The sequence below is a fragment of the Vicugna pacos genome, unplaced genomic scaffold (assembly GCF_048564905.1).
Source record: "Vicugna pacos unplaced genomic scaffold, VicPac4 scaffold_202, whole genome shotgun sequence".
NCBI lineage: Eukaryota > Metazoa > Chordata > Mammalia > Artiodactyla > Camelidae > Vicugna > Vicugna pacos.
Window position 1 is genome coordinate 131,362 of NW_027328881.1, and position 65,056 is coordinate 196,417.

At 48.0% G+C, this 65,056-nt stretch overlaps 2 protein-coding genes across 2 annotated transcripts; both read right to left on the reverse strand.

Annotated features, from left to right (window-relative positions):
• Nucleotides 1-30,276: 30,276 nt before the first annotated feature.
• LOC102541205 (actin, cytoplasmic 1-like) lies at nucleotides 30,277-48,093 on the reverse strand. The gene is made up of 19 exons (XM_072958085.1): nucleotides 48,059-48,093; nucleotides 47,033-47,147; nucleotides 46,532-46,593; nucleotides 45,506-45,620; nucleotides 45,005-45,066; nucleotides 43,979-44,093; nucleotides 43,478-43,539; nucleotides 42,452-42,566; nucleotides 41,951-42,012; nucleotides 40,925-41,039; nucleotides 40,424-40,485; nucleotides 39,398-39,512; nucleotides 38,897-38,958; nucleotides 37,871-37,985; nucleotides 37,371-37,432; nucleotides 36,329-36,458; nucleotides 35,874-35,911; nucleotides 33,437-33,530; nucleotides 30,277-31,682 (listed from the first exon to the last, which is right to left on the reverse strand). The coding sequence occupies exons 18-19, from the start codon at nucleotides 33,504-33,506 to the stop codon at nucleotides 30,421-30,423; spliced, it is 1,332 nt and encodes a 443-aa protein (XP_072814186.1). The 5' UTR covers nucleotides 33,507-33,530; nucleotides 35,874-35,911; nucleotides 36,329-36,458; nucleotides 37,371-37,432; nucleotides 37,871-37,985; nucleotides 38,897-38,958; nucleotides 39,398-39,512; nucleotides 40,424-40,485; nucleotides 40,925-41,039; nucleotides 41,951-42,012; nucleotides 42,452-42,566; nucleotides 43,478-43,539; nucleotides 43,979-44,093; nucleotides 45,005-45,066; nucleotides 45,506-45,620; nucleotides 46,532-46,593; nucleotides 47,033-47,147; nucleotides 48,059-48,093; the 3' UTR covers nucleotides 30,277-30,420.
• LOC140695388 (uncharacterized) lies at nucleotides 35,590-54,829 on the reverse strand. The gene is made up of 11 exons (XM_072958086.1): nucleotides 54,818-54,829; nucleotides 54,667-54,781; nucleotides 54,166-54,227; nucleotides 53,140-53,254; nucleotides 52,639-52,700; nucleotides 51,613-51,727; nucleotides 51,112-51,173; nucleotides 50,086-50,200; nucleotides 49,585-49,646; nucleotides 48,559-48,673; nucleotides 35,590-35,666 (listed from the first exon to the last, which is right to left on the reverse strand). Exons 1-11 carry the CDS (start codon nucleotides 54,827-54,829, stop codon nucleotides 35,590-35,592), a joined length of 912 nt encoding a protein of 303 aa, XP_072814187.1.
• Between the last annotated feature and the right edge of the window lie 10,227 nt (nucleotides 54,830-65,056).

Sequence of the window (65,056 nt, forward strand, 5' to 3'; positions counted from 1 at the left end):
AAATTGGGTAATATTTATTTTATTTTCAATTTATTATGGAAATGCTAACGTATTGTGTTGCATCAGAATCTTATGGGTTCAAATCAGTCTTACCGCTGTCAACTTAATAACTCTAAACTGAGAAGTTGTTCTTGTCTAAAGAGTGAAGATGATTATAATTGCTTCCCCCCAGATGTCATAAAGTAATACAAAAAACATTTGGCATATTATAGATGCTCAACTGAATAGTAGCTCCATTTCCTTAGCAACCTTTTCATAACCTACTTAATACTGATTATTTAATATCCAGTTCAGATTTAATCAGTCTTGACTGAGTCAACTCAAAGAGGAAGTTTGTATTGCAGTTTAGAAATAGGACATAAAATAAATTCAGTTCATCTTCTGTACCAGAAGCTTTGCCAAATCTATTTTAAAGTATTTTTTCTCTATAATACTTCCATCCTTTGCTTTCATAATTCATCCTCTTTTCTAGGCACAAAGTCTAAGAATGCAATCACTTAGCATGCACATTAACTTCTACACTTGCACTGGTATTTATTTCTTAAATTTTCTATTCCTACTGTTCAAGATAACATGATTATATGTTGCTACATGTTCTAATAAGGGCTAGGAAAACAGCCTCAGAAGCATGCATACATATAATATAAAGAATGCTAGCATCTTCCCTAATGCATGCTTTTGATGGGACCAAGGGCTGATAACACCAAGCTATGTGTCACATGGTGTTACTAGTTCAGAGTTTGTTTCCCTGGGCTGGTCTGACACCTTAGAAATGACATTTTCCAATGAGTACCTGAACTGAGAAAAGGAGTGTAGGATGTCTAAGCTTATACAAGATGACTCTGTACAAAAAAAAAAAAATCAAAACCACAATAAGACATCACTTTGCACTTGTTAGAATGGCTATCATCAAAAAGACAACAAATAGCCATTGCTTGTGAGGATGTGGTGAAAAGGAGCCTTATGCACTGCTGGTGGGAATGTAAATTGGGAGAGCCATTACGTCAAACAGCATGGAGCTTCCTCAAAACATTAAAAATAGAACTCTCATGCAACCCAGCAATTCAGCTCCTGGGTATTTATCTAAAGAAAATGAAAATGCTAATTCAAAAGGGATATATGGACCCCAGTGTTCACTGAAGCATGATTTACAATAGCCAAAGTTGCAAGCGACCTAAGTATCCATCACCAGACGAACGGACAAAGAAGATGTGGTACATGTACGATGGAATATTCCTCTACCATAAGAATGAATGAAACATTGACATTTGCAACAATATGGGTGGAACTGGAGGGTATTAGTGACATAAGTCAGACAAAGACAAATACCGGATGTTTTCACCTGTATGTGGAAACTAAGCCACACACACAAAGTGAACAAATAGAACAGAACAGAAACAGACTCACACATAGAGAGAATGAACTAGTTGCTGACAGGGGTGGAAGGGTTTGGTCGAAATAGGTAAAGGGGATTAAGAGTTATAAGCTACAAATTATAAAATAAATAAGACACAGGAAGCGATGTCAGCACAAGGAATATAGTTCATAATATTATAATAAGTTTGTATGGTACATAATCTCTAAAAGTTCTGAATCACTATGTGTACACCTGAAAATAATATATTGTTAAGTCAACTATATTTCAATTAAAAAAAAAAAAGAAATCCAATTCGGTGATGTACAGTGAGAAATATAAATAGGAGGAAACCTGGGAAAATTTTATTAAATGACCCAACTTTTGAGAAAACAAATGAAGAGAAAATATTTTTCTGAGACACATGAAATCAGAATATAAAGCCGACTTGTCTCCTGCAATATTTTCAACAATCAAAGGCAGTCTAGGTAGGCATCTCTTAGGCTGTCTAAAGGGACAGTGACTTTACTAAGTTTAGAAAGAGAATATGGGTGATATCTTCACCAAAATGCTTTAACATTTAATTTTCTAGTGGTTTTTTTTTTTTAATGGAGGCGCTGGGGATTGAACCCAGGACCTTGTGCATGCTAAGCGTATGTTCTACCACTTGAGCTATATCTTCCCCTGCTCTTGTTTTCCTAGGTGCTACAAGGCCACTAAACTTTTGTGTATGTTTTCATTACCACCTTAATTATCTTCATTTCTGTGACAGCCTACTCCATCCACGGTATGTAAAGTTCCAAGGTCTTCCCTCCCTGTCCACGGCATTTCCCTCTCTGTGTCATTCTTTTCTAGATCCTTCACATAGTCTGAAGAGACTGTCTCATCTGCTGGTCATTTACCTTTTTGCACTGATTTAAAGACAGCATAAAGGGAAGCATTTTCTATTGTTTAAAATTGTCTTCCTTGCATCTAGAATAGGTGCTAGGAAAGCACATTTTCTATAAAAGCAAGAAAAGTTCAAAGTGTAGGAGTTAGAAATTCATTGTAACTTAGAGGCTGTAGGGAAAAAAATTTGAACCAGATAAATTATATCCTGTTCATGGTTTTTATTTCAGAGGGGAAAAAAATGGCCCATAGTATATCCAGATCTACATTAAAAATAGGCTTCAAAGGCGGTTCTATGTGCATGGAAATCTATTAGAATTGTAAAACCGCGCCTTGAAATAAGTATGCCATGTAAGCAGACTCAGTCTCATTTCAAACCCTTCATTCCACATTCCAAAGGCATCTAAATAAAACATTAAAAATTGTTATAAATTGTTTAGCATATGACCTAGATAGAAGATACAGTCTCAGTTATCTATGAAATTTACATGTTGATAGCAAAGTTGTCATTTCATTAAACACATTGCAACTTGCATCAGCAAACTGTATTAGATGTGTTTATAAATCAGATAAAATGCTAAGCCCTTGAATACAGTTAAATGATAAACACATTAATAATAGGAAATGGAACTGAGTAGCTACATAAATGAATCACAGATAGCTTCCTGCAGGGGCTGAGGCTCATATCTAGACTAATAAGATTTGTCAAAGAATTATTCTGGTTAGATTGCTAGCGTAAATAATAATGAAATGGGTTTCATGATCTCAGCACTGACCCGTGATCCCGTATTAGTCTCACCCCCATGCAATAAACAGTCCCTGTTTGGATGACAAGTTTAAGCGGAAGTGAGGACCAAAAAATGCATGTGTCCAGAGCGCCGTTTAAATGCCGTCAAATGGCTCAGAGAGATTTACGTGAGATTGACTTTACAGATCTTATTTTTGGAATGTTATGGATATAATGCAGGAGATCAAACATTTAACATTTCCACTTGCACAGGAATTCAGACCGGATCTCCCTCCTTCCTCATGGTTCAATAAAGGCTGCCTGGGGTTTAATTAGAAAGCCCGCAGTGTGATTCTTGAATGTTTCAATACAGCTATTTCTGTTGTAGACATGTTTTCACAGGCCAACAGAAGCTAACATTGGACAAAATATTTTCTGTTAAAACAATGAAAGACAGAAAACCAAACATCCTCAATAGTTCTAGACATGGGTACCTATCGATAAATTTTAAAACATAGCTTAATCTGAGAAAAGGATCTGAAAAGTTCTGAATACATAATTTGCTCAACTATGGTACAAAAGCCAAAGACACACTTCCTTATATTTAGAATAACATCTGTATTCCCTCCGCTAAGCAGGGAGTTCTCTTAGTAATTAGCCGGCCACTAAAGCTCTCGTGAATCTATTAATCAGCAGTCCTGCAAATTTCTAGTCTCCCAGCCTCCTCTTGGTATGAATCTGGGTGATGAGTTACTGCCACAGCCTCATTTCTCCTTTTGTACATTGGAAGTAGCCTGACTATTTCCACATCTCTTCATCAAAAGCGCATCTGTAGTAAAAGGGTTCACAATACCCTGAATCCATACAACCACTGGCCCCCTGGCACAGGTCATTTTATTTGATCCCGCTTGTTAGGAAAGGTAACCACACACCCCAGTTTGTCTAGAACAGACCTGATTATACTTGCTAACTAGATAGAATTATTCATAGTGTCCCATTTCATTTTAAAAACTGTCCTGATTTGGAAGATACGCTGTGTAGTCATCCTACTGTCAGATGGAAAAGAGAGAGATTTTCCTCTCAGTTTACAGGGATGAAATATTAGACTCAAAGTTGTTAGTTATCTTTAGCGACACTTTGACCCAGTCAGTGCTCTTTCTACCATAACTTTCGGCTCATGGTTGCATAGATCTCTTAGTTGGGGGTGTTAGGGCACAATAATACACCCAGTATTAACTGTAAAGTAAGAAAAACCTCTCCAGCTCTGCTTGAGACTCAGTAAGTTGCGTGTGGACTGGGAAGACTGTGTGTGGCATTCCTGACAGCAGCGCGGCTTGCCTGGCTCCCAGTATCGTGACGCAGAGTCTCAGAGAAGGACGCATCTTGACAGAAAGGATGGCTGTGCTTGTCTTTCAGGAGAGTCAAAAGTTTATGTTTTATGTGAATTAAAAATTGCTACCTACATGATTTTTCTTGTAAAATGGAGTTTGCCAGTGAAAAATAAAGTATTCATCCTTAGCACTGCAGCATGAATTTATCATGGTGATGTGTAATATAAAATCACATAATCAAAACATATCTCTAACACAAGGGACATAGAATTCTTTGAATTCATCTCCTCAAGCACCTAATTTTGCAAATGAGGATACTGTGTCCAAAACTCAGTAATATCTACACACACAGCAGTACTATGATGCTGCATGCTTTAAAATATGATATCACGAAGAGATAGGTTTCCACATTTGACAACCATTTTCTTCCAAAACCAGTCCTACAAGAGGCTTTGTGTAGAAAGATCCTTTGGTCATACAGGCTTGTGGAATATTTCATGCACAAAAGTAGTCCAAGAGCTCAGTAAAATTTTACAGTTAAGAATTCAATTTTTCTTCATGTTACTGAGCATTTCCAGAAATTATTTGTCTATGTACTCTTACTTTCTTCTATTCACTTATTAAAATCTATTAGGAAATGCTGATTCACAGAGATGATTATGCATCTTTCAAATATGAAGGCATTTTCTTTATTCAATAATCTTCTGTAATTTTAGTGTAGGTTGATCAAGAAATAAACAATGGCTAAGAAGTTATCAAGAACTGGGTAATAGTATCTTTGTTTATAGTAAAATAATTATTAATAATTACATAAGGTATTTAAATTACAGACATCATTTGAGATGATAGATACAATGGCTAGGTGGATGGCTGGATGGATGAATGGATGGATGGATGGACAGACAGACATCTTGATCTTAGCTGACATTGTACAAGGAAGTTAATATAGAACAATCATCAAACTGATCATTCATATAAAGGGCACTAGATGGAATAAAAAAATGAGTAGGGAATAGGAAACTAAACCCTAAAGAGAGAAGAGCAATGAGATATGAACCACATGCTTCTTATTCAGTTTAGCTTGGCTCACAGGGGTGCTGCAGGAAAGAGTAAAGATGAATTATTCTTTATGATTCTTCCTGAATATTTGTCGAGAAAAAAATCCAAAATTCTGCATGCCTCTCTTGTACCATTTTATGTTCCAATGCTGATTCATTTCAGGACCGAAAAAAATCCAGAACTGCTTTACTGCATGTTGCTCAGCTCTGTTTCTTCCAGATGCTCCTGTTTACTTGAAAGGTTTGCACTTTCCTGCTTTTGCATTGTCATTAATTTTCAGACATTTTCTTTTGTGGAAAATTCAAGGAATAGCTTCTTCAATTTTTCAGAAAATAAAAACACTAGTGTTTTGATCATCAGGAACTTAAGTGAGGTTAGGTTTCATTATTTCTTTCCCCAAAGATCAAACATTAATTCTTGTCAAGAAATCACATCTTTTTTTAAAAAATTTATTTCCTTTTTTTCAAAATGACATCTTTTTTTTCCCCTACAGTGTCCTCTCAAGGACTGTGTACAAGTATTGCTTTTTATTCCAAATAAACATGCACTTCCTAAAACAAATCCAATAACCAAGCATAACTTTCATTTCTAAACATGCTTAAACATGCTTAAAAATATTTCTCTTCTTCGCAAGGTACTATGCATACTCAAGTTTTTCCCAAGATAAGGGGAAATGATATTAAATTATTAAAGTTCTTCTTATAAAATATGAATAAGAAAAGAGTAAGGCATCAAACAATTAAATTGTCTTCTTATTTTTTATTTTCTTTCTTTTTTTCTGTCCACCCACCAGCAAAGGAGAAGAGAGTGTTCACTCCACTTTCACCCTAGTTTAGGGACTTTCAAGTTTATCCTCTGAGCTATCAGCTCCTGGTTCTGAAATAGTCATTTGGACTGGGGCTGTTAGCAACATGCTGTGCTTCTAAACCCAAACCTTTGCTTGAAGAGCTTAGTTTCCTGAATGAAATGAGTTTTTAAAAGGAAAAGGGATGAACACTGATGCTGTTAGAACAGTCACAGAATACCAAGGAAATGGGTAGCTTATGCTTACTGCGCATTTACCAGAGGCAGAGAATGCTCTAACAGATTTCAACACATTATCTCATTTAATCATCAAAATAATACTGTGCTATTATACCCAGTCTACCAATGAGGAAACTGAAATATAAATAGCTTAGGGCACTTGAAATCACTTATTGAAGCTACAATTTGATGCAGGCAGTCTGATTCTAAAACCCAACTAAATTACTATAATTGAGACACGGATTATAAGAGTGTAGTGAGTTCTGTGAAAGGTAGAGAATATATAACATGCGTGGTTACCTGAGTTCTGAACGTTAAATATTACGGTCTTGGAAGCCAGAGCAAAGGCCCTACTGGGTAAGCTCTGCACTGAGAAAACACCTACTTGAGAAGCAGAGTGAAATCCACCACTTTCCAATCGGTCTACATTGCTTGCTTGGTCATTCATTATCAGAGACAGAGATCCACGGAGTTGGCTATTCTGTAGACCCGTAGTTGCCAATGTAAGTACCTAAGATGCTGTTGCCAAAACTGTGGTTCCTCTTTTGAAAAAATGAAGACGAAATCTGCATGAGTCAACATCATGGCTGTCATGACAATATACAAACCAATCGTTCAGTCTATGATTAGGGGGAAAATATTCTGTTCTAACTTCAGCCTTGAAACTAAAACTTTCACCTTTCATCAGACTAAATTGAGAAAGGAACTAAGATCAAGTGCAAACAATGTGCAAAACAGACCACTGGGTGTTTTGTATTCCATTATTTCACTTAAGTCTCTAAAGTGATGCAATTATCTTCAGTTTAAGATGAGAAAACTGGGACTTAGAAAGATTGGGTAACATACCAGAGACCATGTCACTAACTAAGCTGCAGTGTTGGCGTTTGAAAGCAACTATATGGGTTAAATGGTCTTTCCACTCTACCAACATGCTTCCATAAATCCAGTATCTAAGCTCTAGGAAATAAACAATAGAAAATAAAAACAAAAATCATCTCTAAAAATGAAATTTCCCTATGTTCCTCCAGGTTTCTGCAGACTGAAGATTCAGACACTAGGTCGTGATGATTAGAACACGCCTGTTTCTCAGCACTGCTCTTTGGAGCCCGTGCTCTTGAAAAGCTGTCTCCATTGTACTCATATTCATGTCTTCATGTTTCATTCACTGCACAACCAATGCTGTGTGGCATTTGGCCCCCTTACTCCATGTCTCAGGGCACTCCTTTAAGTCTCAGGTCCGCAGGTCCAATGCCTTTTGGATGTCATTTATTGGATAACCTTACAGATCATACAAACTCAGCAGGCCCACATCTGAACTAATGTTTGTGCTCTCTCTATCCCCAAATTGACTATCTTTCTGTGATCTTTACCAAAGACTGTACCTCACTGCACAATTTATCTCATTGTACAAGGGAAAAAAATAAGAAAGAATTCTTGCCAATCACTTCTTTTTTATCCCTAATATGCCACCTATCACCACATCTTGCTGACTTGGCTTTCTAAATACCTGCACACCTACGCAACTGGGCTCTGTGGGGAAATGGCACGGACGCCCTGTTTTTACTGACTACCTCGCAGGCATCTTTATGTGAAAGTATCTTTAAATTCTGCCTGTAGTGCCTTACTTGATGGATGGACATGTGTCACTTTGCTTCCATGTCTCTGCTTCTGCCTCTCAAGCCTTAAAAAAAAAAGAGAAGCTCTCATGAAAATCAACCCAATAAAAATACCTAGTTCAAAACAGATGCCTTGTGTTTTTTAAATCTGTGTTTTGGCTCATATTAGGAAACTTAAAACATAGGTATAAGACCTACTTCCCCAATACATCGGTTTAGGGGAGGATACTCAGGGTGTTGATTAACAGACAAAAGGAATTCTGTACCCTGCCCTCCCATATTCTTTTGCTTTGGTTCAAAAAAATAGAGGAAACTCTTGAGATATAGGAAAATTCTGTGACTGACACTACTTTTTGCACGACGGCATTAACATTGTCTAAAAAACTGCCCAGGTCCATCTCGAAGCACCCATGCACCCTGCTGCTGATGGGGACACAGGCTTATTAGTCCCGGCTGCCTGTCCTCCTGTCCTGAGCCCCTTGGCATCCTTGGCTTGCAGCAGGCCGAGAGCCGCAAGAGTTGGCTGTGTCAACGTGACTTGAAACAGACTGTGGCCCTCAAACTCCTGCTTCTCACAGACTGAGGATAGATCTTTCCTGGATGCTCAGGCCTCCTTACTTGAAGAAGTCAACCTCTGTGCTCGACCAAAGATGCAGATAGAGTTAATCACAGAAGCATTTCAGCCCCATCCCACCTCCCGTGGCTTCTCATTTCACCAGGTCAAAAAAACTCTCTTGACAAGTTGAAGCAATGACAAGGCACAGTTTGCTGACACTTCGCTGCATCCTCTTTTTATCTCTCTTCCCCATCATTCACCAAAATAACTGGTTCCCACTGGGCAGTCTTCCAGCCCTCACAAAACCCATCTTTTACACACTTTACCAAAGTTCTAAAAGCCAGTTTGAAACTGTGCTGAATTTTCTGTGGCAGATTTTGCTGCAGAAAAGTAGGAATACATATGTATTTTGTTTTGTTTTTTTAATCAATGATATTATTAAATCTGAGAATGTAATTTCCCTACTTGCTCCAAAAGTATTCCAAATTCCTGAGTGTGACATCTTAAAACTTGCTTAATTTGCTCTCAGCCAAGGTGAAGGCATGAAGTTGTCACATGCTGAAGTGGAGGGAAGGTCATTTGATGATTCAAAGGTGTAAAGAGGGAAGTGTGAAGGAGACGTTGCCATTAGAAGAGTGGACGAACAGAAGCAGTATCTTGAAAAGCAGCTCATGGTAAAGTGATGATTTCTTATAAATGGGGAGGAGCAAAGACCTATTCCAGTTTCCCAAGGAATCGGGTCCTGTCTCCTTGACAACAGGAGTTTTCCTCTTTGAGGATAAAAAAACCTGCAACTTATCAATTCACATCAAGATGTTCATCACCTTTGGGGAGAAGGGTGTAGCTCAGTGGCAGAGCACGTGATTAGCAACACAAGGTCCTGGATTCAACCTCTGGTACCTCCATTAAAATAAATAAACCTACCCCCCCACCAAAAAATAAATACAAATAATTTGTTAAAGATTTTTATCATCTTTTAATTATTGAATAATTTAGTACCAATATTAAGCAAAGTCACTCTCTGAGCCTACTAAAATCCAGCATAAGTCAATTTGTTTTCTTCTACAGCGTGTGAGCAACAGCGTTCGGCAGAGCAGCTAACTTTTCCAGAGAAGCTGACCTAATGCCGGAGAGAAATAAACCTGTGCTCCTGGGACGTCTTAGACACATGAGCCTCCGAACTGTGAAATGTATTTCCTTCACCTTAAACAGCAAGGCACTTATGGACATGATGCATCCATGCAAGCTTCTGTAAATGATTATTTCTGCAAAATCACTGACATGCACGTCATTTTACCAGATAACTCCTTTCCTCCCCGGTACAACGTAAAACATTTGTAAAAAGCATTTTTTGTTTGTTTGCTCTTCTTCTCCTTGGTGGAATCTTGCTTGTCTCACAATTTACAAAATTTACCATCAAGTTCAGCTCTCTTTTCTCTCATGGACAGGTCAGTTCAGGGGTCTGTGATTGCCTGAGGCAAATGTACAGAAAATACCCACAAATCACTGCTTTCTTCTAATTAAAAATTTATTTGTGAGACAAAGTACCAAAGAAGTAATTTTATGTTTCTGACCTCTTTCTCCTGCTGAATAATCGGAGGCAATTCTCAATGATATTTGAACATCTATTTAATCTTTACAACTAAATCAAATGACCATCATATTTCAAATCTTTTCTTCTACTTACAAAAAGTAAAGAGTTTAGCAATCATCCAGAACAAAGAAAATGTAGACTGCTGACCTAGATAATGCGGGTGTTTCTATAGTCGCCGAAAGTAACTGAGTTTCACCCTCAACCCGCAAGTCATTCTGACCACATGGGTCAGACTCCTGGCTCTGTTACCTGAGTCCAGTGCATAGCAGGTACTTCGTCCTGGTGAAATGACTACACTTACAGAAGGTCCCAGTGCAGAGTTCACACTCACCTTCACTCAAGCAGCATAGTGCGCCATCACTGTTAACAGCGCCATGCAGTGTATCTATCAAGTGCACTCCAACACGTCCTGGCGGCAATCCAGACCATTTGATTTGCAAAGATGTGATGGCCCATTTAAGGCTCACTAAATCATTCTATGCCTAAATTATCATATCTAGCCGAGGCACTCAGTCCCGGATCATGCTTCCCAAGAGAACAAATAAAACCATTGGGGGGAAAAGCGTCCTGGAAACAGCTTGAACTTAAATGGTGACAACAGCTGGCTCAGCAGATGCTCTTCACACGATTTAACACCCGAGTTCTCCATGACAGAATTTTGACTAAATCCACACCTCTAGATGTCATAAGTACTATTTTAATAAAATTTTGAAAGCCCAAAGAGGTAATATTGGGTGAAACCAAGAGCACTGGTGACACTAAAAAGATAATGTTCATTTCTACACTTTTAGTAGCCACATATTTCCAAATTTTACCACCTTTCTGTATAATAACCTAGCAATCACATCCAGAAGGATAATCAGTTCTATCCTACAGTCTTGTTAAATAGAAATGATTTATATAAAATGAGTCTCATACAACTAAATGAATGCATAATTTTAAAACATGATCATTTTAATATTTGCATCTCCTTCAAGTAATTTTTAAAAAATGCAATCCCTTTCTCCTCTGAAAGTAATTTTTACCCTAGAAAATCAATTTACTCAGCCAGTATCAGCCAAGACTTAGAGTTACTTATAGAAATGTGTAAATGTATAGGTAATACATGTGATATTCATATAGAAATTGATTAGTTGTATCCAGAGAAATTTAAATTCTGAATTGAAATGTTTGAAAAATTCTGGGACTAATGATTGTGTTAACTTTGACAATCTTGGCTGACTGCAAAATCAGCTGTATTTCTGAACCCAGTCATTATTTTAATGCCTCATCATAATAAAGACAGCAAGGAAGGTATGGCGATTTTATCTGAACTTTCTACGATATTGGTGAGTCACTATGTTGATCTAAATCTGGTAAAATATAAATATTTAGGCGTGCAGTCTGTCTAACCAAAAGAATGTTCATATGAATCTCGTTATCTACATTAAAAAAAACTTTCTGGCACATCCACGTCTCTTAATGTTTCTTTTCAGACCATGGGGTCAGAATATGGTAATTCTCTCTCTCTCTCTCACACACACACACACTACACATTTACTGTATTTTCTATAATAAAACTGTACTGTTTTCTATAGTTTGCTAATAGTGTAAAATTTGAAATTCGCAATTCCTAGATGATAGAATGCTTATTTAAACAAAATAAAATGATGGATCAATTTATTGATCCTCAGCTAAGAAATTCTAAGCTAAAAGATTTTCAGCAAACCTCAACAACAACAAAAAAGTCTGAAGTGACACCACGGGAACTGGGCGGCCCAGTGCCGGCCACGCCCCTGAGCCAGGCGCCGGCAGTGGCCGCAGCTCCGCGGGGTCGGCCAGGCTCTCAGCGGGGGGACGGCAGCCCGCGCCCTCCGCGAGGACGACGACGGGGACGCGGGGAGGAGGGCGTCGGGGGGGGGCGGGGAGGGCCCGGCTGCGCCCCGGAGGCCGGGCGGCGGCCGCGGCAGCGGGGCCGGCCCGCGGGGCTCTTGGTGGCTCGCGCAGCGCGCCACGTGCCTGCGGGCGCCCCGAGGCCAGAACCGCCGGCAGAGCCAGGGGACGCAGACGCCTCGGCAGCCTCGGCCGCCTCGGCCGCCGCCGCCGTCCCGGGCGCCTGGGCCTCCGGAGCCCCAGGGCGGTGCTGGCCCCGGCGGGAAGCCTGGCGCCCCCCGGGCTCTGGGACTCCGCTGGCGCGCGCGGGCAATGGACCAGCAGGCAGCAACTTTCACTCATTCTGTGCCATGTCCATCTTCCCCCAGGCTAGGCTCCCTTCCTCTCTGGAATTCTGAGCTCAGAAGGAGAGAGGGAAAATGATCTTTCCCCCTCATCTCTTCCCAGCAGAGCAGCCCTGGAAATGCCATCACGTCAGCACCATCCCCCACCGGCGCCCTCTCCCTGCCCCTACATTTGCATGGATGTATCAGTGTCCTGCAAGCATTCTTGCCAAATATTTCAAGGCATAACATTTGCCTTGGTCTGAAGTTTCTAGAGGCTGATGAGGTTTCCCCAAGCCTCCACAACCTGCCATTTCACAAATAATTACCTACTTCAGCTCTCCTGCCACTACCGGTGCTGTCTCTAAAACACTACATCTTTTTTTAAAAGCCAGTGTTTATTCTTATAATTAGGAACATTCCAGCTTCTTCTCCCAGGTAACTTCACCATCTCAAATACCGACAAGAGTTATTAAGCCATAAGAATACACACCTAAGAGTGGAGTAAAAAAAATCTGTTTTCTTCCACCAAGAAATACAGTGCTTTTTTCACCACAGTCTGTATGGCTGTATAATTAATCATGGTTTTCAAATGGCTCTCTCTTATTATAAAAGTGCTTTGAGTCATTAGGGAGAAAATAGAAGATACAGATGAGGAAAGCACCCACCCCCCACGCCTGTAGCAGCTGGTCTCTAAGACGGTCCCCAGGGAGCCTTCCGCCTGGTGTTTATTCACACCCCTGTGCAGTCCTCTTCACGCCCGTGGCCTGGATCTCATGGGTCACTTCTAATGAACAGAATACAGAAAAAGTCATGGCTGTCGCTCCCAAGCTTAGGTGTGCCCTAAAGAGTTACCAGAGCAGACCTGAGACTGTTATCCTCAGAAAGCCCTGCTCTCACAGTTGGCCCATTGGCCAGCATCCTGGAGCTCGGATTTCAGGATGAAACCTTCCCACATTAGGCCACCAAAAGACTAAAATCTCCCTTGCTCTCACCATCTCTTACTCTCTCTCTCTCTGTCTTCCTCTCTCCCTCTGTCATACACACACACACATCTTTCCCTCATTGAGCCCTGAGATGACTAAGGCCCAGCCACAACCTTGACTGCATCCTTGTGAGGGACCCTGAGCCAGAGGACACCCAACCAAGCTGCATCTAGATTTCAGAAACGGATCCTCAGAAACCGTGAAATAATAAATGCTTATTGCTTTAAGCTGCTAAATTTTAAGGTAAGTGGTTACAGAGCAATCGATAACTAATATACTGTAACCCAGAGTTCACTGATGTTTATATTTTAGGTCATGTCACCTCAAGGGCTTATATATACATATAGTTAGCTTGCTTAATTCACTTGGCAATATATTGTATTGTAAAAATTGTCTTACCATGGGATTTGTACTAGCCACGAAGTATTCCGTCATATGGGAAAATCATATTTTATTTCAGCAATTTCCTGTTATTTCACACGTAGGTCATTTTGAGGTTTCCGCCACCACTATAAACAATCCTTGTACTAATCCCTGTCCAAAAGTATAATGATATTTTTAGAATACATTGTTAAAAATGAAAGTTTTAGCTCAAAGGATATGCACATTTAGGAGTTTTTGATGTATTATCTCAAGTGGCTTTCCAGAAAACTACACTTGTGTTATACAATTCAGACTCCTGCCAAGAGGAGCTGAGTGCACTTCGCCCCATCGCTGAGCCAAAACTGTATGTTATCATTTTATGATTTTTACAACATGATACATATGCCTGTCCTTACAATCGCCTGAACACACTATAAGACAGATATGGCTGAAAATTACCTTTTGTCTGTTTCTTATGTGCAGCCCAATTATAAACACTGGGTGTCATGCTAGGAGCCCCCATAGCCACTGCAGGCGGCAAGCAAGAAAGCCACGCAGCCAGCGGTTCCTTGCCGCACGCCGCTCAGCTCAGTGGCCCTTCCTGGGATGAGCGCCGGCGTAGGTTGTACTGATGACAACAGCTCATTTCTTTTGTATGTAATGTTTGCAACTCATTCATATCCAGTAAAAAAAAAAAAAAAATTCTTGTTTTGCCAAAAAAGGGAATGCTAAAAGTGGGTGAAATGTATGTCTTAGAGAACTGAAAAAAGGAAAGGAAATGCTTTTTCTAGTTAGTCAGAGTGACTACTGCTTTTGGCTAGTACGAAAACACTGTTTTTAAAAACAGTCTCTTGTAACAACAAAAAATACAAACAGAATGGAAAGTATTCCGTTTTTACCTCTTTGTCTCACCTGAGATTGTGCCCTCTGCTCTTTTGCCGTGTTTAATCCCCATAAAAACTTACTCAATAAGCAGTTCTAGGGAGAAAAATGGGGAAGATCTGGGCAAGAAACAGTATCAGAACTGCTGGTTTTTACCCTTTTCTCATTTCCTAATGAGCCTCATTATTTCATAGGCAATGTGACCATGCTCAAGGATAAAAGATTATTAATTTAATAAGCTTTAAATAACTAAGCAATTCTGCAAAAGTGTATTGAGTGAATATTAAGTGCCTTGTTGGAACAGAGAAGGGGAGATGAGGGTGACCAAGAATGAGGAACGGTCCTCAGCGAGCCTTCCACCTAGTACAGGGCACACACACACACACACGCACATGCGCACACACACACGCACATACACACAGAGCTGACAACAGAAACCATGCGAGCAAGAGCAGAGGGGGTCTGAGGACAGGGGAGGACATGGGTTTGACCCCACCTTAGAGAGAAGAAGAGGGCTGCAGACGTCGGACAGGGAACCATGAACAGAAGCTCTGACAGAAGGAGAGCGCAGCCGCAGCCCAGGCCCTGAGTGTGTACATGGATGCACGCGGCACCAGGCCCAGCTGGCATGGAGAGATACAGTGGGGACCAGGTTAAAAAGAAGGTTGGAGGCTATGCACGGTATGATTCCAACTGCACAACATTCTGGAAAGAGCAAAATTATGGAGACAGTAAAAATTCAGTGGTTGCCAGGGGCTGGGGGAGAGGGGTGAATAAGTGGAGCACAGAGGGTTTTGAGAGCAGGGAAATTACTCCGTGAGATACTATAGTGGTGGACACATGCTGTTACACATTTGTCCAAATCCACAGAATGGACAACACCGAGAAAGAACTCCAAGGTCAGCTCTGGGCTTCGGGTGATTATGATGTGTTAACGCAGGTTTTGCCTTGGTAACCAATGTACCACTCTAATGGGAGATGTGGATAAAAGGGCAGTCTGTGCGTGCATGGGGCAGGGAAGACAGGGAAAACCTCTGTACTTTCCTCTCAATTTTGCTGCAAACCTAAAAATAATGTAAACAAGTAAAATCTTAAAAAAAGAAAAAAAGATTGGGGGCTGTAACTAAAGGCCTTGCATGCAGTGCTAAGGAATGTGAAACTGACTCTGTAAACCACTGCTCGCCAAACTTTTGATCACACACTCCACTCATTTAGAAGTCTCTCTGAGCACACACCCTAATACAGGTCTATGCACTTACTTATTAAATTATATACCTGACCTACTACTACATTAATGTGCTATCTACGTATATTATGAAAGATATAGGAAAATATAACCTAAAAAGAATCAGATTATAATATTTGAATGTCGTGCTTATCGTGGGTTTCCTACTGGCAGAAGCGCATCCTCAAAGCACAATGTACATTTACTTCGACAAATCTTGTAATTAACATTTATATTTCAAAGCATCTTCTTGATAACTTTGAACTTGCGCAGTCAGCTTCTTGCCAGGGCTCCTTGGATTGTCGCTGCTGTTTCCTCGTGAAGCAGCAGGCAGGGGGCTCACGCAGGCCCAGCAGTGAGGCCCGCCTAGCTGCTTCTTCGTTTGTACTTTACCACTAGCATCCCCGTCAGCCTTGCAACAATGTTGAAGCCTCTTGTACACTTTATAAAGGCTTGTTTAGCTAACACTAGGTGCTAACATCTGTCCCTGGTCTCCCGTAAGATGTGGCCTGAGGATGAACTCCACTCACACTTCCAGTGAGCTGAGACTCCAGCTCCTTCTCACAACTACTTGAGACCCAAGCAGGGTGCTGGTGTCAATCCACATAAACAATGTTTGTAAATACACAGAAACAGAAGTTCCAGAATCCCCCTCCTGCCTCCCTCTTGCACACTGTCTACAGAGCGTGCTTCCACACTGGGGAGCAGCCAGCAGTGTAGATAATAACATTTTGGAGGCAGGAATAGCAGGTTTTAATCTGTATTCTAGGAAATGGTCTCTGTAGTGGATGGGATGGGGGCTGCCACAGGCAGAACATTTAGGAAGCTCTCATTTCAATCCAGAATGAGACAATGAGGGGCTGAATCAAAATGTCAAACAGGAAGGAGAGCTCCCTATCATGTTGCGGGAGGAAATAGAATTGAAACTGAATACTTTTAGAAGACCTGTGATTCTCAGTCCACCCTATTGTGTCACAGCCCGCACTTCAATGATTTATATTATCTTCTTGTTCCTTCCAGGCATTTGAGTCCAAATTCCGAACTAAGGCAATGACTGTGAACAGTAAAAAGCAGGGCTGGACAGGTAAGATCATGACTTCTCTTTTTGACATGTTGAGTTAGAGACACCAGTTGTGTATCTACAAGGAAGTGTTGAAAGGAAAGTGGTAACAGGGATCTAGAGCAGTGCACTGGGCTAAATAGTGTCCCCCCAAATTTCACATTCACCTGAAACCTTTGAATGTGACCTCGTTTGGAAACAGGGCTTTTGCAGGTGAAATTAGTCATGTGAAGGTGAGATCACACTGGGCCCTAATCCAATGACTGGTTTCCCTGCAAAGAGAGGGAGATTTAGACCCAGACACACAGACAGGAGGCCATGGGAAGACAGAGGCCGAGGTTTGAGTAATGTGTGTACAAACCAAGAAGCTCCAAGGGTTGTCAGCAACCACCCGAAACCAGAATAAGGTCTGGAAGGATTTCTCCCCCAGAGACTTCAGAGATGGCATGGGCCTGCCAACAACTTGATTTCAGCTTCTAGCCCCCAGAACCATTAGAGAACAAGTTTCTGTTGGCTTAGGCCATGCAGTTTGTGGTGCTTTGTAACAGCAGCTCCAGGAAACTGACGCAGATGAGGTTCCCAGCTAGGGATCAGTGTGAGGGCTGAAGCTGTAGGCGGTGTGCAGTCATCTTTCAAGAAGGCTCGGAGAGGGGAGGGAAGATCCAAACCTGAGTGACAGCGAAGAGCCACATGTGATAAGCAAGCCAAGAAGCCAGAGGGGAACGAGGGGCCAGGAAAAGGGAAGGAGCTTTTGGTTTCAAGAGAGGAGAACGTGTGCAGGGATGGAGGGGAGATGCCTGGACTGGGTGGTGGGGGGGAGGGCAGTGCCATGAACTCAAAAGAGGAGGATTTTGATGAGGGTTGGGGTAGTCAGTGGAGACAGACACTCCTAAAATATCAAGCAGGGTGAGAAATGAGAAAAACCCTTACAATACAGGTGATCGCCACCACACTCAGAGAGATGAGACTGAATACCAGAAAGGTCAAGGGGCCTCACCAACATCAGGTAGAAAGCTGTTGGGTCCAAGACACATTAAGTGAAAACATTAAATTCCAAGATGACATAGAGAAAATTAGACAGAACATAAGTCAAACTGAAATCATGACCACTTGCCTGCATCACATATTCTGGAACAAGTAGGTGTTTTTCTTCGGCCACACTCAGTTCATTCTGTTACACCCGATTTCCTCTCCAAGGTCAACCGCGCTTCTCTAGAGGCGGTGGCCGCGTGTCTACCATCGCCGGACCCGTTTCCACGAGAGCGTGTACGTACCTTTCCTGAAGCACCGCACCGCGCTAGGAGCAGGCCTCGCGCACTCGACGGCCGGGCGTGAGGAAGGAAGCGCGGGGAGGGAGCTGCCGAGTCCGCGAGTGGGAGGCGGGGCGAGGCGGCCGGGCATCAGCCATTCCTCGTTATTTTTAAAAATTGCTTGCTCATTGTTACCAATGGGTATTGCTGGCCTGCGCTCTGCAGGTTTGTAAGCCTTGTACTTTCCAAGCCTTAAGACTGAAGAAAGAGCCCAGAGTCAGCAACAGAGACACCAGTGGTTTAACAGACGGTGGGGGGGGGGGTTACTTGTCTGAAGCAATGTCCCGGAGCGACTCCCCACCGTGTGCAGCAGACGGTGGACAGGACGCGGCGGCAGCCTTCCCTCCTGGGGTGCGGGGTGGAGACAGTGGGTTACCAGTTATAGGAGGAACTGATGTCCAGTTCACTTCTCAGCTGCCAGGAAAGCCAGCAGGGGAGCACAGCATGCTCCTTACCACTCCTTGGATAAACCATCATAGTGGAGATCGTTCTTATTTAAATATTAGAACAACCGCTGCCAGGGGCTGAGGGCAAGTATGTGAGCACTTAGAAGGAAAGTCAGGCAGGTGAGCAGGGTGGGGGTGAGGCAGCGACTGGTTGAGCAGGGGATGTACAGAACAGCCATCTTGTTCATTCAGGTTCTTCCATGATGCTTTTTGGGGGATAATAATGCAAACTTCTAATCTTGCACTACTTCCTTTAATGCACTAGGATTCTTGCTAAAAAAGGAATAACCTGAGTTTGATCAGGAGGAGACATCAGACAAACTCAAACTCATAGACATTCTACAAAATAACTAGTCAGCACTCTTCAGTCCTGCAAGGCAAAGAAGAGGCGCTGTTCCCGGCCCAAGGAGGCTGGTGAAGTGCGACACCTAAACGTGCTGTGGGATCCTGGCTGGGCTCCTGGGCCAGAAAGTGAGGCGCTTGATGAAAGTCAAATGATTTGATTTTAAATTAAATTTGAATTAAATTCTACAGAATTCATCTATAGACTAATTAATAGTTTAATATCAATGTTAATTTCCTGGTTTTGATCATTGGGCTACGGTTTCTAAGAGGTTAATATTTGAAGAAGCTGACTAAATGGTGTAGGAAACTTTACAAGACTTTTGCAACTTCTTTGTTAAGTCCGACATTACTTCAAAATGAGATATTAAAAATATTAATGATAGAAATACTTGTTAAGTGAGGATGACTTTCTTCCTTCTCCATCCCCTCTTCTTCCTTCTTTAAGGTGTCCCCTCTCCCTGGCTGTCCTGGCTTCTCAGGGCTACCTGTCATGGGGCCACCCTCATTTTCTTTTTTTTTTTAAAGTCCTTTACATGTAGTAAATCATTTAATCCATGTAACAAACGTGCAATATGTTTTACATACGAGAAAATAGAACCTCAGAGAAATTCAGTAATTTGCCTGAGGTCACACAGCCAGAGGGAGCTGGGATCCTAACCCAAGTGGTCTGTCATCAAAGCTCCTAAAAACATCACTATGTTGTCTCTTACTAGGTTAGTATCCTTTGCAAAAAATAGCACCTAACTGACACTCAGTACATATTTTTTGAGCTGATTTGAATAGATGGTCCCATTAAGAAAGGACATCTTCACCCTCTTGATCATGAAATTAATCTATGCTGAGTCCCCTTCTTTCAGGGACCTATGAGATTGGTGAGAACATCTGATAAACCAATCTGAGCTGCAGTGTTAGCAGTAATTAAGGTTCTTTGCAAGCACCTCCTGAAATAACTGTGCCTTTCAGGTGAAGATGAGAACCTCACACATCCTGTAGAACCAGAGGAGTGATATATGAGCAAGGAGCAGCTGGCACCCAGTTCAAGCCATACAAAAGGCAACAAAGACCAGAATTTTCAAGTGTAGACTGAGGCAGAAGGGCTCACACCTGGCTATGAATCAGAACCACCTGTGGGGCTTTTAAAACTTGTGATTCCTACTCTCTACTTTAGACACTCAATCAGAAGCCCCTTGAGTGGGAATCTGTGTTTTTTTCTAATTCTCTAGAATATTCTAATCCATAGACATAAAGAAAGAGGGCTGCAATCCATAAAAGCAGGATATTTAGGGATTCCTGGAATAGACTCAGAGGAAAGAAGCAGGAAAAATGATGAAAGAGTAATCACAGGAAACAGATTTCACATCATGTTTAGAGTGTCCTGTGTGAGCCGGCTTGTGAGACACATCTGAGGCTGATTTCAGTGAAGTATTACAAAATCTCAGTGGATGGGGGTGGGGGTTGGGGGAGTCTTGGGCCCATTTTAGAGATGGCAAAACTGAGGGCTTCAGTGGATTTCAGCACCTTGCTCAAAGTCTCTAAGTTAGAGAGTTTTTTGGCTTTTATTTTTATCTGTCCAATGTTAAAAAAAATAAAAAACTAAACTAAAACTAAATTCAGCTCAGTAAATTTGAAGATCTAATTGACTTTGTTAGATTCATGAATGGCACAGCATCCCATCTAGTAAACAGAAGGGTGGAAAAAAATGGAAATTGTTAAAAAATGGCAAGTTTTTATAGGAAGAAGGATGGAGCAAGGGAGGTATTAGCAAAAGAAAAGAATTTATTTTTTTCAGGCCACGACATCCTCTTCCAGGGAAGAAGGGAATGACAAGGGTTTTACCACGCAGATTGCCTCTTCCTGGGAAGTGCGATACTGGACAGAGAGTGCTCATGTAACAGACTGCCTCATGAGAAAATTCGAGAATGGTTGATTAAGATTACATTTCTGATAGGACCTGATCTAACTTAAACACTTCTGCACAGCAAAGGAAACCATTAACAAAAGAAAACAGCAACCTATGGAATGGGAGAAAGTATTTGTGAATGAGGCAACCAACAAGGGGTTAATATCCAAAATATACAAACAGCTCATACAACTCAGTATCAAAACACACACACACACACAAAACAATCAAAAAATGTGCAGAAGACCTAAATAGACATTCTTCCATACAGAGGGCCAACAGGCACCTGAAAAGATGCTCAATATTACTAATTAGTAGACAGATGCAAACCAAAATCACGATGAGGTATCACCTCACACAGGTCAGAATGGCCATCATCAAAAAGTCTACAAATAATAAATGCTGGAAAGGATGGAGAGAAAAAGGAACCCTTGTACACTGTTGGTGGGACTGTAAATTGGTGCAATTCCAATGAAATACAGTATGGAGGTTCTTTAGAAAATTAAAAATAGAGCTACCATATGACCCAACCATCCCTCTCCTGGGCATATATCCAGAAAAGATGAAAACTCTAATTTGAAAAGATAGGGACGCACAGTCTTTAAGGCATTAGCCTGCTGTGACTCCCTTTGCCTGGCAGAGCAATATAGCAGTCCTTTTCTATCCTTCCCCCACCAAGAAAAGATACATGCATTCCAATGTTCATAGCAATACTATTTACAATAGCTGAGACACACAAAAATAAATATTATATGATATCACTCACATGTGGGATCTAAAAAATAATACAAATGAATCTATATAAAAAACAGAAAGATTCACAGACTTAGAAAACAAACATGGTTAACAAAGGGGAGAGGAAATGGGGGAGGGACAAAATTAGGAATATGAGATTAACAGATACAAACTAGTAAGCATAAACTAGATAAGCAACAAGGATTTACTATATTGCAAAGGGAATTATGCCCAATATTTTGTAATAACCTATAATGGAATATAATCTGCAGGAAAAAAATTATAATGCTGTACACCTAAAACTAACACAATATTGTAAATCAACTATACTTCAAATTTTGAAAAGATTACATTTGTGGGGAAGGTCAAAACTACAATTAAGTATAGATTTGGTATCATGGGCTTTGGCTCAATTTATGTCATTTTGATCCTACGGTTTTTCTTTTTAACACCAGGGAACTTTGTTAAGAATGAACAAAGAAGAGGACAAGCTTTAGGGGTACTTCTACTATTCTCTAAGGACTGTAGAGAACAAGATAGGGTGAGAGCTGCTCCCTCCTCTTCCCAAGGACACTGTCCTATAATCCATGTCTTACTGGTACCAGCAACTCTAGTGGGCCTTCTGTCTTCAGAACTCTCTAGACCATTGGACAAGTTTTATGTCCACATTTTCTCTCCTTCAGGGGCCCAGGTTGCCTTTCCTTCGTCATGCTGAATTTTGGTAAGAACACAGGGTGAGCCTGTGGGTTCTGCATCTCAGCCATCCTCTAGCAGCTGGTTTCCCTTCTAATGGGTCACCCAGCCTTTGCACATGGCATAGAAGAAGGGAAAACATTCCTTTCCTCATGGTGAGATACCAGCACACATATGGCCTGAGTGCCAGAAAGACCACCCCTACCTTTGCCTCCCAGTCCTCTTCCCAAATAGCCTGGGGAGGGGCTAGAGGGAGAGCAGTGGGTGATGACAGGTCCCATCCTGCTGCTGCTTCATAAACCTGCCACTGAGGGTCTTGCTCAAATCTTCAGTAAGTGTTGTTTAGCTTCTTGTTTCAGATATAGGACTTAGCCCCTATTCAACACCACAACACAAGTCCCAGTCTGTAGATGAATGAATGAATGAATGAATGAATGAATGAGTTTGGGCATCAAACAAAACTGGGTTCCAATCCTGATTTCTCTACTGTGTAAGTCACTTCACTTTTTTTAAAAAACATTTTTTACTGAATTATAGTCATTTTACAATGTGTCAAATTCCAGTATAGAGCACAATTTTTCAGTTATGCATGAACATACATGTATTCAGTCTTTTTTTTTTTGCTGTGAGCTACCACAAGATCTTGTACATATTTCTCTGTACTATACACTATAAACTTTTTTCTTTGTATTCTGCACATGTCTGTCAGTATCTACAAAGTTTGAAATCCCAGTCTGTACCTTCCCACCAACCACCCACTTGGCAACCACAAGTTTATATTCTATGTCTATGAGTCTATTTCTGTTTTGTATTTATGTCTTTTTTTTTTAAATTTCCACATATGAGCAATCTCATATGGTATTTTCTTTCTCTTTCTGGCTTACTTCACTTAGAACGACATTCTCCAGGAACATCCATGTTGCTGCAAATGGCGTTTTTGTCATTTTTATGGCTGAATAGTATTCCATTGAATAAATATATCACATCTTCTTTATCCACTCATCTGTTGATGGACATTTAGGCTGTTTTCATGTCTTGGCTATTGTAAATAGTGCTGCTATGAACATTGGGGTGCAGGTGTCATCCTGAAGTAGGGATCCACCTGGATATATGCCCAGGAGCGGGATTCCTGGGTCATATGGTAAGTTTATTCCTAGTCTTTTGAGGAATCTCCATACTGTTTTCCACAGTAGCTGCACCAACCTGCATTCCCACCAGCAGTGTAGGAGGGTTCCCTTTTCTCCACAGCTCTCCAGCATTTCTCACTTGCAGACTTTTGAATGATGGCCACTCTGACTGGTGTGAGGTGATACCTCGTAGTTTTGATTTGCATTACTCTGATAATTAGTGATATTGAGCACTTTTTTTTCATATGCCTATTGATCATTTGTATTTCTTCCTTGGAGAATTGCTTGTTTAGGTCTTCTGCCCATTATGGGATTGGGTTATTCTTCTTTATTTTTTCTTATTATGTCATATGAGCTGCTTATATATTCTGGAGATCAAGCTTTGTTGGTTCCACTTGCAAAAATTTTCTCCCATTCCATAGGTTGTCGTTTTGTTTTACTCATGGTTTTCTTTGCTGTGCAGAAGCTTGTAAGTTTCATTAGGTCCCATTTGTTTATTCTTGCTTTTATTTCTATTGCTTGGGTAGACTGCCCTAAGAGAACATTTTTGAGATGTATGTCAGATAATGTTTTGTCTATATTTTCTTCTAGGAGGCTTGTTGTATCTTGTCTTATGTTTAAGTCTTTGATCCATTTTGAGTTTATTTTTGTGTACGGTGTAAGGGAGTGTTCTAGCTTCACTGATTTACATGCTGCTGTCCAGTTTTCCCAACACCATTTGCTGAAAAGACTGTCTTTATTCCATTGTATATTCTTGCCTCCTTTGTCAAATATTAGTTGACAAAAAGTTTGTGGGTTCATTTCTGGGCTTTCTATTCTGTTCCATTGGTCCATATGTCAGTTTTTGTACCAATACCAGCTCTTTTGATTACTGTAGCTTTGTAGTATTGTCTGAAGTCTGGGAGAGTTATTCCTCCAGCCTCTTTCTTTCTCTTCAGCAATTCTAGGTCTTTGGTGGTTCCATATAAATTTTACTATGATTTGTTCGAGTTCTGTGAGATATGTCCTGGGTAATTTGATAGGGATTGCATTAAATCTATAGATTGCCTTGGGCAGTATGACCATTTTAACAATATTGATTCTTCCAATCCAGGAGCACGGAATATCTTTCCATTTTTTTAAGTCTTCATTCATTTCCTTACTCAGTGTTTTATAGTTTTCCATGTATAAGTCTTTCACCTCCTTGGTTAGATTAATTCCTAGGCATTCTATTACTTTGGGTGCTATTTTTAAGGGGATTGTTTCTTTACTTTCTTTTTCTGTTGATTCATCATTAGTGTAGAGAAATGTAATTGATTTTTGAACGTTAATCTTGTAACTTGCTAACTTGCTGAATTCTTCAGTTATTTCTAGTAGTTTTCGTGTGGAACTTTTAGGGTTTTCTATATATAGTATCATGTCATCTGCATATAGTGACACTTTTACCTCTTCTTTTCCAATTTGGATCCCTTTTATTTCTCTCTCTTGCCTGATTGCTGTGGCTAGGACTTCCAAGACTATGTTGAATAGGAGTGGTGATAGTGGGCAGCCTTGTCTTGTCCCAGATTTTAGTGGGAAGCTTTTGGGTTTCTCACTGTTGATACTATGCTGGCTGTAGGTTTGTCATATATGGCTTTAATTATGTTGAGCTATGTTCCTTCCCTCTATTCCCACTTTGGTGAGAGTTTTGATCATAAATGGGTGTTGAATTCTATCAAATGCTTTTTTTACATCTATTGAGATGATCATGTGGTTTTGTCCTTCCTCTTGTTGATGTGTTGTATTGCATTGATTGATTTGTGTATGTTGAATCACCCTTGTGTCCCTGGGATGAATCCCACTTGATCATGATGTATGATCTTTCTTATGTGCTGTTGGATTCTGTTTGCTAATATTGTGGTTAGGATTTTTGCATCTATGTTCATCAGTGATATTGGTCTGTAATTCTCTCTTTTGGTGGTGTCTTTGACAGGGTTTGGTATCAGGGTGATGGTGGCTTCATAGAATGAGTTTGGGAGTATTCCCTCCTTTTCAGTCTTCTGGAAGAGTTTGAGAAGGACTGGTATGAGTTCTTTGTATGTTTGGTAGAATTCCCCTGTGAAGCCGTCTGGTCCTGGACTTTTATTTGTGGGGAAGTTTTTTTTATTGCTAATTTGATTCCATTTCTAGTGATTGGTTTGTTCATGCGGTCAGTTTCTTCTTGATTCAGTCTTGGTGGACTGTATGTTTCCAGAAACTTGTCCATCTCCTCTAGGTTATCCATTTTGGTTCCATATATTTTTTCATAATATTCTCATATGATATTCTGTATTTCTATGTTATTTGTTGTTCTTTCTCCATTTTCCTTTCTTATTTTGCTTATCTGTGCTCTCTCCTTTTTCTTCTTTGTGAGTTTGGCCATAGTTTTGTTGATTTTATTTATTCTTTCAAAAAAAGAGCTTTTGGTTTGATTGACTTTTTTCTAATTTTTTAAAATCTCTGTTTTATTTATTTCCTCCCTCGTCTTTATTATTTCCTTCCTTCTGCTGACTTCGGGATTTTTTGCTCTTCTTTTTCTAATTCTTTTAGTTGGTGGGTTAGATTGTTTATTTGAGATAGGTTTTTTTTTTTCTTTTTTCTTTTTTTGAGGAGGGCCTGTATTGCTATAAACTTCCCTCTTGGCACTGCCTTTGCTGTGTCCCATAAATTTTGTGTGGTTGTGTTTTCATTTTCATTTCTCTCAAGGTACTTTTAAAATTTCAACTTTGATTTCTTCATTGAACCATTGTTTTTTAGTAGCATGTTGTTTAATCTCCATGCTTTCCTTTTTTTTCTCCTTTGTTTCTCTATTGTTGATTTCTAGTTTCATGGCATTGTGGTCAGTAAAGATGCTTGAGATAATTTCTATCTTCTTAAAATTGTTGAGGCTTCTTTTGTGCCCAAGTACATGATCAATCCTAGAAAATGCTCCATGTGTACTTGAAAAGAATGTATATCCTATTTTGGGGAGGGTAATGCTCTGAAAATAGCCAAATCTAATTTTTCTATTGTATCATTTAGTTTCTCTGTTGCTTTATTTATTTTCTGTCCAGGAGATCTGTCTAGTGATGTTAATGCGGTATTAAAATTTCCAATAATGATTGTATTCCCATCGATTTCCCCCTTTATCTCTGTTAGTAATTTTTTATGTACTTAGGTGCTACTATATTGGGTGCATATATATTAATGTGTAATATCCTCATCTTGTATTACTACTTTAATCATGATAAAATGTCCTTCTTTATCTTTATGGCCTTTGTATTAAAGTCTATTTTGTCTGAAGTCCGTACTGCTACACCTGCTTTCTTGGCTTTTCCATTTGCATGGAATATCCTTTTCCATCCTTTCACTCTCAATCTATATGTATCCTTCTCCCTACAGAGGGTCTCTTGTATGCAGCATATTGACGATTCTTCTTTTATTATCCAGTTTGCCACTCTACATCTTTCAACTGGAGCATTTAGTCCATTAACATTTACAGTAATTAATGATGTGTGTTTATTGCCATTTTGTATTTATTTTTGCAGTTGATTTGGTATTTCCTCTTTGTTCCTTTCTTCTTCCTTTTGTGGTTTGATAATTTTCCTTTGTATTATCTTGGATTTTATTTAGTTTTTGTGACTCACTTGTAAGTTTTTGGCTTGCGGTTACCCTTTTTTTGTAAGTCTATTAACCCATTACAATAACTGTTTGTATTAAACAGATAGTACTATAAGCTCAAACCCATCCTACCAAGAACACAAAATTTTGAAAAGAAAAAAAATATTTATTTCCTTGCTTTCCTTTCCCACTCTTTATGATTTAGATGTCTTCTTTTACAACTTTGTGTTTATTCTATTTGTAATTCATGGTAGTTATCACCTTTCCAGTCATGATTTTCTCATTTCTGTAGCATTCTGCTTCTTTTCTATTTAGAGTAGACCTGTCAGTATTTCTTTTAGCTTAGGCTTAATGATGCTAAACTCTTCTAGTTTTCTCTTGTCCATGAAGTTCTTCATCTCTCCTGTTCTAAAGTATAACCTTGCTGGATAGAGTGTCCGAGGCTGCATCTTTTTTTTCATTCAAGACTTTGAATGTATCTTAACCACTCCCTTCTGGCCTGTAGTGTTTGTGTAGAGAAATCAGCTGAGAGCCTTATGGGAGTTCCCTTGTAACTCACTCTGTTTTTCTCTTGCTGCCTTTAGGATCATTTCTTTATCCTTTTAACCCTGGCCATCTTGATTATAATATGTCTTGGTGTGGGTCTACTTGGGTTCTTCTGTTTGAGACTCTCTGAACTTCCTGTACTTGGATATTTTGATTCCTTCTTAAGGTTTGGGAAGTTTTCAGTCATGATTTCTTCAAATACCTTTTCAATACCCTTTGTTCTTTCTTCCCCTTTTGGAACCCCTATTATGTGTAGATTGGCAAGCTTTATATTATCCCATAGGTCCCTTATATTGTTTTCATTGGTTTTTGTTTCTCTCTAAGCTGTTCTGATTGGGTGCTTTCTATTGTCCTGCCTTCTAGGTCACTTATTTGTTCCTCTGCATTATCTATCCTGCTTTTGTACAACCTTTAGATCAGCTCTTATCTTAGTAAGTGGGTTTTCCAATGTTACTTGGCTCTTCTTTATAGCTTCAATTTCATTTTTGACATATTTTATATCTCTATACACTCTTAGTTCCTTCAGTACTCGGATCACTTTTTTGAAATCTTTATCTAGTAGGCCATCAGTGTTTATTTCACTGATCATCAGGGAATTTCTCGTGTAATTGGGAGTGGTCCCTCTGCTTCATCTTGCTTATCTCTCTCTGGCATTATTTCTTATGGTGTATCAGTTATCTATTGTGGTCATTAAGGAGTTTATTAATCTATCTAAGCCTATGCAGGAATAAAATTTAAAAAGAATTTTTAAAGAAGAAAGATAAAAAGCTTGAAAAAAGTGTATAATCAACAACAGAAGAACAAGTTGGAGCAATGTAACAATTTGAGTTGAGACGTCTTTTAAAAACCTCAAAAAAAGGAGAAAAGACCCTCCAAAATTTTGAAACTTGAGTATAATCAATAACAGGAGATCAAAACCAAGATAAATGAAACTGAAATTGCAGTGGATTTTGAAAACTAGTAATAATAAAAATAAAAGAAATATTTTAAAGGGATTAAAATGGGAAACATATACAGTTGTTTAAAAATTTAAAAATTCAAAAGGTAATAGAAAATAGAACAGATGAAAAAGAGAAATAGAAATAAAGTTGTTGTGTTCTCATGGAGACCGTATGCTCTTAATGGTTTTATCGAGAGGTCTTTCTGTCCTCTCCCTGCTGCATGAACTGAGCTCGCTGCATTCAGAACCCCTCCGTTGGCCAAGCCCCTGGTCTGTGCTGCTCCCAGTGCAGGTCGGCAAGCAGATCACATCCCCTCCCAAAACTGCAGTCAGGTGCTGCGCTCTTACACAGTGGGCGGGTGGGTTACACCCTTCCTTATGCCACGGTCACATACTGCACTCCTGCCAAGAAGGCAGGTAGCCACCTGCCCTCTCCCAGTGCAGATCACTCCCCTGCTCTGTGCAGCTGCCCGCTCCACCTCGGGTCTGCGCTCCAGGAGACAGCAGAACAGCGCCACCCATGATTTGTGCCCAAACTCAGCTCCTTGTTTGTCTTGGAGGCTTAAGTTCTCAAGAGTTCCCAGGACAGAACTATCCTATCTGCCTTGTGCTATGAACAAGTCTCAGTCTGCCCTTTGAGGCTGCTAAGCCCTTAGGTATGAATTCAGGTTTCAACCACGCCACACCTGGGTGCTAAGCACTGGAGGATATGGAAGCTGTGTCTGAGCACCGCCTCTTGGCTCGACAGATTTTCAGAGGTAGGAGATATTGTACCCTTCCCCTCAGGGCACGTCAGCCATGTTGCTTTTTTTTTTTTTTTTTGTATTTTATGGAGGGCCCAGGTTTTTCTGCCCTGTGTACCCACTAATCCACAGTGTGAAATACCCTATAGTTCCCTGGGATTGCCTCTGTGCAGCCTGCCTGTCCTCCGCCCGGCTCAGGCAGCTTGTCCTGTCCTCCACCTGCCACTTTCCCTCTAGGGCTAGGGGTTGCAGAGAACCTCTGTGCCCATTTAACTTAGTTCTGTTTGTCAAGAGCTATTTCATATAGATCTGGGCCTTGGAGGATCCCCCTCAGTCCCAATGACCTCTCCCTTGGAGAGGGGTAGACCCAGCAAGTGAACGCTATTTCTCCTTTGCAGCTTCCTCCCTGCAGGACTAGTCCCAAGTTATTTTACTTTTACTTTTTTCCTACCATATTTGTGGTGTCTCCGTCTTTTGAAGAAGGCAATGTTCTGTCAGAGTTCAGCAGGTGCTCTGCTTGGCTGGGTGGGTCCATGGATGTGAGTTTTGGTGTATTTGTGGGAGACGGTGAGCTACGAGGATTCCTCTACTCCACCATCTTGGCTGATCCCCCACCCCCCTTTTTTTAAAGCTGTACACTTTATCGAACTGGTCTCAAGTCAGTGTACAGGTAAACCCTGGCTGCCTCCATGCCTCAGCCTACTCTCAAGGGGACCAAAAGCCTTCATACATCTCAAGTTTGGGGACAAAAAAGAGGGGCTGATCATTCAAAATAAAACAAAAGCAAGACTTAATGTAATTTTTTTTTTTGGAGACCATCACTTACACAAAAGCAATGCCATCACCCTCCCCTGTGTGGATTTAGGCAAGGACTGGCCCTTCTCCTTAGAGAAGTGGGGCAGCTTTCAGGAAGGCAAGGGACTTCCTATAACAATGCATCTTACATTCGAAATGACTATTTTAAAAAATGTACGAAGTCCTCAGCCACAAGGTAGAACTTTGGGGATGGTTGATCCAACTGCCTGCTGTCACCTTCACTGTTCCAGTTTTTAAGTCCTGAGTCAGTACCAAAAAAAAAAAATATTCAAAAGAAAAAAAAATAAAACTATGCCAATCTCGTCACCTTTTCTGTGCAAGTTAGGTTTTGTCATGAAAAGGGTGGAAGGTAACTCAGTCCGCCTAGAAGCACTTGCGGTGGACGATGGAGGGACCAAACTCATCATACTCTTGGTTGCTGATCCACATCTGCTGGAAGGTGGGCAGTGAGGCCAGGATGGAGCCACCCATCCACACGGAGTACTTGCGCTCAGAGGGCGCAATGATCTTGACCTTCACCGTGCTGGGGGCCAGGGCAGTGAGCTCCTTCTGCATCCTGCCGGTGATGCCGGGGTACATGGTGGTCCCGCCAGACAGCACCGTGTTGGCATAGAGGTTCTTGTGGATGTCCATGTCACACTTCACGATGGAGTTGAAGGTAGTCTCGTGGATGCCACAGGCTTCCAGGCCCAGGAAGGCAGGCTGGAAGAGAGCCTCAGGGCAGCGGAAGCGCTCGCTGCCAATGGTGATGACCTGACCATCGGGCAGCTCATAGCTCTTCTCCAGGGAGGAGCTGGAGGCGGCAGTGGCCATCTCCTGCTCCAAGTCCAGGGCGACGTAGCAGAGCTTCTCTTTGATGTCACGCACAATTTCCCGCTCGGCCGTGGTGGTGAACCTGTAGCCACGTTCCATGAGGATCTTCATAAGGTAGTCTGTCAGGTCCCGGCCAGCCAGGTCCAGACGCAGGGTGGCGTGGGGGAGGGCATGCCCCTCGTAGGTGGGCACAGTGTGAGTGACCCCATCACCAGAGTCCATCACAATGCCAGTGGTGCGGCCAGAGGTGTACAAGGACAGCACAGCCTGGATGGCCACGTACAAGGCTGGGGTGTTGAAGGTCTCGAACATAATCTGAATCATCTTCTCACGGTTGGCCTTGGGGTTCAGTGCGGCCTCAGTCAGCAGCAAGGGGTGCTCCTCTGGGTCCACGCACAGCTCATTATAGAAGGTGTGGTGCCAGATCTTCTCCATGTCATCCCAGTTGGTGACAATGCCGTGTTCAATGGGGTACTTGAGGGTCAGGATGCCTCTCTTGCTTTGGGCCTCATTACCTACGTAGGAGTCCTTCTGGTCCATGCCTACCATGACGCCCTGGTACCGGGGGCGTCCCACGACGGAGGGGAAGACGGCCTGGGGGGCATCGCTGCCCGCGAAGCCGGCCTTGCACATGCCGGAGCCACTGTCAACCACGATTGCAGCAGTATCGTTATCCATGGCAAACTGGTGGTGGAGTAGACCAGTGGCAAAGGTGGAGCGGTGAGAGGCCTGTGCTGTTGGAGTGGACGTGGTCTCAGCTGTCATCTTGAAGTTTCTTGACCCACTCGTGCAAGAAGGTATGTAAGACACACCTAAGAAATAATGTATATTAGGTTTTCAATATTGACATAAGGTTATTGAAAAGGTAAAAAATTAATTTAATTGCCACAGAATTATTAGAAATTAAGTCTTTTATATTTCAAGATCACTGTAGTATTCACTGAAAACATTTTTAGCATTTAGGGAATGAATGCTATTAATTTCTTCTGTTTCCAAAATTAGTTTGGTTTGTTACCTCATGCTAATGTTTAAAAGCCTTTCTATGAGAGAATCATCAAAAAATTAGCTATCCTAAAAAAAAAAAAAAGCTAGTGCTTCCATACAGAAATTAATCTCATTTGAGTAACAAATGCCAATTCAACATATAGTCTTGATGTCTGACAGTTGTGAGGAGTGGCTGTGGTTTACCCCAGTTCTAGCCCCTTCCTGCTTCCAGAATTCTCTGCAGTGGCAATGATCTAATCTTGCTTCAGTGCAAACATATGACGCCATCTGAAAGGAGTTCTCTCAAGTTTCCTCATCAGTTCCCAGATCACCTATCACCTTTTTTTCTCTTTCCTTTCACTGTATCCTTCCCTTTTCAAAGGTAGCTCTAGATCTGTGGTCTTAATTCTTCCCCCCTTTTATATTCTTTTGATGGATTATCCCCACCACTTCTTTTTTCTCTCTGCTTAATGGCAGGAACTTACATCGGTAATTTCTGCTTCAACTCTTTGCCTCCCTCTGGCTATAAACGTGCTCAGAAAGAAAAACAAAATTACGCTTTTCCTTGATGCTTTATGTCTTGAGTTCTCTAGTGGCTCTTCTCCCAGATTTCTCTAAACACAAATCTACCCTCTTGCTATTCTGAGCGTGGTCTCAAGACAAGCAACAAGAGTGTCAGCTTAGAACTCATTAGAAATGCAGAATCTCAGACCTACTGTTCAGAATGCACACTTTTCAATGGGTCCCCAGGTGACTAGTTAAAATTTGAGACAGTCTCATCTATACCGAGTCTACTCGACTTAACTGATCCTTCTGAAAAATCTAGCCTCAAGTGCCCACTATAACACTTCTCCAAATTGAAACTGCATTAGAAGTTGCAAACTTTCTAATGGACTATTTATCAGGAAACAGCTTCCCTGCCCCCCTCACCCCCCATAACACACCCTGCTCTCTTCCTCTTCCTTATTCTCTTTTGGCCTAGGTGACACCATCCAGTAAGGCAGCAACACACTACATGACATGAAGGTCCAGACATTTACAGCTACCCACATCTGCCTGTGTTCACCCACGGCAGGTAAAACCCAGCTCTGCGTGATCAGGCACCTCAGTCCTCACTGCCTGCCTAACAATGAGGAATATGGGGACAGTGGGAACATTCGTGCTTCTTGGACAAGCTACGGTGCTGGAAGCTCACTTCAGGTCCATCTCACATTTCAGACACTTTCTTTTTCCAAAGAACTGATCTACCTTCCCACCCTCTCCCACAGGCCCCTACCTCCTTTCCCTTCATTTACTGCCTGTCCCCTCTGCCACTCTCATTCTTCATCCCCTCTTTCCTGCCTCATTTTCTGACTGTCCTTAGGTCACAGAGCATCCTGAAATGAAACAATTAAGCTCCTTAAATGGCACTCTCAATTTAATCTGTCATTGACACCTAAGTTATAAAATTTACCTCCTTTTCTCATTTTTCCCTCACTATACCTTCACCGGGTGATTTTTCTTTGGCTTTTAGAATATATCAGAATTCATGTTGGAAATCAACATTCTGTCAGATGGCTTTTTAATAAAATACAGGTCTTACCTTCTACTTGTCCACTTAATATATTTTTTCCTGTTTGACCTGCAGCTCCAGATGAAATATCCACATACATTTGTGGTAGACTCTCAGAGATACTCTGTTAAAATCAATATTAATAATGAGTCACATAAAGAATTCCTAATCCCTAAGAAAATCCCTGCATTTCAAAACTTAAAAAAAAAGCCTTCCTATTTTAAAAGCAATTTAGACTTAAAAACAAGAGAAGAGTATCTTGGGAAACCAAACATATAAATAGAAAACTTCATATACATTTTCTAGAACAAGCCTATCTTTTATTTTCATTTGGCTTTTGATTCAGTAAGCTGAACATGGAAAGCCAGAGCAAGTATTTTCACAGGCAAAATATTGACTTATATTCACATTTCAACAAAGAATTAACTTCAAAACACCTAACTTCACTCTACATTCCCCCACAAAAATGAAGATATAGTTAAAAATAAGTATTTTTGTTGGTAAAATTGAATTGCTTTGTAGTATATGTGAAACTAACATGGTAAATTGACCACACTTCAATAAAAAAGCAAAACTTAAAATGCACTTATTTTAAAACAAGTACTTTCATAAATATACTTCCTATAAATTTAAAATATTTCTAACGACAGATACGGATTTAGTATTAAATTGAGATCCTTGACATGAAAACAAACCTTGGAGACTGTCACATTGAGTACTGACAGAACACTGTAGAAGCTGCTTCATTTCAGTAAACAATGGCTTAGCACAATCTTATTATTTGATAAAACTTTTATAGTTAGGAAAACTAGTTGAATAAAGTAGCAAAGTAATAAGAAAAACATTGATGCCTTAATAACAGCGGAATCTTTAAGTACAGTTATGCAATTCTTCAAAAAACTACAAGGATTGCTCTCTGTCCAGAGTGTTCCTTCCCTGGGCCTTCACGTCACTGGCTCCTTCCCGTCCTTCCCTTGGCAGCTTTGGTCACATTCTGATCTGTGCCAACTAAGTGAATTCCACTCTTACTCCACACCCATCATAACTACAGACACGCCCCTTCTGTCAAAAACCAAAGTTCTCCACTTCCTTTACCTGAAGGACTTACTGTGACTGACAGAGGATTCCTGTTTACTTGTCCTTCTGTTCCTACCACTACAGCCTAACCCCTCAACCCTTCGGTCAGTTCAGTGTCTTAACTGCCTGGCACGCAGTTGGTGTTCAGAAGCAGGAATTCCTTTAAGGTCAAAACATCGAAAATCTCAAGATGCCCACAAGCACCAAATCACTCTATACCTATCAGAGATCTCCACTAATAGTCTACTAAAACACGACATACCCCCATTTTAATGAGAACTCCACATGCCCACTCTAACTTTCCCATTCTTAACTATCCACTGCCATTTTCTTGTCCTTCAGGTGTCAAAAAGTGTCCTCAGCACTTAGTAAGTCATTCATTGTCACTGTGATCATCCTGTCTTACACTTTATAGCACCATTTACAGATGACATCTTTTCACATTTGTTACATTTGTTCACTGCACACACCTCAGAGTTAAGTGCCAGTGCCCTTTTACCAACAAGGCCACTGACATTCAATCAGCTCCAACAAGTTTTTCCAAGACCCCACAGCTTATGCATGACAGAACAAAGATGCCAACATATCTGCTGACTTGAAATACAGTGCTGTGCCACTAGGCAGCACCTGTCTAGATCCAAGAGTTCAGGGTCAATTTACCTCTCTTCACAGCTGTCAGCTTAGAACACTCCACCATTGTTACTTACAATACTTCAACTACGGTCACGATTAAAGTACAACATGCAGGCCACACTAACTATCCCATATGGGCTGTCCTCATTACAATGTCACTAACCCAAACTGTTGGTATACTAACCCCACATATTTACTAATCTTCACCATGCTTTTGATTTACATGAAACTATCCCTGCAGATCTACTTGACAAGAAAACTGTAATATTTCCAACTCACAGGCATTTGCTTTTGAAGGTCAAATTGGCAAAAACATAAAACAAAACACAACAATATGAAAACAGTCTTCTTTTTGACCCAAAACATTTTTCTCTGAATATGCCTTGAGAGTTGGACAAATCCATTTATTAGAAACACACACAATTGGTCAAAGGCTGAAAAAGAATAACTCTCTACTTTTTAGAGAAAACAGCTCAAGAAGTCAAATCGATTCCATAGGACAAATAAGCATTGCTTTCTGGGCTATAAACACTGGTTTCATTAGGTAACACTGGAAAATTAACAAGAGGGTACTAGGTACTAGTAAGACCATTAGCACACAAAGAATTTCTTAATGGAAGATTCAAAAACATAAGAAAAATATGGATGGGAAAATGCAAAAAGAGAAACTAACCTCAAAGCATCCCTTCACTTATGTATTAACAAAACTAGTTAATATTTAAGGGCGATACTACTAATAATAAAAATAGAATACTACCTCTAAACGAGAAGATGATTCTGTATCTTCCTGGATACCTGAATGAAAAGATGAAATGTTACATATAAAACTAAGGCACAGACACATAAATGAGAATACTTACAAATTAAATTTTGAACACACATATACATCAACTGTCACTCATGCATATTACTATATAATAAAGCAGAAAAGCCACTTTAAAAAGTTGTACCATTTTCTGGACGAAAAACATCATCAAACATGGGACAGTTATAAAGATAGATGTTAAATGGAAACCATTAAAAACAAATGGTCAGAACATATACATTTACAAACAGCAGAATTTCATAATATTTTTTTGAGAACTGAAAACTGAACCGAATATTACTACCTGTAATGCATACATTCTATCTCTTACTGAGCTAAAAAATCCACCCTGGCACACTACGTATTACGATAGAGAAAAAAACTATCATGCATGTTCATCAACTTACTTAATGTACAGCTTTTTTCTGTTGCAGTAACAGAGGTCAAAGGGCCATGATCGGCTAGTTCTTCTGGAGCAATGTGAACCGACTCAGAAACATGAAGTGATCTGTCAATTTCAGGCCCAGTCAAGACTTCCTATGAACACACACACACACAAAAACAAGAACCAAAAGTTACAAACAATTAAAATAATACACATGGACTTTCAGTAAAATAGTCACCAGGAGAACAAGTACGCACGCCACCTCTCAGATCATAAGCCCTCTCCCCTGGGAGGAGCTGCCGATACACATAAAAGGGAGGCCCTTCTCTCGACTCTGCCACCGGGAGGGAGCCAGGAAGACGACTCGCCACGCAGAAGTCTGACCGCTCTCCAACCCAGGGCGGAGGCATACGGCGAACGGCACAAGGGACAGGAGAGCCCGTGGCAGGTCGCTAGGTCACGGAGCGCTGGGAAGCCCGCACTGGGTCTTCAGAGACACAACCCAGTGCACACAGGGGGAAGCGAGGGCGCTTCCGGGGAAGGGCAGCCTGGGCCAAAGGCTGCGGGGTCAAGCATCAGAGGAAGTCGCAAGGGAAACTACAGCACTGTTACTGGCGATGGGCTGGAAAAGGGCAAAAGCCCCTACACTCAAGGCCAGACATCCCCTGGTAACTTTCAGATCAGGATGGCCCCAGGAAAAAAAGCCAAGATCAAACGACGACAGGAAAGCACCTGACTGCCACAGGGCTCTGTCCGCCTCCAGCGTCCCCTCATAAACGCTAACGGAAAAGAACTGGGCCACACCACGTAGATACAGACACCCGTTTCACGAGGTGAGTCTCCAAAATTACTGCAGGTGCGTCGGTCGTGCAGTCACACGACGTGAAGCACCCGGTAACTGTAGGAGGTGTGCACTGGGATAAACCCTGTAAGCCCGCAGACCTTCCCGGGCAAATGCAAACTTGGGGACGCAGGCTCAAAGCACCCAGGCGTCCCCGCTGCAGCGTGCCCTGACGCTTACCTACCGAACGAAGGAGAAGAACAGTGACAAAGGGAGACGGTACCTCTTTATCAGAAAAGAAATCGGCCTCGTCCGGTTCTCCGCTTTGGGGCACTGTCACGTGGCCTGTAAGAAGGAGTCACACGTACATTAATGGGGACACGAACCTCTGGGGACTTCAAACCCCCCCTCCTCTCCTCACCTATCCCCAACTCATGCGTGCTTCAGTGCAACCAAGGGGCACAAAAGGAGGTCAGGGGGCTAAAGCACTTCCTGGAAGGAGAAGCGCCGTCGTGCTGGGATCTCTGTGAGGACAGGTGGCAAAGGCCAACCGCCCAAAAGGGGACGGATACTGTGCCAGGACCTACACCTTTCAGGTGTTTCACAGTAGGCGTTCTGTTTAAGGGAGGCAGTGGGCATCGAATCCAGGAAGTCCTGCAGGCTAAGCATGCATTCACTCTACCGCAGAGCTGCACTGCTCCCTCCGAAAATTGAGTTTCTGGACAGACGCCTGATCAAGCCAAGAGAGGGACAGCAAAGCCCCAGACGTGTACACTAGCTTACCGAACGTGTCAGCTGGGCCAGCTCCATCAACACAGCTCAACGTGTCATGCGCTGTTACTGGCCCTGGAGCAAGTCCAAACGTCTGGCTATCGGTTGCTGGCTCAGTCGCCAACCCCTAGGAACACAGAGGGCAATTAAACAAGAACCGAACGCCAGAAACCATCACATTCACGCACGGGCTCTTTCCCCCAGTTAGTCATGGGGACAACAAGTACGCACGCCACCTCTCAGATCATAAGCCCTCTCCCCTGGGAGGAGCTGCCGATACACATAAAAGGGAGGCCCTTCTCTCGACTCTGCCACCGGGAGGGAGCCAGGAAGACGACTCGCCACGCAGAAGTCTGACCGCTCTCCAACCCAGGGCGGAGGCATACGGCGAACGGCACAAGGGACAGGAGAGCCCGTGGCAGGTCGCTAGGTCACGGAGCGCTGGGAAGCCCGCACTGGGTCTTCAGAGACACAACCCAGTGCACACAGGGGGAAGCGAGGGCGCTTCCGGGGAAGGGCAGCCTGGGCCAAAGGCTGCGGGGTCAAGCATCAGAGGAAGTCGCAAGGGAAACTACAGCACTGTTACTGGCGATGGGCTGGAAAAGGGCAAAAGCCCCTACACTCAAGGCCAGACATCCCCTGGTAACTTTCAGATCAGGATGGCCCCAGGAAAAAAAGCCAAGATCAAACGACGACAGGAAAGCACCTGACTGCCACAGGGCTCTGTCCGCCTCCAGCGTCCCCTCATAAACGCTTACGGAAAAGAACTGGGCCACACCACGTAGATACAGACACCCGTTTCACGAGGTGAGTCTCCAAAATTACTGCAGGTGCGTCGGTCGTGCAGTCACACGACGTGAAGCACCCGGTAACTGTAGGAGGTGTGCACTGGGATAAACCCTGTAAGCCCGCAGACCTTCCCGGGCAAATGCAAACTTGGGGACGCAGGCTCAAAGCACCCAGGCGTCCCCGCTGCAGCGTGCCCTGACGCTTACCTACCGAACGAAGGAGAAGAACAGTGACAAAGGGAGACGGTACCTCTTTATCAGAAAAGAAATCGGCCTCGTCCGGTTCTCCGCTTTGGGGCACTGTCACGTGGCCTGTAAGAAGGAGTCACACGTACATTAATGGGGACACGAACCTCTGGGGACTTCAAACCCCCCCCTCCTCTCCTCACCTATCCCCAACTCATGCGTGCTTCAGTGCAACCAAGGGGCACAAAAGGAGGTCAGGGGGCTAAAGCACTTCCTGGAAGGAGAAGCGCCGTCGTGCTGGGATCTCTGTGAGGACAGGTGGCAAAGGCCAACCGCCCAAAAGGGGACGGATACTGTGCCAGGACCTACACCTTTCAGGTGTTTCACAGTAGGCGTTCTGTTTAAGGGAGGCAGTGGCCATCGAATCCAGGAAGTCCTGCAGGCTAAGCATGCATTCACTCTACCGCAGAGCTGCACTGCTCCCTCCGAAAATTGAGTTTCTGGACAGACGCCTGATCAAGCCAAGAGAGGGACAGCAAAGCCCCAGACGTGTACACTAGCTTACCGAACGTGTCAGCTGGGCCAGCTCCATCAACACAGCTCAACGTGTCATGCGCTGTTACTGGCCCTGGAGCAAGTCCAAACGTCTGGCTATCGGTTGCTGGCTCAGTCGCCAACCCCTAGGAACACAGAGGGCAATTAAACAAGAACCGAACGCCAGAAACCATCACATTCACGCACGGGCTCTTTCCCCCAGTTAGTCATGGGGACAACAAGTACGCACGCCACCTCTCAGATCATAAGCCCTCTCCCCTGGGAGGAGCTGCCGATACACATAAAAGGGAGGCCCTTCTCTCGACTCTGCCACCGGGAGGGAGCCAGGAAGACGACTCGCCACGCAGAAGTCTGACCGCTCTCCAACCCAGGGCGGAGGCATACGGCGAACGGCACAAGGGACAGGAGAGCCCGTGGCAGGTCGCTAGGTCACGGAGCGCTGGGAAGCCCGCACTGGGTCTTCAGAGACACAACCCAGTGCACACAGGGGGAAGCGAGGGCGCTTCCGGGGAAGGGCAGCCTGGGCCAAAGGCTGCGGGGTCAAGCATCAGAGGAAGTCGCAAGGGAAACTACAGCACTGTTACTGGCGATGGGCTGGAAAAGGGCAAAAGCCCCTACACTCAAGGCCAGACATCCCCTGGTAACTTTCAGATCGGGATGGCCCCAGGAAAAAAAGCCAAGATCAAACGACGACAGGAAAGCACCTGACTGCCACAGGGCTCTGTCCGCCTCCAGCGTCCCCTCATAAACGCTAACGGAAAAGAACTGGGCCACACCACGTAGATACAGACACCCGTTTCACGAGGTGAGTCTCCAAAATTACTGCAGGTGCGTCGGTCGTGCAGTCACACGACGTGAAGCACCCGGTAACTGTAGGAGGTGTGCACTGGGATAAACCCTGTAAGCCCGCAGACCTTCCCGGGCAAATGCAAACTTGGGGACGCAGGCTCAAAGCACCCAGGCGTCCCCGCTGCAGCGTGCCCTGACGCTTACCTACCGAACGAAGGAGAAGAACAGTGACAAAGGGAGACGGTACCTCTTTATCAGAAAAGAAATCGGCCTCGTCCGGTTCTCCGCTTTGGGGCACTGTCACGTGGCCTGTAAGAAGGAGTCACACGTACATTAATGGGGACACGAACCTCTGGGGACTTCAAACCCCCCCCTCCTCTCCTCACCTATCCCCAACTCATGCGTGCTTCAGTGCAACCAAGGGGCACAAAAGGAGGTCAGGGGGCTAAAGCACTTCCTGGAAGGAGAAGCGCCGTCGTGCTGGGATCTCTGTGAGGACAGGTGGCAAAGGCCAACCGCCCAAAAGGGGACGGATACTGTGCCAGGACCTACACCTTTCAGGTGTTTCACAGTAGGCGTTCTGTTTAAGGGAGGCAGTGGGCATCGAATCCAGGAAGTCCTGCAGGCTAAGCATGCATTCACTCTACCGCAGAGCTGCACTGCTCCCTCCGAAAATTGAGTTTCTGGACAGACGCCTGATCAAGCCAAGAGAGGGACAGCAAAGCCCCAGACGTGTACACTAGCTTACCGAACGTGTCAGCTGGGCCAGCTCCATCAACACAGCTCAACGTGTCATGCGCTGTTACTGGCCCTGGAGCAAGTCCAAACGTCTGGCTATCGGTTGCTGGCTCAGTCGCCAACCCCTAGGAACACAGAGGGCAATTAAACAAGAACCGAACGCCAGAAACCATCACATTCACGCACGGGCTCTTTCCCCCAGTTAGTCATGGGGACAACAAGTACGCACGCCACCTCTCAGATCATAAGCCCTCTCCCCTGGGAGGAGCTGCCGATACACATAAAAGGGAGGCCCTTCTCTCGACTCTGCCACCGGGAGGGAGCCAGGAAGACGACTCGCCACGCAGAAGTCTGACCGCTCTCCAACCCAGGGCGGAGGCATACGGCGAACGGCACAAGGGACAGGAGAGCCCGTGGCAGGTCGCTAGGTCACGGAGCGCTGGGAAGCCCGCACTGGGTCTTCAGAGACACAACCCAGTGCACACAGGGGGAAGCGAGGGCGCTTCCGGGGAAGGGCAGCCTGGGCCAAAGGCTGCGGGGTCAAGCATCAGAGGAAGTCGCAAGGGAAACTACAGCACTGTTACTGGCGATGGGCTGGAAAAGGGCAAAAGCCCCTACACTCAAGGCCAGACATCCCCTGGTAACTTTCAGATCGGGATGGCCCCAGGAAAAAAAGCCAAGATCAAACGACGACAGGAAAGCACCTGACTGCCACAGGGCTCTGTCCGCCTCCAGCGTCCCCTCATAAACGCTAACGGAAAAGAACTGGGCCACACCACGTAGATACAGACACCCGTTTCACGAGGTGAGTCTCCAAAATTACTGCAGGTGCGTCGGTCGTGCAGTCACACGACGTGAAGCACCCGGTAACTGTAGGAGGTGTGCACTGGGATAAACCCTGTAAGCCCGCAGACCTTCCCGGGCAAATGCAAACTTGGGGACGCAGGCTCAAAGCACCCAGGCGTCCCCGCTGCAGCGTGCCCTGACGCTTACCTACCGAACGAAGGAGAAGAACAGTGACAAAGGGAGACGGTACCTCTTTATCAGAAAAGAAATCGGCCTCGTCCGGTTCTCCGCTTTGGGGCACTGTCACGTGGCCTGTAAGAAGGAGTCACACGTACATTAATGGGGACACGAACCTCTGGGGACTTCAAACCCCCCCCTCCTCTCCTCACCTATCCCCAACTCATGCGTGCTTCAGTGCAACCAAGGGGCACAAAAGGAGGTCAGGGGGCTAAAGCACTTCCTGGAAGGAGAAGCGCCGTCGTGCTGGGATCTCTGTGAGGACAGGTGGCAAAGGCCAACCGCCCAAAAGGGGACGGATACTGTGCCAGGACCTACACCTTTCAGGTGTTTCACAGTAGGCGTTCTGTTTAAGGGAGGCAGTGGGCATCGAATCCAGGAAGTCCTGCAGGCTAAGCATGCATTCACTCTACCGCAGAGCTGCACTGCTCCCTCCGAAAATTGAGTTTCTGGACAGACGCCTGATCAAGCCAAGAGAGGGACAGCAAAGCCCCAGACGTGTACACTAGCTTACCGAACGTGTCAGCTGGGCCAGCTCCATCAACACAGCTCAACGTGTCATGCGCTGTTACTGGCCCTGGAGCAAGTCCAAACGTCTGGCTATCGGTTGCTGGCTCAGTCGCCAACCCCTAGGAACACAGAGGGCAATTAAACAAGAACCGAACGCCAGAAACCATCACATTCACGCACGGGCTCTTTCCCCCAGTTAGTCATGGGGACAACAAGTACGCACGCCACCTCTCAGATCATAAGCCCTCTCCCCTGGGAGGAGCTGCCGATACACATAAAAGGGAGGCCCTTCTCTCGACTCTGCCACCGGGAGGGAGCCAGGAAGACGACTCGCCACGCAGAAGTCTGACCGCTCTCCAACCCAGGGCGGAGGCATACGGCGAACGGCACAAGGGACAGGAGAGCCCGTGGCAGGTCGCTAGGTCACGGAGCGCTGGGAAGCCCGCACTGGGTCTTCAGAGACACAACCCAGTGCACACAGGGGGAAGCGAGGGCGCTTCCGGGGAAGGGCAGCCTGGGCCAAAGGCTGCGGGGTCAAGCATCAGAGGAAGTCGCAAGGGAAACTACAGCACTGTTACTGGCGATGGGCTGGAAAAGGGCAAAAGCCCCTACACTCAAGGCCAGACATCCCCTGGTAACTTTCAGATCGGGATGGCCCCAGGAAAAAAAGCCAAGATCAAACGACGACAGGAAAGCACCTGACTGCCACAGGGCTCTGTCCGCCTCCAGCGTCCCCTCATAAACGCTAACGGAAAAGAACTGGGCCACACCACGTAGATACAGACACCCGTTTCACGAGGTGAGTCTCCAAAATTACTGCAGGTGCGTCGGTCGTGCAGTCACACGACGTGAAGCACCCGGTAACTGTAGGAGGTGTGCACTGGGATAAACCCTGTAAGCCCGCAGACCTTCCCGGGCAAATGCAAACTTGGGGACGCAGGCTCAAAGCACCCAGGCGTCCCCGCTGCAGCGTGCCCTGACGCTTACCTACCGAACGAAGGAGAAGAACAGTGACAAAGGGAGACGGTACCTCTTTATCAGAAAAGAAATCGGCCTCGTCCGGTTCTCCGCTTTGGGGCACTGTCACGTGGCCTGTAAGAAGGAGTCACACGTACATTAATGGGGACACGAACCTCTGGGGACTTCAAACCCCCCCCTCCTCTCCTCACCTATCCCCAACTCATGCGTGCTTCAGTGCAACCAAGGGGCACAAAAGGAGGTCAGGGGGCTAAAGCGCTTCCTGGAAGGAGAAGCGCCGTCGTGCTGGGATCTCTGTGAGGACAGGTGGCAAAGGCCAACCGCCCAAAAGGGGACGGATACTGTGCCAGGACCTACACCTTTCAGGTGTTTCACAGTAGGCGTTCTGTTTAAGGGAGGCAGTGGGCATCGAATCCAGGAAGTCCTGCAGGCTAAGCATGCATTCACTCTACCGCAGAGCTGCACTGCTCCCTCCGAAAATTGAGTTTCTGGACAGACGCCTGATCAAGCCAAGAGAGGGACAGCAAAGCCCCAGACGTGTACACTAGCTTACCGAACGTGTCAGCTGGGCCAGCTCCATCAACACAGCTCAACGTGTCATGCGCTGTTACTGGCCCTGGAGCAAGTCCAAACGTCTGGCTATCGGTTGCTGGCTCAGTCGCCAACCCCTAGGAACACAGAGGGCAATTAAACAAGAACCGAACGCCAGAAACCATCACATTCACGCACGGGCTCTTTCCCCCAGTTAGTCATGGGGACAACAAGTACGCACGCCACCTCTCAGATCATAAGCCCTCTCCCCTGGGAGGAGCTGCCGATACACATAAAAGGGAGGCCCTTCTCTCGACTCTGCCACCGGGAGGGAGCCAGGAAGACGACTCGCCACGCAGAAGTCTGACCGCTCTCCAACCCAGGGCGGAGGCATACGGCGAACGGCACAAGGGACAGGAGAGCCCGTGGCAGGTCGCTAGGTCACGGAGCGCTGGGAAGCCCGCACTGGGTCTTCAGAGACACAACCCAGTGCACACAGGGGGAAGCGAGGGCGCTTCCGGGGAAGGGCAGCCTGGGCCAAAGGCTGCGGGGTCAAGCATCAGAGGAAGTCGCAAGGGAAACTACAGCACTGTTACTGGCGATGGGCTGGAAAAGGGCAAAAGCCCCTACACTCAAGGCCAGACATCCCCTGGTAACTTTCAGATCGGGATGGCCCCAGGAAAAAAAGCCAAGATCAAACGACGACAGGAAAGCACCTGACTGCCACAGGGCTCTGTCCGCCTCCAGCGTCCCCTCATAAACGCTAACGGAAAAGAACTGGGCCACACCACGTAGATACAGACACCCGTTTCACGAGGTGAGTCTCCAAAATTACTGCAGGTGCGTCGGTCGTGCAGTCACACGACGTGAAGCACCCGGTAACTGTAGGAGGTGTGCACTGGGATAAACCCTGTAAGCCCGCAGACCTTCCCGGGCAAATGCAAACTTGGGGACGCAGGCTCAAAGCACCCAGGCGTCCCCGCTGCAGCGTGCCCTGACGCTTACCTACCGAACGAAGGAGAAGAACAGTGACAAAGGGAGACGGTACCTCTTTATCAGAAAAGAAATCGGCCTCGTCCGGTTCTCCGCTTTGGGGCACTGTCACGTGGCCTGTAAGAAGGAGTCACACGTACATTAATGGGGACACGAACCTCTGGGGACTTCAAACCCCCCCCTCCTCTCCTCACCTATCCCCAACTCATGCGTGCTTCAGTGCAACCAAGGGGCACAAAAGGAGGTCAGGGGGCTAAAGCGCTTCCTGGAAGGAGAAGCGCCGTCGTGCTGGGATCTCTGTGAGGACAGGTGGCAAAGGCCAACCGCCCAAAAGGGGACGGATACTGTGCCAGGACCTACACCTTTCAGGTGTTTCACAGTAGGCGTTCTGTTTAAGGGAGGCAGTGGGCATCGAATCCAGGAAGTCCTGCAGGCTAAGCATGCATTCACTCTACCGCAGAGCTGCACTGCTCCCTCCGAAAATTGAGTTTCTGGACAGACGCCTGATCAAGCCAAGAGAGGGACAGCAAAGCCCCAGACGTGTACACTAGCTTACCGAACGTGTCAGCTGGGCCAGCTCCATCAACACAGCTCAACGTGTCATGCGCTGTTACTGGCCCTGGAGCAAGTCCAAACGTCTGGCTATCGGTTGCTGGCTCAGTCGCCAACCCCTAGGAACACAGAGGGCAATTAAACAAGAACCGAACGCCAGAAACCATCACATTCACGCACGGGCTCTTTCCCCCAGTTAGTCATGGGGACAACAAGTACGCACGCCACCTCTCAGATCATAAGCCCTCTCCCCTGGGAGGAGCTGCCGATACACATAAAAGGGAGGCCCTTCTCTCGACTCTGCCACCGGGAGGGAGCCAGGAAGACGACTCGCCACGCAGAAGTCTGACCGCTCTCCAACCCAGGGCGGAGGCATACGGCGAACGGCACAAGGGACAGGAGAGCCCGTGGCAGGTCGCTAGGTCACGGAGCGCTGGGAAGCCCGCACTGGGTCTTCAGAGACACAACCCAGTGCACACAGGGGGAAGCGAGGGCGCTTCCGGGGAAGGGCAGCCTGGGCCAAAGGCTGCGGGGTCAAGCATCAGAGGAAGTCGCAAGGGAAACTACAGCACTGTTACTGGCGATGGGCTGGAAAAGGGCAAAAGCCCCTACACTCAAGGCCAGACATCCCCTGGTAACTTTCAGATCGGGATGGCCCCAGGAAAAAAAGCCAAGATCAAACGACGACAGGAAAGCACCTGACTGCCACAGGGCTCTGTCCGCCTCCAGCGTCCCCTCATAAACGCTAACGGAAAAGAACTGGGCCACACCACGTAGATACAGACACCCGTTTCACGAGGTGAGTCTCCAAAATTACTGCAGGTGCGTCGGTCGTGCAGTCACACGACGTGAAGCACCCGGTAACTGTAGGAGGTGTGCACTGGGATAAACCCTGTAAGCCCGCAGACCTTCCCGGGCAAATGCAAACTTGGGGACGCAGGCTCAAAGCACCCAGGCGTCCCCGCTGCAGCGTGCCCTGACGCTTACCTACCGAACGAAGGAGAAGAACAGTGACAAAGGGAGACGGTACCTCTTTATCAGAAAAGAAATCGGCCTCGTCCGGTTCTCCGCTTTGGGGCACTGTCACGTGGCCTGTAAGAAGGAGTCACACGTACATTAATGGGGACACGAACCTCTGGGGACTTCAAACCCCCCCCTCCTCTCCTCACCTATCCCCAACTCATGCGTGCTTCAGTGCAACCAAGGGGCACAAAAGGAGGTCAGGGGGCTAAAGCGCTTCCTGGAAGGAGAAGCGCCGTCGTGCTGGGATCTCTGTGAGGACAGGTGGCAAAGGCCAACCGCCCAAAAGGGGACGGATACTGTGCCAGGACCTACACCTTCCAGGTGTTTCACAGTAGGCGTTCTGTTTAAGGGAGGCAGTGGGCATCGAATCCAGGAAGTCCTGCAGGCTAAGCATGCATTCACTCTACCGCAGAGCTGCACTGCTCCCTCCGAAAATTGAGTTTCTGGACAGACGCCTGATCAAGCCAAGAGAGGGACAGCAAAGCCCCAGACGTGTACACTAGCTTACCGAACGTGTCAGCTGGGCCAGCTCCATCAACACAGCTCAACGTGTCATGCGCTGTTACTGGCCCTGGAGCAAGTCCAAACGTCTGGCTATCGGTTGCTGGCTCAGTCGCCAACCCCTAGGAACACAGAGGGCAATTAAACAAGAACCGAACGCCAGAAACCATCACATTCACGCACGGGCTCTTTCCCCCAGTTAGTCATGGGGACAACAAGTACGCACGCCACCTCTCAGATCATAAGCCCTCTCCCCTGGGAGGAGCTGCCGATACACATAAAAGGGAGGCCCTTCTCTCGACTCTGCCACCGGGAGGGAGCCAGGAAGACGACTCGCCACGCAGAAGTCTGACCGCTCTCCAACCCAGGGCGGAGGCATACGGCGAACGGCACAAGGGACAGGAGAGCCCGTGGCAGGTCGCTAGGTCACGGAGCGCTGGGAAGCCCGCACTGGGTCTTCAGAGACACAACCCAGTGCACACAGGGGGAAGCGAGGGCGCTTCCGGGGAAGGGCAGCCTGGGCCAAAGGCTGCGGGGTCAAGCATCAGAGGAAGTCGCAAGGGAAACTACAGCACTGTTACTGGCGATGGGCTGGAAAAGGGCAAAAGCCCCTACACTCAAGGCCAGACATCCCCTGGTAACTTTCAGATCGGGATGGCCCCAGGGAAAAAAGCCAAGATCAAACGACGACAGGAAAGCACCTGACTGCCACAGGGCTCTGTCCGCCTCCAGCGTCCCCTCATAAACGCTAACGGAAAAGAACTGGGCCACACCACGTAGATACAGACACCCGTTTCACGAGGTGAGTCTCCAAAATTACTGCAGGTGCGTCGGTCGTGCAGTCACACGACGTGAAGCACCCGGTAACTGTAGGAGGTGTGCACTGGGATAAACCCTGTAAGCCCGCAGACCTTCCCGGGCAAATGCAAACTTGGGGACGCAGGCTCAAAGCACCCAGGCGTCCCCGCTGCAGCGTGCCCTGACGCTTACCTACCGAACGAAGGAGAAGAACAGTGACAAAGGGAGACGGTACCTCTTTATCAGAAAAGAAATCGGCCTCGTCCGGTTCTCCGCTTTGGGGCACTGTCACATGGCCTGTAAGAAGGAGTCACACGTACATTAATGGGGACACGAACCTCTGGGGACTTCAAACCCCCCCTCCTCTCCTCACCTATCCCCAACTCATGCGTGCTTCAGTGCAACCAAGGGGCACAAAAGGAGGTCAGGGGGCTAAAGCGCTTCCTGGAAGGAGAAGCGCCGTCGTGCTGGGATCTCTGTGAGGACAGGTGGCAAAGGCCAACCGCCCAAAAGGGGACGGATACTGTGCCAGGACCTACACCTTTCAGGTGTTTCACAGTAGGCGTTCTGTTTAAGGGAGGCAGTGGGCATCGAATCCAGGAAGTCCTGCAGGCTAAGCATTCATTCACTCTACCGCAGAGCTGCACTGCTCCCTCCGAAAATTGAGTTTCTGGACAGACGCCTGATCAAGCCAAGAGAGGGACAGCAAAGCCCCAGACGTGTACACTAGCTTACCGAACGTGTCAGCTGGGCCAGCTCCATCAACACAGCTCAACGTGTCATGCGCTGTTACTGGCCCTGGAGCAAGTCCAAACGTCTGGCTATCGGTTGCTGGCTCAGTCGCCAACCCCTAGGAACACAGAGGGCAATTAAACAAGAACCGAACGCCAGAAACCATCACATTCACGCACGGGCTCTTTCCCCCAGTTAGTCATGGGGACAACAAGTACGCACGCCACCTCTCAGATCATAAGCCCTCTCCCCTGGGAGGAGCTGCCGATACACATAAAAGGGAGGCCCTTCTCTCGACTCTGCCACCGGGAGGGAGCCAGGAAGACGACTCGCCACGCAGAAGTCTGACCGCTCTCCAACCCAGGGCGGAGGCATACGGCGAACGGCACAAGGGACAGGAGAGCCCGTGGCAGGTCGCTAGGTCACGGAGCGCTGGGAAGCCCGCACTGGGTCTTCAGAGACACAACCCAGTGCACACAGGGGGAAGCGAGGGCGCTTCCAGGGAAGGGCAGCCTGGGCCAAAGGCTGCGGGGTCAAGCATCAGAGGAAGTCGCAAGGGAAACTACAGCACTGTTACTGGCGATGGGCTGGAAAAGGGCAAAAGCCCCTACACTCAAGGCCAGACATCCCCTGGTAACTTTCAGATCGGGATGGCCCCAGGAAAAAAAGCCAAGATCAAACGACGACAGGAAAGCACCTGACTGCCACAGGGCTCTGTCCGCCTCCAGCGTCCCCTCATAAACGCTAACGGAAAAGAACTGGGCCACACCACGTAGATACAGACACCCGTTTCACGAGGTGAGTCTCCAAAATTACTGCAGGTGCGTCGGTCGTGCAGTCACACGACGTGAAGCACCCGGTAACTGTAGGAGGTGTGCACTGGGATAAACCCTGTAAGCCCGCAGACCTTCCCGGGCAAATGCAAACTTGGGGACGCAGGCTCAAAGCACCCAGGCGTCCCCGCTGCAGCGTGCCCTGACGCTTACCTACCGAACGAAGGAGAAGAACAGTGACAAAGGGAGACGGTACCTCTTTATCAGAAAAGAAATCGGCCTCGTCCGGTTCTCCGCTTTGGGGCACTGTCACGTGGCCTGTAAGAAGGAGTCACACGTACATTAATGGGGACACGAACCTCTGGGGACTTCAAACCCCCCCCTCCTCTCCTCACCTATCCCCAACTCATGCGTGCTTCAGTGCAACCAAGGGGCACAAAAGGAGGTCAGGGGGCTAAAGCACTTCCTGGAAGGAGAAGCGCCGTCGTGCTGGGATCTCTGTGAGGACAGGTGGCAAAGGCCAACCGCCCAAAAGGGGACGGATACTGTGCCAGGACCTACACCTTCCAGGTGTTTCACAGTAGGCGTTCTGTTTAAGGGAGGCAGTGGGCATCGAATCCAGGAAGTCCTGCAGGCTAAGCATGCATTCACTCTACCGCAGAGCTGCACTGCTCCCTCCGAAAATTGAGTTTCTGGACAGACGCCTGATCAAGCCAAGAGAGGGACAGCAAAGCCCCAGACGTGTACACTAGCTTACCGAACGTGTCAGCTGGGCCAGCTCCATCAACACAGCTCAACGTGTCATGCGCTGTTACTGGCCCTGGAGCAAGTCCAAACGTCTGGCTATCGGTTGCTGGCTCAGTCGCCAACCCCTAGGAACACAGAGGGCAATTAAACAAGAACCGAACGCCAGAAACCATCACATTCACGCACGGGCTCTTTCCCCCAGTTAGTCATGGGGACAACAAGTACGCACGCCACCTCTCAGATCATAAGCCCCCTCCCCTGGGAGGAGCTGCCGATACACATAAAAGGGAGGCCCTTCTCTCGACTCTGCCACCGGGAGGGAGCCAGGAAGACGACTCGCCACGCAGAAGTCTGACCGCTCTCCAACCCAGGGCGGAGGCATACGGCGAACGGCACAAGGGACAGGAGAGCCCGTGGCAGGTCGCTAGGTCACGGAGCGCTGGGAAGCCCGCACTGGGTCTTCAGAGACACAACCCAGTGCACACAGGGGGAAGCGAGGGCGCTTCCGGGGAAGGGCAGCCTGGGCCAAAGGCTGCGGGGTCAAGCATCAGAGGAAGTCGCAAGGGAAACTACAGCACTGTTACTGGCGATGGGCTGGAAAAGGGCAAAAGCCCCTACACTCAAGGCCAGACATCCCCTGGTAACTTTCAGATCGGGATGGCCACAGGAAAAAAAGCCAAGATCAAACGACGACAGGAAAGCACCTGACTGCCACAGGGCTCTGTCCGCCTCCAGCGTCCCCTCATAAACGCTAACGGAAAAGAACTGGGCCACACCACGTAGATACAGACACCCGTTTCACGAGGTGAGTCTCCAAAATTACTGCAGGTGCGTCGGTCGTGCAGTCACACGACGTGAAGCACCCGGTAACTGTAGGAGGTGTGCACTGGGATAAACCCTGTAAGCCCGCAGACCTTCCCGGGCAAATGCAAACTTGGGGACGCAGGCTCAAAGCACCCAGGCGTCCCCGCTGCAGCGTGCCCTGACGCTTACCTACCGAACGAAGGAGAAGAACAGTGACAAAGGGAGACGGTACCTCTTTATCAGAAAAGAAATCGGCCTCGTCCGGTTCTCCGCTTTGGGGCACTGTCACGTGGCCTGTAAGAAGGAGTCACACGTACATTAATGGGGACACGAACCTCTGGGGACTTCAAACCCCCCCCTCCTCTCCTCACCTATCCCCAACTCATGCGTGCTTCAGTGCAACCAAGGGGCACAAAAGGAGGTCAGGGGGCTAAAGCACTTCCTGGAAGGAGAAGCGCCGTCGTGCTGGGATCTCTGTGAGGACAGGTGGCAAAGGCCAACCGCCCAAAAGGGGACGGATACTGTGCCAGGACCTACACCTTTCAGGTGTTTCACAGTAGGCGTTCTGTTTAAGGGAGGCAGTGGGCATCGAATCCAGGAAGTCCTGCAGGCTAAGCATGCATTCACTCTACCGCAGAGCTGCACTGCTCCCTCCGAAAATTGAGTTTCTGGACAGACGCCTGATCAAGCCAAGAGAGGGACAGCAAAGCCCCAGACGTGTACACTAGCTTACCGAACGTGTCAGCTGGGCCAGCTCCATCAACACAGCTCAACGTGTCATGCGCTGTGACTGGCCCTGGAGCAAGTCCAAACGTCTGGCTATCGGTTGCTGGCTCAGTCGCCAACCCCTAGGAACACAGAGGGCAATTAAACAAGAACCGAACGCCAGAAACCATCACATTCACGCACGGGCTCTTTCCCCCAGTTAGTCATGGGGACAACAAGTACGCACGCCACCTCTCAGATCATAAGCCCTCTCCCCTGGGAGGAGCTGCCGATACACATAAAAGGGAGGCCCTTCTCTCGACTCTGCCACCGGGAGGGAGCCAGGAAGACGACTCGCCACGCAGAAGTCTGACCGCTCTCCAACCCAGGGCGGAGGCATACGGCGAACGGCACAAGGGACAGGAGAGCCCGTGGCAGGTCGCTAGGTCACGGAGCGCTGGGAAGCCCGCACTGGGTCTTCAGAGACACAACCCAGTGCACACAGGGGGAAGCGAGGGCGCTTCCGGGGAAGGGCAGCCTGGGCCAAAGGCTGCGGGGTCAAGCATCAGAGGAAGTCGCAAGGGAAACTACAGCACTGTTACTGGCGATGGGCTGGAAAAGGGCAAAAGCCCCTACACTCAAGGCCAGACATCCCCTGGTAACTTTCAGATCGGGATGGCCCCAGGAAAAAAAGCCAAGATCAAACGACGACAGGAAAGCACCTGACTGCCACAGGGCTCTGTCCGCCTCCAGCGTCCCCTCATAAACGCTAACGGAAAAGAACTGGGCCACACCACGTAGATACAGACACCCGTTTCACGAGGTGAGTCTCCAAAATTACTGCAGGTGCGTCGGTCGTGCAGTCACACGACGTGAAGCACCCGGTAACTGTAGGAGGTGTGCACTGGGATAAACCCTGTAAGCCCGCAGACCTTCCCGGGCAAATGCAAACTTGGGGACGCAGGCTCAAAGCACCCAGGCGTCCCCGCTGCAGCGTGCCCTGACGCTTACCTACCGAACGAAGGAGAAGAACAGTGACAAAGGGAGACGGTACCTCTTTATCAGAAAAGAAACCGGCCTCGTCCGGTTCTCCGCTTTGGGGCACTGTCACGTGGCCTGTAAGAAGGAGTCACACGTACATTAATGGGGACACGAACCTCTGGGGACTTCAAACCCCCCCCTCCTCTCCTCACCTATCCCCAACTCATGCGTGCTTCAGTGCAACCAAGGGGCACAAAAGGAGGTCAGGGGGCTAAAGCGCTTCCTGGAAGGAGAAGCGCCGTCGTGCTGGGATCTCTGTGAGGACAGGTGGCAAAGGCCAACCGCCCAAAAGGGGACGGATACTGTGCCAGGACCTACACCTTCCAGGTGTTTCACAGTAGGCGTTCTGTTTAAGGGAGGCAGTGGGCATCGAATCCAGGAAGTCCTGCAGGCTAAGCATGCATTCACTCTACCGCAGAGCTGCACTGCTCCCTCCGAAAATTGAGTTTCTGGACAGACGCCTGATCAAGCCAAGAGAGGGACAGCAAAGCCCCAGACGTGTACACTAGCTTACCGAACGTGTCAGCTGGGCCAGCTCCATCAACACAGCTCAACGTGTCATGCGCTGTTACTGGCCCTGGAGCAAGTCCAAACGTCTGGCTATCGGTTGCTGGCTCAGTCGCCAACCCCTAGGAACACAGAGGGCAATTAAACAAGAACCGAACGCCAGAAACCATCACATTCACGCACGGGCTCTTTCCCCCAGTTAGTCATGGGGACAACAAGTACGCACGCCACCTCTCAGATCATAAGCCCTCTCCCCTGGGAGGAGCTGCCGATACACATAAAAGGGAGGCCCTTCTCTCGACTCTGCCACCGGGAGGGAGCCAGGAAGACGACTCGCCACGCAGAAGTCTGACCGCTCTCCAACCCAGGGCGGAGGCATACGGCGAACGGCACAAGGGACAGGAGAGCCCGTGGCAGGTCGCTAGGTCACGGAGCGCTGGGAAGCCCGCACTGGGTCTTCAGAGACACAACCCAGTGCACACAGGGGGAAGCGAGGGCGCTTCCGGGGAAGGGCAGCCTGGGCCAAAGGCTGCGGGGTCAAGCATCAGAGGAAGTCGCAAGGGAAACTACAGCACTGTTACTGGCGATGGGCTGGAAAAGGGCAAAAGCCCCTACACTCAAGGCCAGACATCCCCTGGTAACTTTCAGATCGGGATGGCCCCAGGAAAAAAAGCCAAGATCAAACGACGACAGGAAAGCACCTGACTGCCACAGGGCTCTGTCCGCCTCCAGCGTCCCCTCATAAACGCTAACGGAAAAGAACTGGGCCACACCACGTAGATACAGACACCCGTTTCACGAGGTGAGTCTCCAAAATTACTGCAGGTGCGTCGGTCGTGCAGTCACACGACGTGAAGCACCCGGTAACTGTAGGAGGTGTGCACTGGGATAAACCCTGTAAGCCCGCAGACCTTCCCGGGCAAATGCAAACTTGGGGACGCAGGCTCAAAGCACCCAGGCGTCCCCGCTGCAGCGTGCCCTGACGCTTACCTACCGAACGAAGGAGAAGAACAGTGACAAAGGGAGACGGTACCTCTTTATCAGAAAAGAAATCGGCCTCGTCCGGTTCTCCGCTTTGGGGCACTGTCACGTGGCCTGTAAGAAGGAGTCACACGTACATTAATGGGGACACGAACCTCTGGGGACTTCAAACCCCCCCCTCCTCTCCTCACCTATCCCCAACTCATGCGTGCTTCAGTGCAACCAAGGGGCACAAAAGGAGGTCAGGGGGCTAAAGCGCTTCCTGGAAGGAGAAGCGCCGTCGTGCTGGGATCTCTGTGAGGACAGGTGGCAAAGGCCAACCGCCCAAAAGGGGACGGATACTGTGCCAGGACCTACACCTTCCAGGTGTTTCACAGTAGGCGTTCTGTTTAAGGGAGGCAGTGGGCATCGAATCCAGGAAGTCCTGCAGGCTAAGCATGCATTCACTCTACCGCAGAGCTGCACTGCTCCCTCCGAAAATTGAGTTTCTGGACAGACGCCTGATCAAGCCAAGAGAGGGACAGCAAAGCCCCAGACGTGTACACTAGCTTACCGAACGTGTCAGCTGGGCCAGCTCCATCAACACAGCTCAACGTGTCATGCGCTGTTACTGGCCCTGGAGCAAGTCCAAACGTCTGGCTATCGGTTGCTGGCTCAGTCGCCAACCCCTAGGAACACAGAGGGCAATTAAACAAGAACCGAACGCCAGAAACCATCACATTCACGCACGGGCTCTTTCCCCCAGTTAGTCATGGGGACAACAAGTACGCACGCCACCTCTCAGATCATAAGCCCTCTCCCCTGGGAGGAGCTGCCGATACACATAAAAGGGAGGCCCTTCTCTCGACTCTGCCACCGGGAGGGAGCCAGGAAGACGACTCGCCACGCAGAAGTCTGACCGCTCTCCAACCCAGGGCGGAGGCATACGGCGAACGGCACAAGGGACAGGAGAGCCCGTGGCAGGTCGCTAGGTCACGGAGCGCTGGGAAGCCCGCACTGGGTCTTCAGAGACACAACCCAGTGCACACAGGGGGAAGCGAGGGCGCTTCCGGGGAAGGGCAGCCTGGGCCAAAGGCTGCGGGGTCAAGCATCAGAGGAAGTCGCAAGGGAAACTACAGCACTGTTACTGGCGATGGGCTGGAAAAGGGCAAAAGCCCCTACACTCAAGGCCAGACATCCCCTGGTAACTTTCAGATCGGGATGGCCCCAGGAAAAAAAGCCAAGATCAAACGACGACAGGAAAGCACCTGACTGCCACAGGGCTCTGTCCGCCTCCAGCGTCCCCTCATAAACGCTAACGGAAAAGAACTGGGCCACACCACGTAGATACAGACACCCGTTTCACGAGGTGAGTCTCCAAAATTACTGCAGGTGCGTCGGTCGTGCAGTCACACGACGTGAAGCACCCGGTAACTGTAGGAGGTGTGCACTGGGATAAACCCTGTAAGCCCGCAGACCTTCCCGGGCAAATGCAAACTTGGGGACGCAGGCTCAAAGCACCCAGGCGTCCCCGCTGCAGCGTGCCCTGACGCTTACCTACCGAACGAAGGAGAAGAACAGTGACAAAGGGAGACGGTACCTCTTTATCAGAAAAGAAACCGGCCTCGTCCGGTTCTCCGCTTTGGGGCACTGTCACGTGGCCTGTAAGAAGGAGTCACACGTACATTAATGGGGACACGAACCTCTGGGGACTTCAAACCCCCCCCTCCTCTCCTCACCTATCCCCAACTCATGCGTGCTTCAGTGCAACCAAGGGGCACAAAAGGAGGTCAGGGGGCTAAAGCGCTTCCTGGAAGGAGAAGCGCCGTCGTGCTGGGATCTCTGTGAGGACAGGTGGCAAAGGCCAACCGCCCAAAAGGGGACGGATACTGTGCCAGGACCTACACCTTCCAGGTGTTTCACAGTAGGCGTTCTGTTTAAGGGAGGCAGTGGGCATCGAATCCAGGAAGTCCTGCAGGCTAAGCATGCATTCACTCTACCGCAGAGCTGCACTGCTCCCTCCGAAAATTGAGTTTCTGGACAGACGCCTGATCAAGCCAAGAGAGGGACAGCAAAGCCCCAGACGTGTACACTAGCTTACCGAACGTGTCAGCTGGGCCAGCTCCATCAACACAGCTCAACGTGTCATGCGCTGTTACTGGCCCTGGAGCAAGTCCAAACGTCTGGCTATCGGTTGCTGGCTCAGTCGCCAACCCCTAGGAACACAGAGGGCAATTAAACAAGAACCGAACGCCAGAAACCATCACATTCACGCACGGGCTCTTTCCCCCAGTTAGTCATGGGGACAACAAGTACGCACGCCACCTCTCAGATCATAAGCCCTCTCCCCTGGGAGGAGCTGCCGATACACATAAAAGGGAGGCCCTTCTCTCGACTCTGCCACCGGGAGGGAGCCAGGAAGACGACTCGCCACGCAGAAGTCTGACCGCTCTCCAACCCAGGGCGGAGGCATACGGCGAACGGCACAAGGGACAGGAGAGCCCGTGGCAGGTCGCTAGGTCACGGAGCGCTGGGAAGCCCGCACTGGGTCTTCAGAGACACAACCCAGTGCACACAGGGGGAAGCGAGGGCGCTTCCGGGGAAGGGCAGCCTGGGCCAAAGGCTGCGGGGTCAAGCATCAGAGGAAGTCGCAAGGGAAACTACAGCACTGTTACTGGCGATGGGCTGGAAAAGGGCAAAAGCCCCTACACTCAAGGCCAGACATCCCCTGGTAACTTTCAGATCGGGATGGCCCCAGGAAAAAAAGCCAAGATCAAACGACGACAGGAAAGCACCTGACTGCCACAGGGCTCTGTCCGCCTCCAGCGTCCCCTCATAAACGCTAACGGAAAAGAACTGGGCCACACCACGTAGATACAGACACCCGTTTCACGAGGTGAGTCTCCAAAATTACTGCAGGTGCGTCGGTCGTGCAGTCACACGACGTGAAGCACCCGGTAACTGTAGGAGGTGTGCACTGGGATAAACCCTGTAAGCCCGCAGACCTTCCCGGGCAAATGCAAACTTGGGGACGCAGGCTCAAAGCACCCAGGCGTCCCCGCTGCAGCGTGCCCTGACGCTTACCTACCGAACGAAGGAGAAGAACAGTGACAAAGGGAGACGGTACCTCTTTATCAGAAAAGAAATCGGCCTCGTCCGGTTCTCCGCTTTGGGGCACTGTCACGTGGCCTGTAAGAAGGAGTCACACGTACATTAATGGGGACACGAACCTCTGGGGACTTCAAACCCCCCCCTCCTCTCCTCACCTATCCCCAACTCATGCGTGCTTCAGTGCAACCAAGGGGCACAAAAGGAGGTCAGGGGGCTAAAGCGCTTCCTGGAAGGAGAAGCGCCGTCGTGCTGGGATCTCTGTGAGGACAGGTGGCAAAGGCCAACCGCCCAAAAGGGGACGGATACTGTGCCAGGACCTACACCTTCCAGGTGTTTCACAGTAGGCGTTCTGTTTAAGGGAGGCAGTGGGCATCGAATCCAGGAAGTCCTGCAGGCTAAGCATGCATTCACTCTACCGCAGAGCTGCACTGCTCCCTCCGAAAATTGAGTTTCTGGACAGACGCCTGATCAAGCCAAGAGAGGGACAGCAAAGCCCCAGACGTGTACACTAGCTTACCGAACGTGTCAGCTGGGCCAGCTCCATCAACACAGCTCAACGTGTCATGCGCTGTTACTGGCCCTGGAGCAAGTCCAAACGTCTGGCTATCGGTTGCTGGCTCAGTCGCCAACCCCTAGGAACACAGAGGGCAATTAAACAAGAACCGAACGCCAGAAACCATCACATTCACGCACGGGCTCTTTCCCCCAGTTAGTCATGGGGACAACAAGTACGCACGCCACCTCTCAGATCATAAGCCCTCTCCCCTGGGAGGAGCTGCCGATACACATAAAAGGGAGGCCCTTCTCTCGACTCTGCCACCGGGAGGGAGCCAGGAAGACGACTCGCCACGCAGAAGTCTGACCGCTCTCCAACCCAGGGCGGAGGCATACGGCGAACGGCACAAGGGACAGGAGAGCCCGTGGCAGGTCGCTAGGTCACGGAGCGCTGGGAAGCCCGCACTGGGTCTTCAGAGACACAACCCAGTGCACACAGGGGGAAGCGAGGGCGCTTCCGGGGAAGGGCAGCCTGGGCCAAAGGCTGCGGGGTCAAGCATCAGAGGAAGTCGCAAGGGAAACTACAGCACTGTTACTGGCGATGGGCTGGAAAAGGGCAAAAGCCCCTACACTCAAGGCCAGACATCCCCTGGTAACTTTCAGATCGGGATGGCCCCAGGAAAAAAAGCCAAGATCAAACGACGACAGGAAAGCACCTGACTGCCACAGGGCTCTGTCCGCCTCCAGCGTCCCCTCATAAACGCTAACGGAAAAGAACTGGGCCACACCACGTAGATACAGACACCCGTTTCACGAGGTGAGTCTCCAAAATTACTGCAGGTGCGTCGGTCGTGCAGTCACACGACGTGAAGCACCCGGTAACTGTAGGAGGTGTGCACTGGGATAAACCCTGTAAGCCCGCAGACCTTCCCGGGCAAATGCAAACTTGGGGACGCAGGCTCAAAGCACCCAGGCGTCCCCGCTGCAGCGTGCCCTGACGCTTACCTACCGAACGAAGGAGAAGAACAGTGACAAAGGGAGACGGTACCTCTTTATCAGAAAAGAAACCGGCCTCGTCCGGTTCTCCGCTTTGGGGCACTGTCACGTGGCCTGTAAGAAGGAGTCACACGTACATTAATGGGGACACGAACCTCTGGGGACTTCAAACCCCCCCCTCCTCTCCTCACCTATCCCCAACTCATGCGTGCTTCAGTGCAACCAAGGGGCACAAAAGGAGGTCAGGGGGCTAAAGCGCTTCCTGGAAGGAGAAGCGCCGTCGTGCTGGGATCTCTGTGAGGACAGGTGGCAAAGGCCAACCGCCCAAAAGGGGACGGATACTGTGCCAGGACCTACACCTTCCAGGTGTTTCACAGTAGGCGTTCTGTTTAAGGGAGGCAGTGGGCATCGAATCCAGGAAGTCCTGCAGGCTAAGCATGCATTCACTCTACCGCAGAGCTGCACTGCTCCCTCCGAAAATTGAGTTTCTGGACAGACGCCTGATCAAGCCAAGAGAGGGACAGCAAAGCCCCAGACGTGTACACTAGCTTACCGAACGTGTCAGCTGGGCCAGCTCCATCAACACAGCTCAACGTGTCATGCGCTGTTACTGGCCCTGGAGCAAGTCCAAACGTCTGGCTATCGGTTGCTGGCTCAGTCGCCAACCCCTAGGAACACAGAGGGCAATTAAACAAGAACCGAACGCCAGAAACCATCACATTCACGCACGGGCTCTTTCCCCCAGTTAGTCATGGGGACAACAAGTACGCACGCCACCTCTCAGATCATAAGCCCTCTCCCCTGGGAGGAGCTGCCGATACACATAAAAGGGAGGCCCTTCTCTCGACTCTGCCACCGGGAGGGAGCCAGGAAGACGACTCGCCACGCAGAAGTCTGACCGCTCTCCAACCCAGGGCGGAGGCATACGGCGAACGGCACAAGGGACAGGAGAGCCCGTGGCAGGTCGCTAGGTCACGGAGCGCTGGGAAGCCCGCACTGGGTCTTCAGAGACACAACCCAGTGCACACAGGGGGAAGCGAGGGCGCTTCCGGGGAAGGGCAGCCTGGGCCAAAGGCTGCGGGGTCAAGCATCAGAGGAAGTCGCAAGGGAAACTACAGCACTGTTACTGGCGATGGGCTGGAAAAGGGCAAAAGCCCCTACACTCAAGGCCAGACATCCCCTGGTAACTTTCAGATCGGGATGGCCCCAGGAAAAAAAGCCAAGATCAAACGACGACAGGAAAGCACCTGACTGCCACAGGGCTCTGTCCGCCTCCAGCGTCCCCTCATAAACGCTAACGGAAAAGAACTGGGCCACACCACGTAGATACAGACACCCGTTTCACGAGGTGAGTCTCCAAAATTACTGCAGGTGCGTCGGTCGTGCAGTCACACGACGTGAAGCACCCGGTAACTGTAGGAGGTGTGCACTGGGATAAACCCTGTAAGCCCGCAGACCTTCCCGGGCAAATGCAAACTTGGGGACGCAGGCTCAAAGCACCCAGGCGTCCCCGCTGCAGCGTGCCCTGACGCTTACCTACCGAACGAAGGAGAAGAACAGTGACAAAGGGAGACGGTACCTCTTTATCAGAAAAGAAATCGGCCTCGTCCGGTTCTCCGCTTTGGGGCACTGTCACGTGGCCTGTAAGAAGGAGTCACACGTACATTAATGGGGACACGAACCTCTGGGGACTTCAAACCCCCCCCTCCTCTCCTCACCTATCCCCAACTCATGCGTGCTTCAGTGCAACCAAGGGGCACAAAAGGAGGTCAGGGGGCTAAAGCGCTTCCTGGAAGGAGAAGCGCCGTCGTGCTGGGATCTCTGTGAGGACAGGTGGCAAAGGCCAACCGCCCAAAAGGGGACGGATACTGTGCCAGGACCTACACCTTCCAGGTGTTTCACAGTAGGCGTTCTGTTTAAGGGAGGCAGTGGGCATCGAATCCAGGAAGTCCTGCAGGCTAAGCATGCATTCACTCTACCGCAGAGCTGCACTGCTCCCTCCGAAAATTGAGTTTCTGGACAGACGCCTGATCAAGCCAAGAGAGGGACAGCAAAGCCCCAGACGTGTACACTAGCTTACCGAACGTGTCAGCTGGGCCAGCTCCATCAACACAGCTCAACGTGTCATGCGCTGTTACTGGCCCTGGAGCAAGTCCAAACGTCTGGCTATCGGTTGCTGGCTCAGTCGCCAACCCCTAGGAACACAGAGGGCAATTAAACAAGAACCGAACGCCAGAAACCATCACATTCACGCACGGGCTCTTTCCCCCAGTTAGTCATGGGGACAACAAGTACGCACGCCACCTCTCAGATCATAAGCCCTCTCCCCTGGGAGGAGCTGCCGATACACATAAAAGGGAGGCCCTTCTCTCGACTCTGCCACCGGGAGGGAGCCAGGAAGACGACTCGCCACGCAGAAGTCTGACCGCTCTCCAACCCAGGGCGGAGGCATACGGCGAACGGCACAAGGGACAGGAGAGCCCGTGGCAGGTCGCTAGGTCACGGAGCGCTGGGAAGCCCGCACTGGGTCTTCAGAGACACAACCCAGTGCACACAGGGGGAAGCGAGGGCGCTTCCGGGGAAGGGCAGCCTGGGCCAAAGGCTGCGGGGTCAAGCATCAGAGGAAGTCGCAAGGGAAACTACAGCACTGTTACTGGCGATGGGCTGGAAAAGGGCAAAAGCCCCTACACTCAAGGCCAGACATCCCCTGGTAACTTTCAGATCGGGATGGCCCCAGGAAAAAAAGCCAAGATCAAACGACGACAGGAAAGCACCTGACTGCCACAGGGCTCTGTCCGCCTCCAGCGTCCCCTCATAAACGCTAACGGAAAAGAACTGGGCCACACCACGTAGATACAGACACCCGTTTCACGAGGTGAGTCTCCAAAATTACTGCAGGTGCGTCGGTCGTGCAGTCACACGACGTGAAGCACCCGGTAACTGTAGGAGGTGTGCACTGGGATAAACCCTGTAAGCCCGCAGACCTTCCCGGGCAAATGCAAACTTGGGGACGCAGGCTCAAAGCACCCAGGCGTCCCCGCTGCAGCGTGCCCTGACGCTTACCTACCGAACGAAGGAGAAGAACAGTGACAAAGGGAGACGGTACCTCTTTATCAGAAAAGAAACCGGCCTCGTCCGGTTCTCCGCTTTGGGGCACTGTCACGTGGCCTGTAAGAAGGAGTCACACGTACATTAATGGGGACACGAACCTCTGGGGACTTCAAACCCCCCCCTCCTCTCCTCACCTATCCCCAACTCATGCGTGCTTCAGTGCAACCAAGGGGCACAAAAGGAGGTCAGGGGGCTAAAGCGCTTCCTGGAAGGAGAAGCGCCGTCGTGCTGGGATCTCTGTGAGGACAGGTGGCAAAGGCCAACCGCCCAAAAGGGGACGGATACTGTGCCAGGACCTACACCTTCCAGGTGTTTCACAGTAGGCGTTCTGTTTAAGGGAGGCAGTGGGCATCGAATCCAGGAAGTCCTGCAGGCTAAGCATGCATTCACTCTACCGCAGAGCTGCACTGCTCCCTCCGAAAATTGAGTTTCTGGACAGACGCCTGATCAAGCCAAGAGAGGGACAGCAAAGCCCCAGACGTGTACACTAGCTTACCGAACGTGTCAGCTGGGCCAGCTCCATCAACACAGCTCAACGTGTCATGCGCTGTTACTGGCCCTGGAGCAAGTCCAAACGTCTGGCTATCGGTTGCTGGCTCAGTCGCCAACCCCTAGGAACACAGAGGGCAATTAAACAAGAACCGAACGCCAGAAACCATCACATTCACGCACGGGCTCTTTCCCCCAGTTAGTCATGGGGACAACAAGTACGCACGCCACCTCTCAGATCATAAGCCCTCTCCCCTGGGAGGAGCTGCCGATACACATAAAAGGGAGGCCCTTCTCTCGACTCTGCCACCGGGAGGGAGCCAGGAAGACGACTCGCCACGCAGAAGTCTGACCGCTCTCCAACCCAGGGCGGAGGCATACGGCGAACGGCACAAGGGACAGGAGAGCCCGTGGCAGGTCGCTAGGTCACGGAGCGCTGGGAAGCCCGCACTGGGTCTTCAGAGACACAACCCAGTGCACACAGGGGGAAGCGAGGGCGCTTCCGGGGAAGGGCAGCCTGGGCCAAAGGCTGCGGGGTCAAGCATCAGAGGAAGTCGCAAGGGAAACTACAGCACTGTTACTGGCGATGGGCTGGAAAAGGGCAAAAGCCCCTACACTCAAGGCCAGACATCCCCTGGTAACTTTCAGATCGGGATGGCCCCAGGAAAAAAAGCCAAGATCAAACGACGACAGGAAAGCACCTGACTGCCACAGGGCTCTGTCCGCCTCCAGCGTCCCCTCATAAACGCTAACGGAAAAGAACTGGGCCACACCACGTAGATACAGACACCCGTTTCACGAGGTGAGTCTCCAAAATTACTGCAGGTGCGTCGGTCGTGCAGTCACACGACGTGAAGCACCCGGTAACTGTAGGAGGTGTGCACTGGGATAAACCCTGTAAGCCCGCAGACCTTCCCGGGCAAATGCAAACTTGGGGACGCAGGCTCAAAGCACCCAGGCGTCCCCGCTGCAGCGTGCCCTGACGCTTACCTACCGAACGAAGGAGAAGAACAGTGACAAAGGGAGACGGTACCTCTTTATCAGAAAAGAAATCGGCCTCGTCCGGTTCTCCGCTTTGGGGCACTGTCACGTGGCCTGTAAGAAGGAGTCACACGTACATTAATGGGGACACGAACCTCTGGGGACTTCAAACCCCCCCCTCCTCTCCTCACCTATCCCCAACTCATGCGTGCTTCAGTGCAACCAAGGGGCACAAAAGGAGGTCAGGGGGCTAAAGCGCTTCCTGGAAGGAGAAGCGCCGTCGTGCTGGGATCTCTGTGAGGACAGGTGGCAAAGGCCAACCGCCCAAAAGGGGACGGATACTGTGCCAGGACCTACACCTTCCAGGTGTTTCACAGTAGGCGTTCTGTTTAAGGGAGGCAGTGGGCATCGAATCCAGGAAGTCCTGCAGGCTAAGCATGCATTCACTCTACCGCAGAGCTGCACTGCTCCCTCCGAAAATTGAGTTTCTGGACAGACGCCTGATCAAGCCAAGAGAGGGACAGCAAAGCCCCAGACGTGTACACTAGCTTACCGAACGTGTCAGCTGGGCCAGCTCCATCAACACAGCTCAACGTGTCATGCGCTGTTACTGGCCCTGGAGCAAGTCCAAACGTCTGGCTATCGGTTGCTGGCTCAGTCGCCAACCCCTAGGAACACAGAGGGCAATTAAACAAGAACCGAACGCCAGAAACCATCACATTCACGCACGGGCTCTTTCCCCCAGTTAGTCATGGGGACAACAAGTACGCACGCCACCTCTCAGATCATAAGCCCTCTCCCCTGGGAGGAGCTGCCGATACACATAAAAGGGAGGCCCTTCTCTCGACTCTGCCACCGGGAGGGAGCCAGGAAGACGACTCGCCACGCAGAAGTCTGACCGCTCTCCAACCCAGGGCGGAGGCATACGGCGAACGGCACAAGGGACAGGAGAGCCCGTGGCAGGTCGCTAGGTCACGGAGCGCTGGGAAGCCCGCACTGGGTCTTCAGAGACACAACCCAGTGCACACAGGGGGAAGCGAGGGCGCTTCCGGGGAAGGGCAGCCTGGGCCAAAGGCTGCGGGGTCAAGCATCAGAGGAAGTCGCAAGGGAAACTACAGCACTGTTACTGGCGATGGGCTGGAAAAGGGCAAAAGCCCCTACACTCAAGGCCAGACATCCCCTGGTAACTTTCAGATCGGGATGGCCCCAGGAAAAAAAGCCAAGATCAAACGACGACAGGAAAGCACCTGACTGCCACAGGGCTCTGTCCGCCTCCAGCGTCCCCTCATAAACGCTAACGGAAAAGAACTGGGCCACACCACGTAGATACAGACACCCGTTTCACGAGGTGAGTCTCCAAAATTACTGCAGGTGCGTCGGTCGTGCAGTCACACGACGTGAAGCACCCGGTAACTGTAGGAGGTGTGCACTGGGATAAACCCTGTAAGCCCGCAGACCTTCCCGGGCAAATGCAAACTTGGGGACGCAGGCTCAAAGCACCCAGGCGTCCCCGCTGCAGCGTGCCCTGACGCTTACCTACCGAACGAAGGAGAAGAACAGTGACAAAGGGAGACGGTACCTCTTTATCAGAAAAGAAATCGGCCTCGTCCGGTTCTCCGCTTTGGGGCACTGTCACGTGGCCTGTAAGAAGGAGTCACACGTACATTAATGGGGACACGAACCTCTGGGGACTTCAAACCCCCCCCTCCTCTCCTCACCTATCCCCAACTCATGCGTGCTTCAGTGCAACCAAGGGGCACAAAAGGAGGTCAGGGGGCTAA

Coding starts and splice junctions, on each gene's coding strand:
- LOC102541205 (XM_072958085.1), bottom strand. CDS start 33,506: ATGTATGTGGATATTTCATCTGGAGCTGCAGGTCAAACAGGAAAAAAT. Junction 31,683..33,436: donor ATTAAGTGGACAAGTAGAAG/GTAAGACCTGTA, acceptor ATTATTTCTTAG/GTGTGTCTTACATACCTTCT.
- LOC140695388 (XM_072958086.1), bottom strand. Junction 54,228..54,666: donor TGGCCCAGCTGACACGTTCG/GTAAGCTAGTGT, acceptor TCCTTCTTACAG/GCCACGTGACAGTGCCCCAA. Junction 52,701..53,139: donor TGGCCCAGCTGACACGTTCG/GTAAGCTAGTGT, acceptor TCCTTCTTACAG/GCCACGTGACAGTGCCCCAA.